General features: G+C 40.6%; 2 protein-coding genes and 1 non-coding gene across 6 annotated transcripts; all 3 read left to right on the top strand.

Moving 5' to 3' along the window:
• Window positions 1–18,397: 18,397 nt before the first annotated feature.
• Window positions 18,398–35,720, top strand: NT5C1B (5'-nucleotidase, cytosolic IB). 4 transcript variants are annotated; one of them, XM_033125296.1, is made up of 10 exons: window positions 18,398–18,430; window positions 20,220–20,309; window positions 20,643–20,876; window positions 21,407–21,544; window positions 22,903–23,391; window positions 23,656–23,823; window positions 24,935–25,064; window positions 27,333–27,455; window positions 27,838–28,022; window positions 35,388–35,720. In XM_033125296.1, exons 1-10 carry the CDS (start codon window positions 18,398–18,400, stop codon window positions 35,718–35,720), a joined length of 1,923 nt encoding a protein of 640 aa, XP_032981187.1. The 4 variants fall into 4 exon arrangements, with proteins under 4 accessions (XP_032981187.1, XP_032981188.1, XP_032981189.1 ...); XM_033125297.1 differs by having other exon boundaries at window positions 20,643–20,825; XM_033125298.1 differs by having other exon boundaries at window positions 20,694–20,825.
• LOC117033504 (U6 spliceosomal RNA) lies at window positions 24,473–24,577 on the top strand. Its single transcript, XR_004424897.1, has one exon. It is a non-coding gene; the product is annotated as a U6 spliceosomal RNA (small nuclear RNA).
• A 2,865-nt stretch (window positions 35,721–38,585) lies between the features above and the next one.
• Window positions 38,586–43,080, top strand: RDH14 (retinol dehydrogenase 14). The gene is made up of 2 exons (XM_033125301.1): window positions 38,586–39,079; window positions 42,372–43,080. The coding sequence occupies exons 1-2, from the start codon at window positions 38,687–38,689 to the stop codon at window positions 42,987–42,989; spliced, it is 1,011 nt and encodes a 336-aa protein (XP_032981192.1). The 5' UTR covers window positions 38,586–38,686; the 3' UTR covers window positions 42,990–43,080.
• Window positions 43,081–72,089: the final 29,009 nt, after the last annotated feature.

The following is a 72,089-nucleotide window of genomic DNA, read 5'->3' on the forward strand; positions in this document are numbered from 1 at the left end:
AACTCAGGAAAATTATGTTTTGTCTCTGGCATTCCACAAGATGAGACAGAGCTGAAAGAACCTGGACACCGGTGCTTGTCTACTATTCATGGAACTTAGCTATCTTTGAAGTATTCAGTTCTGGCCTGCTCTCCACGCTAAAAAAAATTCCACTGTGGAGAAAGAAAGGAAAAAAAAGTCTTTATCAGCAAATAGTTAAAAGCCTATACTGATTCTAAAATTATCTTTGACAGGAACTGAGAGTCTCCTTTTCCCAGTAATTTAATTCCTATCTCACCCAAACCACACTTTTGTAAATCAGATCAAGTTGACACACTGAGGACCGCACAAATCATGTTTACCAGAGCTTGCATGGTCCACCAATTAATAATCCCAGCTGCACAATTGCAACATACACCATGCCAACTGCCAAGCGTAATGGCCAAAACTGCAAGACCTCTGCAAAGAAAGCTATAATGTCTTAGGCCAACACTGGTGGTACTTGAAATCGTACTCTACTCACGATTGAGAGCTCTAAAGGCCAGGTGCTCTAACTATGGGTCAGTTATTCCTGGCCAATGATCTTATATTTGGAGTTTTAATTTGTGACAATCACACCTCTCTCCCCAACTTGACTTTGGAACTGGTTGAGAATCAGACATGGCTGTCAGAGAGATAAAGACCAAACGTCAGATGTATTTCTGAAAATCACTAGATGGGAGGATATGAATTAGAGGAATAATCACAGTGGACTTTCTAATAATCACTCCAAACTTCAACGTACCCACATAAGCAGAGTAGACAACTGTAGGCACGCCCACACATCCAGGGTCAGCCCTGGTAATCTGACCAAAAGGAAAACACAGAGGTACCCTCTATGTAGGCAGCCACATCTGAAAAAAGCAGAACCAAGAAACTCCTGAACCAAACTGCCTGCTTCCAAATTCACCCATTAGGTAAGTCGTGTCTATCCCAATGGGAAGGAATGAGTAGAGGTGAAGGGCAAAAATGCCCAGGCGGGTAGAAGACTGAAACAGAAGGCTTTCATCTAACTACATCGACAACAAATATCTCCTGTCTTAAATATGTTTTGATCTTTAGATCAAGGAACTGCACTTTCGGAAATATGTCCAAAGAAAATCATCAGGGATACAAATAGTTATGTATTAAGATCTTTGTTTTAATATTAGTGCAGGAAAAAAAAAAAACAATAGGAAAGAAGAGTATGTCTCTATTAAAATATTTTATAAGTGCTTTTAATAACATGAAAAGACATTCATGTTGTAATGGTGAATTTTTAAAAGGCAACACAATTGTATTACAATATAATCCTAACTTTTTTTAAAAGTATATTCACAAAAAACATAAAATAGATAAAAAACATTACAGGTGCATTTTTTCTTATATTATTACATATTTTCCAAATGTTCCACAAGGAACATATATTATTAATAAAATCAGTGTAAATTTTTTTTTCGATTTTCCCAGTGTATCTAATCCAAGATGTTTACTATATATACTAATTTCATAAGATAAAAGAGAATTTCATATAAGGTATCACTCTTCAATCATGGGTTAAACTAAAATAAACCTAAACATGTACAACATATTACTACATAGATAAGAAATATTCATCTTATGGATGTCCCATTATTTCTACACTATAAAAGAAAAAACTACGTATATTATCCTATTTAATTTACCTAAAAAATGGAGACAAATGTCTAATATAGCTATTGATTCTAGCGAACCTAATCAATGATCAATAAATTTTCTGTGAACAATATCCTCTGTTAATTATTCATGACTAGAGTTGTCAGATAAAATACAGTGTGTTCAATGAAATTTGAATTTCAGATAAATTTTTTTTTTATTATAAGTATGTCTTTTGCAATATTTGAGAGGATCCATGCGACATTTGGAACATAAGTATGTAACTAAGAAATTATTCATTGTTTATCTGAAATACCAATTTAATTAGCCACCCTGAAATTTTATTGGCTCAATCTGGCAACCCTATTCATAATGCCACTTCAGAAAGCCACATTCTCGGCTGTGAATATCCATTACTCTAGTTCCAGCGGGGGCTAGAACAATTGAATTAACCAGAAACCAGTTCATCAAGCTAAAATTTGAGCTTTCCAATTCAGAGGGAAAGACTCCCAGGGAGGACACTGGAAGAGATGCCAAGCTTGCTGTGTACACCGCACTGTAATTGCCTTTGCAGACCTCTCCCTGTCCCCATCCCTGTTACACAGTCCCACATAAAACAACAGCGGCAGGGAATCCAAGTGCCCTCATTTCCAGACTAATCTTAAATGAAATATGTGGAAGCCCAGTAATCGTTCCCCACTCTGAGAGCTTCCCCTGCCTGCACACTTCACCGCAAGCTGCACCACCCAGCAGCTGCAGGAAGGTGGGGCTGCACCAGCTGTGGTTCCTCCCTAAAGCAGAGAAAGCAGGAGAGCCAGGGATTGCCATAGCAATTCCCGCTGCCACTGGGACAAACAAGGAAGACGTCGTCTGGCTTCCTTCTTCTTCCAAAGATGCTTATCTCACATTGTGATCACAGTAAAATAGAGGCTGGGCAAGGATAAGAAAGCCATTTAGACAAATGATGTATTATTGGCCTGTGGTTCTTATTCCATTGTTGGATGAACAATAAGTAAAGATATTCAACAAGAGATGCGGTCACTCAAACCCTCTGTCTCATATATAGATGAGGGTTGAATGTCCAAGAAGACTTTGGTAGCCAGGTGGCTCTCTGGATCCTTTATAAAGTTCTGACCTCAAACTTTAAAAGATATCTACTCATTGTTTGGTGCCTTACTTCCAGGAAAGTTGTTTTAGAGGAAAATCAGCAACAATATTGAACTCTGAGAGGCAGAACAGCAGGAGTAGGAAGGAATCCAGCAGACGGACTCAAGAGAGGACATGTTCGCCATCTGACCTTTTAACCAGATGACCTACCATGCCATCAGATACTCACAAAGGTCCAGCTTCCTCCCTAGGTAACTTCCCGATCTCTCAGTTCTCACATGCCCAATCCCAGTAAGGAGGCTTTATAGCTTAGGGGAGAAAAGGATAAGTAGACAGCAGCATGGTTAACTCCTGCTGTTTAATCACAAAAAGGCCTTACGACTCAAGCTGATAAATTATGCATTTATCATCCTTCAGTTACACATGTATTGACAATGCAACTGTCCTGTTCATCTGCCACTGTACTAACACACACAAAGTGAGGCTAATCACCATTGTCCAACAGTTTGAAATCTATACTGTCAGCCTAATGCTAATTGGATGCCAACCAAGAAATAGAAAGTATGCTTTCTGTATTCTAATTTTTGTAACTTAAATAAAATTTGCTTTCAAACTATTTGCATCTTTTTTTTTTGCTGAAAAGCCAATGTTATCAAGGTATGCGTTTCTTTTATCATCGTCCTTTGCAATCGTGCATGCTTTAGTTATATATCACTTGCCTTATGAGACTGTTGGAAACTGTTTCCAGTTCACTTTACCCAGTCTGGCTTCTCAGTTGAAATTTTCTTACCCATCTAGGCTGACCATCTCCAACTGTCCTGTGTCCATTCAGCCAGCCCTATAGCATCCCAAAGAGACCTGGAAGAAATGATTCCCAGCCATTAGGAATACATTATTTTCCCATCTTTCCAATCTTTGTAATGATACAGGCGAAGAAAACTGTTTTTCCATAGAAAACAACAACTAGTCGACTTTGAAAATCTTCAAGAAATCGGAAGCTACTGTCTCCATCAGTAGAAGACTTCTGATAACAGTTTGCAAATCAAGCCTGCTGTTAGGGAACCTAAAAGTCTGGGCTCTCCATTCACCCAGGCATCCATCAGTGTGCTCCTTCCTCACTGAATCCATGAGCGTGTGAGGTAGGAAGAGACTTTTACTTCATCTTGGCGATCACTCTCTGTCGTGACAGGGTAGTGTCAAAACTGAGATGACGCCATCGGGCTACTCTCCCTTCACAGAGATGACAGCTGGGTTAATCTACTGGATATCTTCATCAGGAGACTAAAACTCTACCGCTGTGCATGATAAAAGGACCATCTCCCTCCTTTAGTTCAGTGTTGGGCTGGGAAGTGGTCCAAAGGCAGAAAGTCTGGGTGAGTTCCAAGCCTTCGAGTTGCTAGGACCACTGTAAGGGACATTGTTCAAGGGCCATTGAGTGTCAGCTTCCTCAGCTATAACACAGGAATGAAACGCTGACTACCCCCGAGGCCTATTGTAGGAAACGAAGGAGATAATGTGAGCGAAAATACTCTGCAAACCACTATGACCCCAATAAAAGCCAAGTTCATAGCATGTGAGCTCTCGCTACAGAGGAGAGTCAGTCTCTAAGAATTCCTTTAACATAAAGTGTTTTCAATAATGTATATCTGTACCAAACAGATATGTACCTCTGGAAAATAATGGCATGCTGGGATTTTCCATGTGTTTATTTTATACCACGCCTACAGCACAGTGCAGTTCCTCTCTCCATAAAAGCCTTTTCCGATCAATAATGTGTTGAACCTCAATGGTAGGGAGGTATTTAAATTAGCACATGATTCTCCAATTCCTTTTTCCCAGAGAAGTTCCACAGAGGAACTTTCTAAATATTGCTTTTGTCTGGGCCAAGTCAACGTGCAATGCCAGAAATACATTACTGCAAAGTTGCTTTATAAGACCGTGCCATCATGACAAAATGGTGAAAACCAGAGCATTTTTATTAATAACAGCAGAACTTAATTTCATGGGTTTTAATTTACCATTTTTACATTTTACTATGACATTCTCCAGATATAAATTGTTATGATGAGAAGCTATTCACTAGGGACGAAAAAAAGTTACAACTCTGCTTTTTAAAAAAAGAGCGACCGCGTATATCAGTGAAGGACATACTAATAAAGATTGGTCTGGAACATTTCTCTTTATGACGATCTACTTATCAGCAATAGTTACTGCAGCAGGGTTGGAAATTACATAATTGCCAGAAACTGTAGATATTTAACTTGGCAAGAACCCTAGGTTTATCTGATTTATTTTTGTAAGAATTGGGCCCCGTGAATATTTAGAAATGTTTAATGAAAGAACAGTAGAATATAAATGAAACAAGCAAAAATCCTCTCTTCAAAGGCTGTATTTAACTCCATCGTCACTGTTGTGATAACACAAATAAACCAAAGACAAACCTTTGGTGATGGCACTGGGCGAAAGCAGTACTCTAAATTAAAACATTATGAGCTACTAACATCTGGACATTTTCTCCCTCTTCATAATCGTTCTCATCCATTCTCTGCCTACTATTTATCAGTGGGCACTGCACAATGTGACACTGAGCCTCAGAACATATGCACAGTCATAAGGAGCATAAAACACGAAGGGCCATATTCATGTGCACACACGCTGTGACCTCTGTCTGCACTCGGGGAGGAGGCCGACCACTGGAGAGAAACAGACACAGAGAGACAGACGTGTTTTGCTAACCCCAGACTCTGTTCTCCTGCCCTTTGGATCTCCAGTGCCTGGTATAATGCTTTCTTACAAAGCTGTTTCCCAAGAAGTGGTTCCTTGGTGAACTGAAGCACATGAGAAAGATGGACTGACTAAGAGAACATGAAATAAAAGTAAACATCTATGTATGGTAGAAGACAGAGAGTGCAAAGGCCTGTTTTCTAGTCCCGGTTGCATCATCAACTTGCTGTGTGACTTTAGGTTAAGTCCGTTCTTCTTTCTAGACCTTGGTTTCATCATCTATAAAATGAGATCATTATTTTCTTGATGTATCTGAAGTATAATCTGCTCTATTAATCTATAACTTTAAAAGCCTATTATTCCACCAGAGGTGTCACACTTCTTCCCCAATACAACAAACCTTGTGTATTCACCACTATAGTTACTTGATAAGTTTACTTATTTTGGTGATGCCCTTCAACAGAATTTCATCTATGAGCTAACTTCTCTGTTCTGTTTCCTCTTGAGTTGTCTACCTGTCACAGCTCTGATATCATCCAAACTCTGGTGGGCAGAGTCACACAGCCAAAAATGTTCATGTTTCAAAGTTAGACCAACCGGAGTTTGGATTTTGGTTCCTTCATTGCCTCAGAAAGTTACTTAGCTCCCATGAAACTTGCATCTGCAAAGTGAGATTCCCACTTCCTCCATCACTGAGTTGTTGTAAGGCTGAAATCAGGTAAACACATAAAGCATTCCTGTGGCAACTAGAAGTTTCTCGATAGATGTTTTTGCTTATAATCCATCTGTTGCCTTGCAGATCTTACTTCAGAAATGAATGTATGACCTTTCTTTTCTATAACAGTTTCACATTGTGAGATCAGGTCTGGAAGTGAATGAGCTAAACACATCCTCAAGAAAAGGAAAGCCACACATTCCAGAAATAGTCACCCATCCTTCATTCCTTCAGAAACACTTATTGAGGCCTGTGTGGAAGCAGGATGGTATTATGCATCAGAGTACAGAATATAGTCAAGGTGTCACGGGGAGACAGACAGAAATCACAAAGTGTCCTGTAATGTGTTTGATAATAGCGTGATGTCCAGTATGCTACAGGAGCTCTGCTGGGGAGAGCTGGTAGTTTCAAAACTCTTGTCTGCATTAGTGAAAGAATATAGAGCCGGGGGAAAACCCAGATCGCCCCCTCGAGGCTATTTTCTAAAGCAGGGCAAATTTAATAAAGAATTGACTTTCTCCATAGGAATGTAAGTAATGGAATTTTAGGTGAAAAATTATTTCACAGATACGTATGGACATAAAAGAATTCTTATAAACAAGACTTATTTGTACATTAAAACATATCAAGCTTGTGTGTGTTTTTTTATCACTACAAAAATGTCCATACACACAAATATTTTAAAGATCTACAAAATCTTTATATATTCAAAGTCAATATGGGTAATTAAGACTTTCTCACATTAGAATAGTAGTATTCAGACTTAATAATGAATAACTGTTATATAAAACAAGTCTTTAATGATCCTTTTAATGGCTAACTGACTAGCAAAATTAGCAGAATTCTAAAATAATGCTTATTATAAACACAGTAAGTATTGACTCTGTTTCCATATAGTTTTCTCAATAAAATGAACTAAATTCTTTTGAGATGGTTTGCATTTTATCTTTCATTATCACTTGAGGAGCAAAATAATGGCTGCAGTGTCAAATATGTAAAGTTTGGCCTGGTACCTACGTGGAGGTAATAAACTGGGGCAAGAAACATTAGAGGCAGGGAGACAGGGAAGAAGGCTCTTAAGTTGTTTAACAGAACTGTATTTGCACCGTGTTATGGGTTAGCAACTCTAAAACTATCTTAGGTATACTCTAAAGTTGAGGAATAAATATACTGAGGGAAGACAGAAGAAGGAAGTTATAAATATAGAAAGGGAGGTAAGAATAAACCCTGTAGAGCTGCAATGAATTGAAGATACCAGAAGAAACTCCTGGTTTTTAATACTAAAGATAGGTAGGCAGATAAATAAAATATGGAAATAAATATAGATGTGTGTGTGTGTGTGTGTGTGTGTGTGTGTGTGTGTGTGTATGTTACATAGCTCTATCCATTAGAAGGGCCAAGAATAACGACATACTAGAAGCAACAAGCCACTTAAGTCTAGGGAATTCTGTTATTCCAGAAAGTAAGAAAGTGCTAAAGAAGAATCATGGGACATTTCAAAGTCATATAAGAAACCACCTGGAAGGAAGGGCTGCTAGTGGCCAAATTTCTGTGTCCTTATAGAAATTAGTAAATGTGCAAGGAGAATATGCTTTATTAAAGTAGAATGCCATCTTAAATTTAAAAAGGAAGGAAGGAAGGAAGGAAGGAAGGAAGGAAGGAAGGAAGGAAGGAAGGAAGGAAGGAAGGAAGGAAGGAAGGAAGGAAGGAAGGAAGGAAAGAAAGAAAGAAGAAGAAGAAAGAAAGAAGAAGAAAGAAAGAAAGAAAGAAAGAAAGAAAGAAAGAAAAAGAAAGAAAGAAAGAAAGAAAGAAAGAAAGAAAGAAAGAAAGAAAGAAAGAAAGAAAGAAAGAAAGAAAGAAAGAAAGAAAGAAAGAAAGAGAAGGAATAATGGACCTGGAAAATCAAAGGAAGCTAAAACTAGAGGTGCAAGTTGGACGAGAAATAGATATTTATGCAGTCTTTCCATGTATTCCCTAAGAATTACATATCATTTACCATGAAACAATTAGTAACTTTATAATGGAGAAACACAAATTCAATCATGTCATCAAACTAATATCACCAATATTGGGACACAGTGACATCATGATCCTTCTAATAAGATGCATTGAGAAGGAAACAACATTGCTTCAGTAACATCACTGCCAAAAATACATAACATGCATCAGGAACTACCAGACAAACCCATGTACAGGGGTATTCTAGAAATATTTTACTAATAATTTTCAAAAAAGTCAAGGTCAAAGAGAAACAGAGAAAGATTGAAGAAATGTACCAGACATAGGTTAAAGAGACATGAAAACTAATGTAATCTGTGATCTGGATTTCATCCTGAACAAGGAAAACAATGACTATAAGGAACATTATATTGAGATATTTGCCAAATGTGAATACAGCCATTGGATTAAACAATAATATTACATCAATGTTAACTTTCCTGATTGTAATAGCTACATTGTAGTTATGTAAGAGAACCTCCTATCTTAGTAAATGCACAGTGAGTTATTTAGGGGTATAAACGGCACAGCGTCTTCCATTCTTGAATTGTCAAGACAAAACCAGACATTATCTATCTATCTATCTATCTATCTATCTATCTATCTATCTATCTATCTATGTATGTATCTATCTATCTACCTATCTATCTACTATCTATCTATCATCTATCTACTACCTATCTAGGAAGAGAGAGGAAGAGATCATTAAATGGGATAAAATAATTAAATGGGATAAAAATCAGTGAATCTGAGTAAATGGAATTCAAGAGTGTCTTTTATTATTTCCTTGTCTTTAACTTTCAAATTACATTAAAATGCAAGTATATCAGGCATTTACTCAATAAGCATAATTCTTACTGTCAATCAGTTCACAGGATACTAGGGAAAATTTAAACAAATACAAGAAACACCCTGTGTTGGTAGAGATTCACTAGGCACAGCCATGGGCCAAATAAGAAGTGATCACCGCTGGTTGGGGAAGCCAGTGAACCTGGCTCGGAAGCTCCTATCGGCAGTGATGAGGGCAGGAACGAGACAATGATGCGGAGAAGGTGACAGAGTCGAGATGTTATGAAAATTGAATTAATAAAACTCAGTGACCAAATGAATGGTAGGATGATGGAGTTAGGAGAGGCTTTGCATGACTCGTGTGTTCCCACCCAGGAAACAGGGCTCCCTGGGATAAGAAACATGGGATGAGGAAAGGATTTTGGAGGGAGAGAGGTCCAATTTAGGATGTGTCAAATTTTAGATGTCCAACGGTCATCACGCAGCCTGATTCCTATGTTTATTTACAATAGTTTTTATCAAGCTGTAGAGTAGACTAATTAATTACTGTGGACATTTTGGCTGAAAATTAGAAAAACTCAAATAGCTACAATCCCATTCAAGCCCAAGATTGATGGAAATAGGATTGGGGAATCTAATTTTAGGGTCTTAGCGAGCACTTTCTCAAACCCTAGTCTGTTCTCTGTCATAGAAAGTATTTCCAATTGGGGAAACAATGTCTTACACTCATTTTTTCCCCCTAGTCATCTAAGAAACATTTATTTCCAACACTATATGAGGCACTGGAGATGCCGAGATAATTAATTCACAGGCCCTGTCCCCCCAGGATTTCATGGACAAGTGAAAAAGAAAAAGACAAGAACAAGTAATTATCAATAAGTCTTTTAGAGCTTAGAGTAAAGGCTGCACAAGGCAGTGTGGAAGGGACCACAGTAAGAAAGTGAACATACAATGTGGGGACCTGGCTTGTTTTGAAGGATATGAAGAAATTCCAGCCAAAAGATCCTGAGTGACAGGATGAAACAGGGAGGAAGCAGCAGTACAGGACACATCTGGGATTTTACCTGAGCTACCGGGAGGATGGTGGTGCCATCCACAGGAAGGGAAACACAGGAGTAGAGCAATCTTTGCTGTTTTACTGGGGAAGAGGAAGCCGGCAGCCAAGGAGACTGACCTGAAAAGGAAGGAAAGTCAATCAATCTTGAAGCCTAACTTCAAAAAACTGAAAACTGTCACAAAAGTCAATTTTGTCCAGATGCATCACCAAAAATATAGAATCCAAGCTGGACTAGACGTGAGACTCTACGCTGAGCTGTGCTGCACTGAGGGACATTCAACGTTGACCTACATTTTGCAACAATATTGGGGGAGGGGCACATCTAGAAACAAGCCGCTGCTCCTCAAATAGCAAACACATAGTTTCTCACCACCAGCGGGGCTGTTGCCAGGAAGTCACACAGACCCCAAATAAAAAACAAGCCCAAAGAAAACAAAGAGACAAGACTCCTAGTCTCCTGTTCCTGGGGCGCTGAAGTTCAGGGCAAGGCCCTCCCGAGGTGGTCACGAGGTCCAGATACAATCCTCCCAGAGGCCCTGCAATTTGTTTATGCAGGTGAATCAGGAGGCAGGGGACCAGGGATGAGGATGGTCCAGTGCCTGTTCTATGCCAGGCTCTGCACTTCGGCCTTCACTTTCCTGGTTTCCCTTCTCTCCGTGAGGCTGTATTACCATCAGTCTTATTTTACGAATCAGGAAACAGGCTGGGAGGTTAAGCAACTTGCAGAGACCCCTACGCAGTGGCAGCATTCATGTTCAAAGCCAGGCCTGCAGACGACAGAGCTGTTTCTTTTCTCAGCAACATGTTGCCTGTCACAAGGACGTGAGCTCGCGGACTGGGAGCTCCCGGGGCCCGCCAGCCACCTCCACGCAGGAAATGACGTGGTGACAATGCAGGGGAAGCATGATAAACGTGTGTATGTTAGACATCTCAATCCCGTCATTCTTTTCTGTTTTCCTTGACTTTTTTAAAAGCTACCTAATAGAGAAAGTCTCTTCGTCCCTCTCAGATCAGGGGTCCCTGGAGCAAGCTGATAAACTCCTGAAGGTTCAAGGACCGGAGGGACAGCCCGGCTTTGCTCTCCTCGAGGCCTGCCTCAGGAAAGCAGAATCATCGGGACATCACACAGGACCGAACCGCGTAACGACAGCCTCTGTGAAGTCCAGGACAAGTCCGCCCTAGCACACCAGGTGCAGGAGGGCACACGTTTAAGTCCTACTTAGCACTTGTTCATCTGGCCAGCATGCAACAGGAAACTGGATCATTTTTTTCCCCTTTGGATGAGGCATAGCAAGCTGATTAATGATGTGAGGGAGAGTGGGCCAAGGAGGGGAGTTCCACAAATGTTTCTTTTAGGAGAGCCATAGCAGGCATGGGAAAAGAAAGGTGTGCATTGTGAGGGGGTGGCAGGCGGTATTTGGCTAATTAGGGTTTGGTTAATGCTGGTGAGTGTCGAACATTCTTGCTAATGGCTGTTACTAATGGGAGAAATGGGATCATTTGTTAACTTTACTTAGGAAAGTGAGTGTTGAAGGCAGGATGGAGGAAAAAAAAAAAGTGAACATGGACCATGTTGGCTAAGCCGAATGAAAAGTGGAAAAAATTCCTCAGGATTCTCTTAAAAGAAGTAAGATCTGGACTGCACACTGATACTAATCTCCCCTGCCTTTATGAGAAGTGGTCGCCACTTTCTATTCAGCCCCATTTCCCAGCCCTTTGGCCATCTTCCAACTGACCTTTTCTCCCTGTTCAACACGCAGATTTGCTTGTTCAATGAGAGTTGTCTGTGTTATTAAGAACTTACTGTGAACCGCGCTATGTGCTTTTACTTGTGTGATTTTATTCAAGTTTTACAAAACTGAGATGTATACAGGCATTGAATTCCTATCTTACAGAGGACAATATCAAAGCTCAGAGCCCTAATCCACACAGCAATAAAGTGGCGGTTTTATTGTTCAAGGCCGTATATTTTATACAGCATCATTACCTGTAAGGCTCATCCCAGGAAATTTTTAAAAAATTATTTGCTGAAGTACGGGTGTTCTATATTTTTTTCCTTCCTAATCCATCAAACATATTCCACCCCAGTGTGCCACACACAGAGTCCCTGGCCCCCTGAATCCATGGTAACCCGAGTCATGTGGATAATCAAGATGGACTGACTCAAGAAATATGAACTTTAAAAACAAATATTTTTCATTGCTGAATTCTGAATGGCATACTCTCCTCTCTGGATAACCTTCCCAGAACTTGTACTTTGCACACTTGACCTACGTAAGCAGGATGCTGACATAACCGCCATCTGGGCAGAGCCTGGCATATGCACATTGGCTTCCAGTCAATATTCTGGACAAGGAATTTCCACTTACGAGCTTTTGGCAAGAGGACTTTGCCTGTGCGCCATAAACAGGATCGATGTGAGAAGCTGCTCCTAAATCACACCCTGAGACTTACAGAGATACAGTCTCAGTGGATGGGAATCATATTTAGAAACTATAAAGACCTGTCTGATCCAATTTTTTATAGACCGGTCAATTGACTGCGCACGATTTCAGATCGACCTATTGTTGAGGTGGGTATAGAAAAATGAGCCACTGGAAAATCTCCCTGAAGAGAAAGTCTAATTAAACAAACAAATAATCATCGTAAGCTTTAGAGGCCGGTAGGATTGAGTTAGAATCCTGATTCTACTACTTGACAGTTTTGTGTTTTCGGACAGGTTGCTTCACTTTACACTGCTTGGTAGTTAAAAACTAGTATATAGTGCAAAATACATAAAGTATCCAGTATATGCTTAAAAACATTAGTTCTCATTGCCCATGATTTTCGTCCATGAAGATTTCAAACCACCCCAATGACTGCAGCATCCCAGAAGAGAAAAAGTAGTCACTGCAAGCCTTTGAAGGCCTGGGCTGTGGAACTCACACAGTGTTACAAAGCAAGTCACAGGCAGGCCTGGATTCAGGGGGTGGGAAATAGACCCACTTCCTAATGGGAATGGTTACAAAATATTGTACATGATGCAGTAAGCCACAAAACCAGGTACTCTCGCCCAAGCGCATTATGTGCATTACGCATGCACTTCTCCCTAAAATACTCTCCAACTAGGTGTCATAATACCCATTTTACAGACATGAAAACAAATCTCAGACATTAAGGAACTTATCTGAGGTTAACCAAGTGGTTACTAGCATGGCTAGCTTTTAAGTCAGGTTTATTCGACTCCAAAACTAACATTGATACCTCAGATACATATCTCGAAGGCCAATCATGAGAGATGCTTCCATTTCTACAGAAAGGAACTAAGAAGGATATATCACTTTATCCTCACAGTTACTTTTTAGGCCTATTCCAAAGAAGGTATCTTGCGTTTATAAATTCTCTCTTTAGATGCCAAGATATTCCCCAGGTCTGATCCAATAATCACAGACCTCAGAAGGCTACAGGAAAATGTCCACCACTCCTCCAAAAATATCCAAACACAAGAATGAATCCAAGGGACATAGGAAAAAGCTGAGACACCTCTTTATCTATTACTGTTCCCAGCCCATACTCTCAAAAAATAGGAAATATATTTTAATCAAATGCCCAGAGCAGCTCCAGCTAGCCCATATTCTCTGAGGTAGATGATGGTAGCTATGAATTTGCAAGCCTGGATTTTATTAATTTAGCTCCTTGTTTTGAAAGTTCACTAATATATAGTCAGATAAATGAGCATATTGGGCAAAATACTAAGATGACACCCACCCCCCAAAAAATCCTCATCCTTGAATAATTCCTTCCCTTGTGAATACAATGGGACCCCACTTCCATAATTATGTTATTGTACATGGCAAAAAAGATTGCATAGCTTTAATTAAGTTACTCATTACTTGACTCTGGGTTAATTGAAAAGGGATAATGAAAATGTTCTAAAATTGACTGTAGTAATGGTTGCACAACTCTGAGACTACTAAAAAGTCATTGAATTATATACTTCAACTGGGTGAATGATATGGTGTGTGAATTGTATCTCAATAAAGCAGTTTTCTAAAAAGGGCAGCAAGAAGGGGTTTGCAGGTGAAGTTGAGGTATCTAAGGCTAAGGCAGCAGGTGAGGAATGCGGGTGAGGCTAAGTCATGGAAAGCCTTTCATATCAGGCTAATATGTTTGAAATTTGATCCTTCAGAAATAATGGTTCCCCACAAAGCATTTTAAATAGGGAGTGAAAGATCCTATTGGTGCTTTTCAAAACTGCTTTTAGTGGCTATCTAAGCATGAATTTGAGAAGAACGCAATACTGTAGACCCGAATGTTAGTGAGGAGACTCTTGCTTAGCTCACTGGAAAGATGAAGACTTAACCTAAAGCTAATAGAATGGACGAAAGCCTAGTGTTTGAAAAATACTGCTAAGAGAAAGGAGAGGTGACTTTGTAAGAACTTGAGATAAGAGAGAGGGAGGGGGTCAAAGAAGACTGGGATTTCTTGCTTGGGAGCCCAGCTTCACAAGGATGCTGCTGCCTGGCCCTCTGTAGTATCTGGGGAACTAGACCCAAGGCAATTCGGCACCTCAAAAATAATACTTACTGCCCTCTAGCCAAACACAAATAATACTCAGATGTGGCTCCTACACTCAGAGATTGTCCTTAAACCTGCCTGTGATTGTGGTCTGTGTAGTGGGATTTTTTAAAGCTCCTAGGTCCTTCTAAGGTGCGACCAAGGATAAGAATCTCTCGCTTTGACAGTTCGTCTCCAGTTGAGGCAGCAGAGGACACAGCTGCTGCTTGTCAACTGCCTGTCACGCAGCCAGCCAGATTTGGCCCTGTGGAACAGAGGTGAGGCTCTAGCACGAGGCCTTGGGGTCTCATGGGCCCATCCGACTTCATGTTTGAATGTTCTAGTCATTGTGGAAAGAAAGATTTTCTACTAAGGAACTTTTACTTTAGCTAAAGAAAGAAGATACTCAGGAAAATATAATCTATAATAGCAAAAACTCAAAGATACCCCAAATATCAGGAAAACACTCAGACAAATTATAGTGTACCCACTCTAGAACATTATGGAGTCATTAAATTTATGATTATTCAACACCAAGTAATAACATAGAAAATACTTGTGTTTAATATTACATAGGAAAAATCAGGATACTGAATTACATATATTACATAATTCTAACAATATTTTACAAAGGAGAGAATGTTAAACATTAGACAACTGGATGAAAAAATTTTTGAAGGTGATAATTTTAATTATGACTATCTTAGAATAGTGAGTTCACAGATGCCTTCTTTTTCCAACTCTGCAATTTTCACTAAATTTTGTTACCTTTGAACCTATCCGTGTACATATATAAATACTTCAAAATAGTAAAAAGCTTTGTTCACATTTTGTTTGACATTAGTGGTTTTGGTATCTTTAGACTCAGAGAAGAAAAGCTATGAAGGCAATAGAGCCGCTTTCCACAGCATTTATTTCTACAGATGAGTGTGGAGCAGGATGGCCGTGATGAAGGAAAAGATTCCTTGGAGTCGTCCCTAGTTGTAATACTCAATCTCTGTCCCATATATGAAAATCTCCCAGCCAAAGAGGAATCTGCTAATGTCCTGAGAAATTTTGAATCATATCACAACTCCCCAAGAAAATAAGAAATAGTAGGAAGATGGCCAGAAGGGATCCATGTCCCACAAATCACTATGCAATATTCTTTTAGCATTATCAAGGTAATGGTTATATTCCTCTCTGCCACCACGGTAAGAATCAAAAAAGATTTGCCAAAAATAAATGGAGAATGCCCACTTAGACGTGTTCATATTTGTGGTGTTCCAAAATGTCTCTTACTTCCTTTTATGGAGCTCCTTTTAAAAAATGTATCCACAACTAGAACTGAGAACAGTAATTTCATTATCAAAACGAATTTTGGGAGATCTGGGGAGGCTGCATGACACTGTCCTAATATCACTGCATCTTGGCTTTATCACCAAGGTTGAACTCATGGAGAGAGGACCTTACGCCAAACAAAAGATATGCTGCTGTGATGGTTCATTTTATGTCAACCCGACAGCATCAAGAAATGCCCAAATATCTGGTAAAACTTTATGTCTGTGTGTGTCTGTGAGGGTGTTTCTGGGAAAAAAAAATAGCATTTGAATATGTAGACTGAGTAAAGAACATCACCCTCAGCAATGTGGGTGGGCATCATTCAATCTGTTGAGGGTCTAAAGAGAACAAAAACGTTTCAGGGAGGGCAAATTCTCTCTCTACTTGAACAGAGATACGCATCTTCTCCTACTGCCCTTGAACATCAGAGCTCCGAGTACTCGGGCCTTCGGACTCCAGGACTTAAACACATGACCCCTCAAGTTCTCAGGCCTTGGACCTCAGACTGGGACCTACACCACTGTCGCCCCTGGTTTTCGGGCCTTCAGACTCAGACTGAATTGCATCATTATCTAACTTGTCTTGTTCTCCAGCTTGCAGATGGCATATTGTAAGACTTCTTGGTGTCCATAATCACATGAACCAATTCCCATAGTAAATCCCCTCTTAGACATCTAGAACTATATCTTTATATCTAGGGATATAGATATAAATAGATATCCTATTGGTTCTGTTTCTCTGGAGAACCCTGATTCATACAGCTGCCTACATGTATCTGTAGTTTTCCATGCTCAATAACAAAGTTGAAATTAGAAGATAATAAAGAAAAACAAATTAGAAAACCTGAAAAAAAACATACAAATAATTCTTTAATTGCACCCTCAGCACTCAGAGCAAAACAATTAGTTATATATTTATATCTCAATACATAAAATGATTTAAAACATCCATTAGGATAATATTCTATCCTAGCCTGTGTGTGATGGGAAAAGACCAATAATCAAAAAACGTACTGAATATATAAAGGCTGAGTTACATGGAAGAGTCATGGAAAGGACAGGAACCAAAAGCTGAACTTGGGTGTTGGCTAGAAGGACCGGTCAGAATCCAAAGACTCTTTCAAGCCCTCATCTCTGTAAAATCTTCCTTCTCTGTTGTGTAGAACCCAAGTCTCAGAGCGCTCCAGCTTTGGTTCCTAACTGCTGCTCTAATGCCTGGTCCTTCTCCGTCTGTGCTGTCTGTATCACTTAAGACTATTGGAAGAGTCAGGAAACTGACATTTGATTGGTTATAGATGTATATGAACAGTATTTTAAAAATTCTGTCCCTAAGATTAGATTGTAGTGGGGATTACATTAGTCAAAGATTTTTCTATTTGAACTCTGCAGTATAGCTGTAGCAAAATTATGAACAAAAGTAATAACTAACATTTAGTAATCACTTATAAATGCTAGTCATTGTCTTAAGACTTCATATTATTTCAACTATCACAATTACCATCTGATGTTGCTACCACCATCATCTCCATTTCATAAACAAGGAAATTGAGATATAGAAAAATTATATGACCTACCCAGGATCACAGGGTGATACCGTAGGCAAACATACCATCTTACCTAGAGCCTGCGTGTTTTACTATCTAGAAGACCCCTTGGAGGACTTCGATCAAAGCTGCCAAAAACTTCTTCTGATACTCAAGCTAAGTTAACAACATCAAGAAATCTGTCTCAGTTCATGAAGTTTGCCCAACTCAGGTTGGCATGGCACATGTGTCTTACCTAAAACTTGGGTGAAGATAACATCAGAACTGAGAAATGCAGGACATGATTGGACCCTGTAAACCAGTTGGGAGCTGGATTTTATTTACATAGTCTGTGTATACAAGAGGGACATATGTGTGTTTAAATGGTTAAGGATGGAACAAACGGCAGGAAAGATAGTGAAACTATCATTCTACCCTACTGTGCCTAGCCACAGGGAAAGTGCTGTGACTTTGTGAGATGGAAATGACCTTGCTGGGAAAGAAACACCAGACATTAAAGTCTAACCTCCATATCCAGAACAAAATCTCAATTGTCTCCAGAGGAAGTTCTCCAAAAACAGTCAGGATGAACAATAATAAATGATTGGGTCCACAAATGAGTTTGCCATTAATTTTGGCAGGACCAGAAAATATGCAGCCACAAATGAGACTAAGTGACATAGCAATACTAAAAGAAACTTTAAAAGAAGAATATTGCTACATATTAAACATATGAACATTGTTTAGACACCAGTTCCTAAAAACCCAGACAATAATCATGAGTAGAAGTACTCAAATATGAATAAGTAATATTGCTACTTTTATAGTTATGTATTCACAGAGTCATTTTGTTACTATGGAATCTCAGATGATGTCATAAATTTGACATTCTACATGCTAGCATAGACTCAGCAACAGAAACAACAGAAACAACAAGAAATGGAGCTGGGGAGGTGTAAAACTGCTTAACAGCAAAAGAATTTCAGTAGTTAAAGAAATGAGTCAAACATCTCTGAAACAGAAGAAGAAGGTGAGTGAATTAAACATCTTAGAATCTTGCCTAAGAGCCGAGGGAAAGTAGATATCAGTCCACCATTTACCTCTGGGAGTTCTCTGAAATAATCCAATAATTTCAGATGATGACAACATGTAGAGAAAATGGAAGGAGAAGTAAAGGAAATGAAGAGAGCATAGAAAAAGGAGATTAAAGCATTTATTATAACTAAATCCAATAAATCAGCATTTATTGTGCATATGCTCATATGTTCATGATAAGAGGTGAAAACAGTTGTTATTATTAAAGAATGGACAGCCTAGTAGGAAAGAGAATACACAAAGTGCAGTGCAGTGCTCAGTAAAATTATATACAAAAGACACAGGGTAACACAGAGGAACGTTTAACTCAGGAAAGTTCTCCCCGGTCACGCTGAGCTGGGTTTGAAGGATATTAAGAGGAAGAAGAGGTTACAAGTAAACAGGGTGGTAGATAGGCAAACACAAGTTATTTGGTGTAAGTAGAACATAGAGATAAGGCGTGAAGTGGAGCCATGCAAGTTGGAAGTAAACAGGATACATCAGGAGGCTCCTGGAGGAAGAGTGTATCCAGAAATGAAGAATAATTAAATTTGTGTTTCATACATATCACCTAAATAAACGGGATGGATGGATCTAGAAGTTGAGAGGATTTGAGGCCATGAAACCGGATCGAAAGGCTATAAGAATATAGGCCCATGATGATTGGAGACCTGGAACAAGGCAATGATAACAGAGATGGAAAAGAGGGATTGGATTTAAAATACCTTTGGGAGTTATGACAGGATTTTATGGTGACAATGTGTGTGGAGGCGGGGGGTTAAAGGGTGATAGAAAAATTATAGGATTAGTTCGAAGACCACACAGCTATGCCACTCTCCACTGTCACAGACTTAACCATTCAACTACCAGGGATCAGAGTTTTCCTGGGTATAAGGCGCAGAGTCCAAAGAGATGACTAAACTGCCCCTGGGCATCTTGGTCTAAGCTGGAGGTTGAGCTCCTTGAACAGATAAATAACACTAATCTAGATCGCATTATGGCTACCAAATTAGCACGAAATGATACAAAGAGTGATGCAATATAATAGTGTTTCCCACAATTGAAAATGAAAACAGATTTTGAATAAGTGTCCATGAAGTGAGTTCTTGGGCTCTCCTAGACAATCTCTCTATTAGTTTGTTCATAAGAAACCTCTTTTCACTCTAGATGCTATGAGTAATTACATCATATGAACATAAGGCATGCCTGTCAATAGAGCCATACAGGATCTGCACAGAATTCAGTTCCTTGATTTTAAAAATCAGACTAACATCGGTGGGCCTCAAATCCACAGAAAATTGGACTTACGGTTTATTCAGAAAATAAGAAGTTTCAATTTTGCACAGTAAAATAAAAGTTACATAAGTAGCAGTCTTCAGAGTGATAGAGGGGGGAAAATGTATTCTGTGTAAGCAACCTCACATTTAAATACAAGTACCACTGAGCCCTGGAAAATTCTTCCATAGTATTTCCCATGTTATCCTTTTTTAAATGGTAAATGCCTCATGCTTCGAATCTATAAACCAACAAATTTCTGCATTAAAACTTATTTATATAGTTCTCTGATATGTCATTTTTACTCATGCTTATTAGAACGGGGCAAAAAAACTGCCTCAACTTTATATAGTTTTTGATACTGGCAAAGAGACAAATGCTAATGTTGATTTATCCTTTTAAATCCAAACCCTAGGTTTCTAATGCCCCTGAGATTAAAATTAATAAACTTTCTTTGTTTCCATATTAAGAATGAATCTGGAACAAAATACCCAAGAGACAGTCTAGAAGCAGAGAAAAAAAGGGAGTCTGAGAAATCAGGAGTTCGTCTGAACACTCAGGTGAGCTGACCTCTAGAGTTGGTGAGAGAATTAAAAAGCGAAAAGCATAATAGAAGGTATTAGGGGGCAGAGAGTTCTGGAAGAGAAGACTGAGCTGTCGAGATTTGTACGAAGGGCTAGCTAATATCCCTCATTGAGAGATTAGGACAAAGCTAGGAGAAGCTGGTCCCTGCCTTCCGTCCAGTACACACACCCACGTTCATGTAGGTAGATGGAGTAGAAACCCTGCTGTCTCCTCTGCTCAGCCTGTGGGAGGAGACTGACCTTTGTTCAGATCAGGGAGGGGAGGGGAGTCTGGCCATCGCATTGACCATTTTCTGCACAATCTTTCAGATGACGCATGCAGTCACACCGAATCACTCGCTGAGACGTTGCCCCATGCATGGTCACCCGCCGTGTAGAAACTGCCTTAGTGCAGCTGAGGGAACAGTCCTTCTTGGTCCCTGCCGCATAATACACATTTATATTCACATGTGCCTGTTGTGGGAGCAGGGCCGGCAGAACAGCATGATCAGGGTGAGCAGAGATCAAACGACCGATTTTGGAGGGGAGCCACAGTCAATCTGGGTGAGGGGAAGGGTGTGGGGAAAGGAAACTTCCACTAGTCTCTCCATGTCTCCTTCCCTGCGGTTCCTCCTGAAGGGAATGCTAGAAGGTTCGATTCCCACTATGCAGCTCCTGCTGCAGCCTTGTGTAGCTACCGGCTGCCCTCATTTTTGTAGTCTGCTCAAAAATGGTGGCTATTTCTTTTTAGCATCTGTTAATGGGCTTATCCTTACGGGAAGAAGTGGAGGAAAGGGAGAAAAAATGGTCAACTGTACTGAGTACCATAGAAGAGGAGGCACAGATGAGAAAATGTGAGCTGGCAGATCTGTTTCTTGGTTTTGAATGCTCTTCCACGTGGATCCCCACTGTGCTGCTCCTCACAGAAGTTAGGATTGGGCCAGAGCTAGACGAGTACACAAGGGCCACGGTTGAATTAAGGGTGATGGAGGCCAGGGATCTTCTCATTGGGTGCTGCTATGTTTAGCGGGACGTGGCTATTCCATAGGCACATGCATGGGAGGACATTCCTGGGTCTCTTCTCTCCTTGAAAGGGATCACAAGAATTATCATTGCCAAAGACAGATTCTCGTGGGTACATCGTGCGAAGTGAGTGGTCCCGAACTTCACGGAGCCCATCCAACAAAGCCCCATCAGTAGACGAGAACAGAAGCAAGTCTGCCAATCTTAAGGTCAGGATGGGATACATGATTACATCATCATCATCACCATCAAAATACTGGTGATGATGATGGCTAACGTTTCTTGAAGCTTTGTGTAAGCCAGGACGTGCTCTACGTACTTTACATGTTTTAGCTAATTTACTCCCCCCCACCCCACACACACACACAAAAAAACACAACAAAAAAACACACCAAAAAAACACTTGTAAGCTCTATTTTACAGGTAAGAAAATTGAAACACAGAATAACTTGCATAACATTTCACATTAATAACATTCATAGAGCTGTATTCGAACCCATGGTCTCTAGGTCTATAAGCTGTACAGTTAATCATTAAACTCTATGGCTTCTCATTCCTTCCTTCATCCAACAACTATGTACCCAAGACTAAGGAGAGGGTGTGAAATGGTCAACAAAGAAGATAATTTAAGAGTGTTACATTGTGTGGCTAAGCCTGGTTCCCAACTCAGCCTGGCCATATAAGACAAAAAAACTTAGTTTTGAGATCCAATTTTTGGATTCAGAGAGATGACACAGATCCAGCCACTGGGAAAACATGTATTCCTACCAATTCATCTATCTCTGTGAGGACTAGTTCAATAATCTAACCAAGAAAATGCCTTTTGAAACAGGTGAAACAATCGTAAAAACTGAACGTGAGGATGCTTAATAATTTATTGCACACCTTAGTAAGCGTCCTTCCTCTAGAATGGTTCCTTCCTGTTTAGGAAGATGATTCCCTCCAGTGGAGCTCCACAGACACACAAACCTCCGAAGACAGTGGGGAGATACTCGATTCTCCCACCTCCAACCTTCTGGCAACCGGCGCATTCATAGTAGGGGCAATGTGGAGAGAGACAGGTGTCCCCGAGTGGGTGTGTCGAGTCTTCTGGTAGGAACATCTGGTCTAGTTGCTCATCAAGCTAACTGGAGATCACAGAGGGAGGCAGTGACAAGCAAGGTCCCTCACACAAGCCCTCTGCCTACCCAGAGGTCTCTGACTCGGCAGGTGTACATACAGAACTTTGCAAACTATATGCCATGTGCCTAAGGGCAAGGAAGAGGGCCTGTACCCTATCTACTCAAAAAAAAAAAAAAAAGTGTGAGGTGCCAAGTGTGAGGGGAAGCTAAGGGGAAACGGAAGCAATTGTCTGTGTCCATTTCACAGAAATATTTACTATCTGGAGCCTTGAGATGTCTAAACCCCTTTAAGCCCCCACCTAAAGGAGCCGAGATGAGCCAGGATCCATCTCAGGCCTAGGAATGGAACAGAGGGAAGGGGACAGCTCCCTGACTCCAGCTGGGCAGAGATGGGGCCAGGGACCTCAGGCGAGCGTGGAACTCAGACGCCCGTTTTCTTGTTCCAGGTCCCCAGTAGCTCCACCACGTCCCGCACTTCATCTGCCTCCCCCAGCCAGCAGGACTCTCAGCAGGAACTGTCCACGCAGCCCTTCCCGCCCACCCCACCCGTGCCACCCACACCACCAGCGCCTACAGACTCCTTCCCTCCCACACCCCCGGAGCCCCAGCCCCAGTCCGTGTCCCAGCACAGCAGCAAGATGCATGAGAACACTGACACCTGGCCACATGGCATTCCGCGGGAGATGCGGGACCCCCGGGACCCCAGGGACCCCCGGGATCCCCGGGAGATGCAGCAGCGAGAATATCCCCGTACACCCCCCACTGAATGGAAGCCCTATGCCCAGCGCAAGGCGCACTACTCCTCCCAGCTGGACCGCGACTGTATGTCTGACCTGCCCCGGCAGCGGGAGGAAGAGGACGACAATGAAGAAGCCTATTGGTCATCCGTGAGGACACTGTATGAGAAGACCCCAAGCTGCTCGCGACCCCGGCCGGTGAGCAGGGCCCACCGCCCCTGGTACCTCAGGTGACCCTTTGCCTCAGAGGCCAAGCCTTTCCCAGCCTCCCTCCTCTCCATACTGCAGGGAAGTCAGCTCAGCCCCCTGCTTCTCCCCCCTAAACCTGCCTCCTAGCTGCAGCACCCCAGGGCTCCAAGCAACGGCCCAGCTGTTTTCTTCTTACCTCGCCCAAGGATGAGCCCCGTTTCTGAGCCCTTGGGGTCTGTGTGACTGTACCCCCATTGGCGCCCCTCTCTGCAGCCCAAACCCAAGCACGCCATCACCATCTCTGTGTCATCCCGAATTCTCTTCAACATGATGGACGGCAGGAAAATCTACGAGGAAGAGGGTCTGGAAAAGTACATGGAGTATCAGCTCACCAACGAGAACGTTATCCTGACTCCAGGACCCGCATTCCGCTTTGTCAAGGTACTCTGCAGAGTGTCTTTGGGCTGCCAGGACGCTCGATGGTGAGGTGGAGGATTCGGGCCGACCTTTGGGATCTCCTCCATGTTGTCTCATAATCTCTAGTCCACTTCTGTCATTCTTGCCCTTTTCACGTTGACCCTGGGTCAGTTTATGCTTTCACAGAGGCTTCCAAACTGCTGAAGAAGGGGCTGTGTCCCTAGATTTGGGAGGTTGAGCTTCCCTAAGCAGAGTCCTCATCATGAGCCGTGTGACAGAAACCTGGTTCCCTCCCTGGGAAGAGCAGTGGCCAGAAGCACTATGAGTTTATAATTCCGGGTACTAGTAGAACTAAAATGCCTCCTTACAATGAAATGAAAGTCACCTTTGAGGCTCTTGCCCCAGACATAGCATGTTAAGAAAATCAAGATGCTCTTGGCACTTAAGGGCACGATATTAAGAAAGTAAGGTTCTCTGAACATATACAGAAATGTATAGCATTTATAACTGTGATCCCCTTTATGACTTAAAGAAATACTACCCAATAATATCGTCACCAGGCAGAAACAAATGACACCTCCACAAGTTGTGTAGAAAGTACTTATGGGCTATGGTAGGGGCAGGGAAGAAACCACGCACCTATTCTAAAGATCCCTGTTTAAAAATAGACAACATGCTCCCTTTGGCAGCACATACACTAAAACTGGAACAAAACAGACCATTAGCGTGGCTCCTGTGCAAGGTTAACATGCAAATTCATGAAGCATTCTATCTTTTTCACAAAAAATCATTATCAGGTGATCAAAAAAGTCTGATTTTACAAAATCCCCCCCACCAAAAAAAATAGACAAACCACAAAAGGGTCAGCCTGATCCTTCTCTCTACCTACCCAACAAGATATTCCTAGTTAACCAAATGTAACAATTTTCAACAAATATGACCTATCTATTCGATGACGATTAACTGAAGTCCTGTGTACGAGAGGCAGAAAATACAGAAATGTATGGCAGAAACCGGCCTTAAGGAGCCGTATCTTCAGAGCTTGAACGGGAGGCTGCTGAGCTCACTTCTCTGCAGATTCCCAATGCCACCTTGCCTGGCCCTCTTTACATACACTCGTGTTTGTAACCGGCAGGCTCTGCAGCATGTCAATGCTAGACTCCGAGATCTGTATCCTGAAGAACAGGACTTATTTGATATTGTACTGATGACTAATAACCATGCCCAAGTGGGAGTGCGGCTTATAAACAGCGTCAATCACTATGGTAAGTAAAATAAATACCATGTGCAAGTACAGTCGTTGCTCGGGAGGAGAGAAGCCATGTTATTTTGCTAACTGCGGCCTAACGAATGCAGTGTCTTTGATACTGACACCCCCTTCTGCGCGTGGAATGTTTATTTGCCTATGTCAGAACAAGAGAGGCCATGTTCATTTTTAACTTCAGCACAGAGTTGGGCCCAAAGCTCTGGCCTTAACTTGTCAAGTGTGAATTTCAAAGTCTTAATCCCAGGTCCTGTAATATATTTCTGTTTTATGTTTTTCACTTCTGAACTTGACTTCAAGGAGCCGTCAACCCAGAGGCTTTCTCTGTGTGATCAAACTTCTTGCTCACCACAGATACATGTTAAAGGTTTAAAGGTTTTCACCTTTCCTTTCCACTCTTAAAATCTGATTCTCCCTGGCTGCTTTCCCCACACATCAAATCCATACTTGTGCCAGCAAAGTTGTCTTTATTCCTGTACATGCAAAAATTGGATGGACTCTAGTCTCTTTACAGCATTCCCGTCAGTGTGCTGGAGACATGCAAAGAAAGTCCCCATGTTTCCTGTTAGGGAATTACCTGACTACTTAATTTGGGGACTTTTAGCCCATTTTCTAAGTGACACGTCTTGTGTCATGTGGGTATGTCAAGCCAAAATAAGGTTTAAATTTGGCATATTTATAAATAATAAAGATATATTAAAAGTTATGAGTTTTATATTATGTTTCCTAACTATAAGGCTGATGTCTTACTGAGACATACTTTAAAGAATGCTTGTCTTTCCAAAATGCAGCCTTCAAAGTGTTATGACACGAAAAGAGAGAACATACATAAAAGATTTAGCACAGACGACTGGTATAGTGATCATTCAACAAACTGCAGCTATTATTTTTATAAAACGTACTCTTATTTGATTTAGTAAGTGATTTAGGTCTATCTACCCCTCACCACACTGAGCCCATTGAGGGTAGTAATATAAAAAAAATCACAGTTATTTACCTATTAATTCTGCTAATAACTGATGTAGCGCCATCTTCTCATGCAGCCTATTCATGGGATGACAACCTTTTACTTGGAAGAGTTAGTTACTTCCATTCTCTGGGCGCAGAAGGCAGTTTGTATATCTCTGGTATTGTCTTTGTTATGCGTAATGTTGGCCTAAGGGAAAGAGTGAGAGTAATTTCTTAATACCACAGCAAACACGTCCACCTCAACTGCTGGTGGGCCCCATCTACTCTCTTGGTCCACACAGATGATAAACAATGGACTAGACTCAAAATTCTGCTTTACAGCATGTGCAGCTACCCAGTTTATCACATATCGAAAAACACTGTGAATGGGTACATAATATTTTATATGCATAATGTTATACTTCATTTAACTACAAAGTGTTAACATTGGTGAACAATGTTTTGCTTTTATAAATAGTCCTGCACTGAGGCTGAGACCTTTCTACATAAATCTCTATCAGTTTCAGAGTTTCAGATTACTCCCTTAGAATAAACTCCTAAGAAAAAAATAAAATAAAATAAAGGAATCCTAGATAAAAAAGGTATAAACCTATTAAAAGCTCTTGGTACATATAGCCAAGTTATTTTCTAGACAGCTTGTACCGATTTATACTTTCAGCCACGGTGTATTTGGGTACCTATTTTACAAACCTCTCACCAACATCTAGTGTTTTTGTTTTCATTGTTGCTGATTTGAAAGGCATTTGATGGTATATTAGTGTTTGGTCTGCTAATAATTCCATTTAAAATTTCAAGTCAGAAGAGACACTGTCAGAAATTTTGTGGTTGTTTTTAAAAAAGATTGTTGTTTTTAAAATTCCTAGCACTACCTGTTATTTCTTTTGTATTTTTACTGAAGAAATGCAGAAATGGTACTTACAATAGAGCCACGCTAATTGGTCCTTTCATCGAGTGAGGAGGCTGTAGTTGAAGAACAAGAGTCAGTATGAGCCAGTGGGCTTAGACAAGTCTTTATGTCTCAGTTTCCCTTTCTGTAATGAGATAATGATGGCTGTCATACACTTGGGAGACTAAATCAGCATGACCTACTATGTGGATGGACTTTCTAAACTATCACATACCAAACACATCCACTAGTACCTAAAATAGCTGAGACATTTGTCAATATTGGCACTAAGAAGGTAATTCTAAAACCTCAGTAGGAACTCAGTTATTCCTAAGGTAACTCATTTGCATTTCCAGTAAGCACTTTGTCTTTAGTCTTTGACATAACAAAGTCTTTCTTGCCCTATAATAATAGGCTTACTAATTGACCGCTTCTGTATGACTGGTGGAAAAAGCCCTGTTGGCTATTTGAAGACCTATCTTACCAACTTGTATCTTTCGGCGGATTCTGAAAAAGTCCACGAAGCAATTCAAGAAGGTATTAGCTTGGTTTTTATCCCTCCAGTTAATAAAGAGGTTTGCACTAGCAGTTCCTTACCATGGGCTTCCCACGTGACTATGTCTCTTAGTCCCTTGCTGGATTTTCTGCTAAGGTGTTTCCGCCTTAGCAGCATTCAAGTTTGACTTTTCGAGCTTTGACCTTTCTGGAAGTGGACATCCATCCATTACACATTTCCATTCCTTATAAAAGTGGAGCCAGTGCATAGACAACTGTTTTGAAATGTGTGGTTGTGAAGAGGGGTTGAGTCATCAAGGAATAGCTAGAGAGAAAATGCAAGGTCTGGGAGGACTTTTTATTATTTTTTTAATGGTAGAAACTAAAACTCGTGGCCCTGAGATGAGTATTAATTAATCCCCAGGGATCGCCTCTGCAACAATGTTTGATGGAGGCAAAGACATGGCTTACTGTGACACACAGCTCCGTTTGGCTTTTGATGGAGACGCTGCCATCTTCTCAGAAGACTGCGAACATCCTACCAAAGACCACGGGATGGACAAATTCTTTCAACAGGAAACACAACATGAGAATAAATGCACGGCTCAGGTAGGTTCCAGGAGCTCTAATGAATTTTGACCTACGTATTTTACAACATAGAGATATAAATATTTGTTCACTGTGATGGCTTTCCAATTATTTTAGGCAGGCCATTCCTCACTTCTGATTCTTTGCAGTTTTCTGCCTTTCTTTCTTTCCTGAACTCACTTTGAAGCATCTGCTGCTGACTTTATTTTTTAATGTTAACCTTCTTTTATCTAGCCTTTTGGAAATGTTTCTGTGATCTCATGATAATGAGATCACCTCCTCCAAATTTTGAGTAACAGAGGTATAATGACTTACCAATAAGCCATTTCTACATAATAGGTTCTTAAAATAGTAAGGCCATTTCCAATAGGTCAGTAAACATCTGTTGAACCTCTCTGTCCATAACCTCAAACTCCTGAAGGCATCGCTTAATTGAGAAAATCTGTAAAACTGAGAACTTTAATTCATTCAAATAATGAGCCTCAAACAAGTGTAAACTATGAAAACCTAATCAAACTGAAACTGAGTAAGTTTTTTGTTGTTTTTTTTTTAATCAGTCCATGAACTAAAGTGTTAGAGTCATGGTCAGAAATGAACAAAACCTACAACTTCTGAACCAAAGGCAATTTGAAATATCAAAATATTCTGCAAACTGAATCCTCACTGATCAATTTTAATCTATGAATTTTACCAAGGAATTGGCCTTTTTTTCTCAGCTTTTCTTAAGCTTAAGATAGACTTAAATATTGTTGTTTTTGTTACATTTATAAAAGTATTAGGAGACTGAAAGCTGAAAAGTTTTACAAACTCACCTCACATTACAGCAAGTGATACTTAAACTCTGTGTGTGTGTGTGTGTGTGTGTGTGTGTGTTAGTCAGAGTTGTTGAGGTATAATTTACATGTACATACAGCAAAATTCATAATTTTTAGTGAATGGGTCTAAGAGTTTTGACAAACGCTTACAGTTGTGAAAACACAACCAAACGCCAAATACTTAATATTCAAAATTCCCTCAGGCCTCTTTGAAGTTATCCTTAATCTCCTATCTCCAGGATCTGTCAACTGCAAATCTGATTTCTATCCCTATAGTTTTGCCTTTTCCAGATGCCATTTAAATGGAACCACATAGGATGCAATCTTTCGAATCTGACTTTTTAATTTAGCATAATGCATGTCAGGTTCATTGCTATCATTCCACGGATCAGTAGTTGGTTCCTTTTTACTGCTGAGTAGTATTCTGTTCTGTGGATCTGTTGGATAGTTAGTTCATTTTCAGTTTGGGGCATTTATAAATGAAACCATTTTAAGCATTTACATACAGGGTTCTGTGTAAACATAAAATCTCATTTTTCATGGGTAAATACCTACGAGTAGGATTACGAGGTCATATAAGTATACGTTAAACTTTGTAGGATACTGCAAAATAATTTTCCAAACTGACCATACCAATTTGCACTCCCAACAGTACTGTCTTGAGAGATTTAGGTGCTCTGCATCCGCACCAGTAATTGGTACTGTGTCAGTTGATTTTTGGTTGCTTGTTTTTACCTGTTCTTGTGGTTATTTAATGCTATCTCATTGCATTTTCAATTTGCATGTCCCTATCTCTTATCAGGTGCTTATTTGCCATCATATTTATTCTTTGACAAAAAGATCTGTTCAAATCTCATGCTCATTTGTATTGGCTTGTTTGTTTTTTTCTTTATTACTGAGGTTTGAGACTGTATATGTTCTGTATACAAGTTCTTTATCAGTTATGTGTTTTGCAAATATTTTCTCTCAGTCTGTGCTGGCCTTTTCATTCTCTTTACATCTTTCAGTGTCTTTCATGAACAGAAGCTTATAATTTTGATGAAGCTCAATTTACCAATTTGTTCTTTTATGAATTATGTTTTCAATGTCATACCTAAGAAATCTTTGCCTACTCCAATGTCACAAGAATTTCCTCATATGTTATTGTATAGAAGTTTTATAATTTTAGGGTTTTTTTGAGGGGAATTGACCTATTGTGAGTTAATTTTCTATTTGTGCAAAATATTTGGTTAAGGTTCATTTTTGCCTCTCACAGGCATCCTACTTATCCCAACACAATTCGTGGAAAGGACTGACTTTCGGTCCCTTTAACATAGGTATCTATTCTTGACCAATATCACTCTGTCGCAATTATTTATCATAGTTTTGATAAATTGATAATTTATCAATTATCATGGTTTTATACTAATTCTTGAGATCGGGTGGTGCAAGTCCTCCAAATTAGTTATTCTTCAATTATCCTTTGAATATTCTGACTCCTTTGCATTTTCATGTAGATTTAAGAATTGGCTTGTACATTTCTGGGAGAAAATAAATCCTGCTGTGATTGTGTTGAATTTATGCCTTAGTCTTGGAAAAAGAGGTATTTTAACAATACCAAGTCTTGCAGCCCACTGGCATGGTATATCTCTCCATTTATTTAGGTCATCTTTGATTTCTCTCATCAGTTTTTTTATAGGTTTCATACAGCTATCACCCATATTTTGTTAGATTTATAACTAAGAATTTCATAACTTTTGATGCTATGGTAAATAATACTTTTAAAATTTTAATTTCCAATTTGATTATTGAAAATATAAAGAAACACAATTGGTTTTGGTATATTAACCTTGCATCCTGCAACTTTCTTAAAGTTACTTGTTAGTCATAGTAAAACTTTTGTAGATTTGAGATTTCCTTTGAACACAATGTTGACTGGGAATAAAAACACCTTTATTTCTGTTTTAATTCTCTGTCTTTCATTTATCTTTCTTGTCTTATTGCCCTTGCTAGGCATTTACAATCTACAACTTTAAGTCATCCCAATCTACTTCCAAACAACATTACGTCACATCATGTCTAGTGTAAGAACCTTACAACAGTGCCGTTGTAACACATTTTACTTTCACCTATACTATCGGCTCACAATACCTCACTCCTGGTTTTCATTTGGGTAATTACTTATCTTTAGAATGAATAAGGGTAAGACAAAAATGTGTCTTTTGTACTCATCTTCATTTTCAACATTTCCAGGGATCTTCATTTCTTTGTGTAGATCCAGGTTGCTCCCAGGTAGCATATTCCTTTTGCCAGAAGATCGTCTTTGAACATTCCATGTAGAACTCATATGCTGTAACCAAAAACTTTTAGTTTTTCTTTTTCTGAAAAACTCTTTATTCTCCTTCATTTTTGAAAACTATTTTATTTTGACTTAATACGACTTTCTGCATTGATCATGTTTTTTTCTTTCAGCACTTTAAAGATACCCATCTCTTGTCTTCTTACTTGCATAGATTCTGACAACAAATGGTTTTGAGATTCTTATCTATGGTCCTGTATATGTAACGTGTCTAATTTTCTTTGGATGCCTTCACGATTTTCTATATTTGTCTGTGTTTCAGAAGTCTGAATATGGTGTGGGATGTGTGTATGTGTGTGTGCAATTCCCTCTCTCATATTTATGGATCTAAGTCATCACTGAGTCTTCATCTGTTAATTACTTTCTCTTGAAAGATTTTTGTTTGTTTTGTTTTATTGTATTCTCATACATCTTTGATTAATTTCCAATCATAGTGTGTATATACTAGAGGTTTTGGTAAATAGTATATATTTCGGTAAATACAAAAAAAAAATTGGTAAAACTTTTTGCCTGGTTATAGGCATGCCTCCTCTTCTGCTAGGAATTAGTGTGATGGCTTGAATCAAACAAATCAGGAGTCTGACTAGCTATGCATTTTGTTGTTGCTGCTGTTACCTTCATTTCTCCATAGGCTTCAAATTCCTCTGGTAGGGTGGTGAAGGGTTTGTCACAATATTACTGGTCCACTTTCAGCTTTCGTTCAGCTTTAGGTCTTGTCTTCTCTTTGTGCATGTGCCTCAGAGATGGTCTCCATGTTGTTACTCCACTCCATTGGTTGCTTGTTTGTCTCTTCCAGCCAGCTCGGTGATATGGGAGCGAGGGAGAGGGAATTCTCTGTTGTCCTAGTTCAGCCTAAATCTAGGCCAGAACCTGTATCTCCCTAGGACTTAGGGATGAAGTTTTATCATTGATCTTGCCTTCCCCCCAGTGATAGCAGATATATAATGGTCTGGGTCCATAAGAGTCTTCTGTCCCTTTCCCAGGAGTGGAGAGTTTTCCTTTCCCCTCTCCCCATAGCAGTGTATCTTTATCTGTGCTCTGGGGGTAACAGTGTTTGTGTTTTGTTCCTTAGGAGATATGGGACAATGTGGAATTTTAGTCTTTTCTCACAGTGGTAGTTGGTCCTCTCTTCCAAGCCTGCACCACTAAGGACTGCATTCTTTCATCTCTCACCCTGCCTGCGGTCTTTCTAATAAGCAACTAGCCAAGTCCATGGAAAAAAGCCCATAAGGGAGTATTTCTTGTGTTTGTGGTTTCCAGGACTTCCATGCTCTCTCATTAGCCTACACTTTGCCTTCATTAATTGTTTTTAAATTGCCTGAATTTTTCATACTTGCTCGTATGGTGTCTGGTATGTCTTCCTTCAGTGCTCTACTAAAGACTTGCCAGTTCTGGAATTCCATCTGTTCTTGAAGACACCTTAGATGTTTCCTTAGATTTTTTTCCCCTTAGATTTCACCTTAGTCGGTTGCCCTATTACCTCAGCTCTCTAATAGACTCTAGAAAAGTTACGATTTTTCAGATTATCTGGCTTTTTCTTGTTGTTAGGAGTAACAGTCTTTTCAGCTTTCTACATTCTAGGTAGATCCCAAATGTTTTAAATCACACAGCTCCTCAAAAAGGTATTTTTGAGTAACTCTCCTTCATAGTTCTGTATTGTCATTGATAAATTATATGCTTACACTACTGTACAAATATATAAATTATAAAACATACCCAAAAATAGAAGAGAGAATGATACCTGGTTTTAATATGGTGACATAAACTGACCTTTGGGAGGCACTCAAAAACTGTGTCCCTCTGTGTTTCAAATTCAAACTGTGAGCAAAGTGGCTCCTACCAATGGTCCCTACACCCTCTTTGCTGCTGTTGTTGTGCCAAAAAAGTTATATTTTTTTCACCTATGTACGTGACTTTCACCTTTAGGAAGTGAATTTTTACTTGTTGTTTTCTGATATATGCAGCCTCGGAGAAAGCAAAATAAATAAATGATCACATCCATAGTCATGCTTGCAGAAAAGTTTGTTTCCATGACAGCAGAGAAGAGAGCTTTTGAATTGTGAAAACAAGTCAGTGTTCAAATACTATGCCTCACCTTCCCAGAAACCCCCTAATGGTTCTAGAAAAACAAATCTACCTCAGTGATGAGTAATAAGAAGGGGACCAGCACAGAACATATGCAAAGATACTATGAGAAAAAGGCAGACAGAGAAGAGCAAGATCAAGTAACAGATGAAAACCTCTCACTACAAATAGCTGCCAAAGTACAGGTGAAAGTTGTGACTAGGCGTTTGCCATGACTTTTAAAAATGTTAAAAGCAGGGTCATAAAGTGGAAATGCAAGAATCAGGAAAGAGATGATAAGATGTTAAATGGTAGAACTCTGGAAACGAGTACGATTGAAAAGTAAGATTTTAGATTGAAAAATGACAGAAATAGATCACAGGTAAAGAAAATCCAACATATGCATAATTGGAATCCTTAAAGAAAAACACTGAAATTATGTTCTGGGGAGAGGAGAAGAGGGTTGTGTGTGGTCAACATAAAGATGCATATGTGTATAAAAATATAAATCAAGAAAAAATCCTGAATTACCAGAAGATTTTCATACATACATTAAACAATCAAAAGATGAAAGTCTACATTACGTATAGGGAAATAGAACAAAATGATTATGATATATGACCTAGTAAAATTATTTGACTTCAAAGGTGAAGAAATAATTCTTTGGGCAACCTGCACATCCAAGTTGCAGGGGGGAAATCAGTCTTCTCCACAGAAGCACTCAATAGTATTGTAAAAGACAGTGGATCACTACATATCATATGGAGAGAAAATATAAGTCACAAATTCTATATCCAACCAAAAGTTCATTCAGGTTAAAAGAAAATAGGTCAACAGTTGAGAACATACTATATTCTAGGAATTATTATTTCCACAAGACTTTCTTGACAAAACTAGTACAGTTGGACACATTTGGCCAATATGTAGATGACTAGAAATGCAGAGGCACAAATGGGCCTAAAATATATATATATTTAACCATAGAACCAAAACTAAAACAATTGTAGGGATTAGGAAGCAGAAATACTATGTGCCCTAACAATGTAGAAATTATATAACTAATGAAAACTGGAAAAATGTGAAGGGAAAAGGTCTAAGGAAGACTAAGTATGCTGATATGTTCATTTACAATAGCTAATCAAAGGATAAAATGTAAAGCTGATAAGTAGAAATATGAGAATCTTTCCTAATATAAACGTGAACACTGAAAAGATGAAACAAGTATAACTGGAAGGCTAAAGAAGAAATAGAGAGTAAGAGAGAGGTAAAGAAGTTCCCTAATTTCATCATTTCTCATTGTAAAAAATAATAGATCCTGGATTTTAAAAAACAGAGTACTGACGGTACTATAAAAAGTTATAGTTATAAAGGTAATCAATAGAAAGAAATAATACAAACCTTCCTAAATGTTAGAAGAAACACACATACACACACATAAAGAAAAAAAGACACTTGGTGAACAATCCTTTAAAAGCTTTAAACGTGAAAAATACAATAAAAATCATAAGACCGAACCATTACCATGTATATTTGTAATACCAATAAATATAAATGTCCTAAAACTCAACTTTTGTTTTAAAAATTAAGACTTTCAGATTGGATCACATAGCAAAATCTAATTCTATGCTCTATCCCAGAGTTACAGCAAAAATTAAGTGTTCAGGAAGGCTGAAGATAAAAGTAAGTGTGACGAAATACCAAGTATTTGTAAATATAAGACAAGGCTAGATCCAAGCCAACAGGGCATTAAACAAGATAAAGGAATATACCTCCTAACGTTAAAATGTGCAATTCACAAAAAGCAAATTAAAAGAATAGTGCTTTTGGTAATTAACTGAACTTGATTTAGAGTATCCCACTTTGCCATCAATGGTTTATGCCTCTTGCCTTGGTTTAACTTTTTAATAGAAACTTCTTTCAATCGTAAAATATCTGTGTTTAGACAATAAATTATATGATCACCCTACATTTATTCCAGGAATGCAAGGATGGTTCCATATAAGGAAATATACTTACATAAATGCAAGGGGTTTCAGCATTGTGCCATAGGCTTTATAATACTGCATGCCGTATTGTATTTGTTTATAAGCTCTTATAAGCCTCTGCTTTTTCAGCATTCATTTCCTTTGACCCACTGAATCACAGCTGTGACATATGTTCCTTTTACAGGGTGCCTTGAAAGGCTTTCTGGAAGAATTAGGCAGACTGCAAAAGAAGTTCTATGCCAAAGACCAACGGTTATGTTGCCCCATCAGAACTTACCTGGTTACAGCCAGGAGTGCAGCCAGTTCAGGTGCCCGAGTGCTGAAAACCCTTCGCTGCTGGGGTCTAGAGATAGACGAAGCTCTTTTCCTTGCTGGAGCCCCCAAAGGGCCCATCTTAGTGAAAATACGGCCCCACATCTTCTTTGATGACCGCATGTTCCAAAGTGAAGGCGCACAGAAATTTGGCACAGTCGCAGCTTATGTACCTTATGGCGTTAATCAAAAAATGAACAATTAGAGATGGGGAGGAGAAATAAAGCAGTGAGCGTGGTATTACAGAAGCCACTTCTTGTGGCTCTCTAGGGTAATTAGATAGGTATTTCAGATAGGTATTAGACTCAGGACTTAGTTCATTGGAAAGATTTTCCCTTAATTTTTTTGAAAACATTTTGAAACCTCAATTTACCTTCAAGCTACTCTGAGCTGTCAATGCTGTCAAATACGACTGCACCTACCTTTGTATGTAAGTCATACTGATGACTTTGCAGAATACGTTTAGAACTTGAATGCCTGAATGTTTTAAGGGCTATGTCAGAAGCCTATTTAGTCTGACAAAGTTTTGCTCTTTTTGGATGTTGGTAGAATAAATTGTTACCCATCATCATTATGGAACGATGGTCTTCAAAGATGGAAAGAGTATGGTTAAGTACACTCTTGAAAATTAGAGCATTTTAGTCTGTTGCTTCTATGATCAGCCTTTAAATCAATGCAAAATGAAAATGTGACTCCACCTGCATGTATACACCAATTTTGATACTAGTCATTCAGAAATAAATCAGCTGGTTATTCATACAGGGCATTTTCCACCTAAGATGAGCTCCAGACAGAACATCCTAGGAAGGGTATTTTGAAGCTTATTTGATGGGTTCATTGCCTCTGGACCACAGGGCTTCAGATTTGAAGTCTCTGGTTTTAGGCCTGGCAGGTAGGCCCAATGTTTGCATGGCAATAAGCCTTGGCCACTACTTCAAAATGCGCTATGTAGTATCCTGGCCTTTCATTGTTGTCATTCTGTTGTGATTTTTCTTTTCTTTTCAAAAAACATTGATTGTTTCTTAACCATAATCTACATGTTAAGGTACAGTCAGCTGGCTATTTTCACGTTACCTCATTTTCTCATCAAACCAAACATTTGTGACATAATATTGTAACTCTCCTTCTTAATCAATAAAGAAACTAAGATGCAAAAAAGATTAACTACTGTGTCCAAGAATAGCAGCTAATAAACAGTAGGACTAAGGCTCAAATTCAGGTTTTATTTACTTCAAAAGCCATGTCTATTTCTTGTTCTGTGTTATACAGCCTTCCAAATTGAGTTAGTCTCATTGCTTCCATGGATATAGGACCCATCCTGAACAGATTAGTCATTCCATTAAGTTAAACTACACAGCAGTGACATAGCATGTCTGAGGGTCCCTCTCCTCTTTTCTCCATGCACTCGGTTGGTCCTCCATCTCTACCGCACCTGCATATGCATATTCTACCCTGGCTCTAGTGAAAGAAGGCCCCTGCTGAAATACAACTTTTGATCTGCTTCCCAATTTGATGTAAGCCAATCCAAACTATATCAGTCATGACATTCATTGAGTACCTAGTGTTTTTTATGCACTCCCTGATGTGAAGACCACAGAGAGTCTCAGACATAATCCCACCCCTTAGGAAATGTAAAACCGTAATGATCCCCTAGGGGAAGTCAAATGTGCAAACTCAAATAGCCAACACCAGAGGGCTGTTTGTCCTCAGTGCCAAGTGAGGGTCACACATGAGGGTGAAGCAGGTATCTGTATGGGCTGGAAGTGGTCAGGAAATGAAAGGAACTGAGCCAGGCTGTGAAGGACAGAAAATGAATAAAACTGGAGAGAAGAAACAGACGTGTCCTGGGCTCAGTGAGTTTGAAAGACAACTTCAAATTATAGCAGTGTGGAATAAAGGCCCACCTTACAGGGAGTATATTTCAAACGATACACATTTTGTGTCTCTTCTCTTGTTCTGAAGATTCTAGAATGGTGCTGGGGCAGTGAAATTTTCTGTACCAGGCAATAAACACACTATGTCCCTGTGAGTCTCACAGGGCACTGGGCCTGGCACACATCAGATGGGTGGGTAGATAACGACCACTTAAGAGTAGTTGGGCAATAACCCCGGACATTTCTGAAGTATTTTTCAGTGTATAAAGCACTTTCCCATCCATTTGTACATTTAATATTCTCGTGGAGGGGGTGGGGAAATACTTATGAAGTGGCCTGCTCAGAAGTCTATGTTTACAGTAAATGCGAGCTTTTCCTACTGTATCTGTGCCAGTGTCAAATAACACCGTTTGAGGATTCCTTTTTCTCTAAGGATCAGTACCATAATGGTCTCCCGTTCTCAAACTGTAGTCCTCAGACCAGCAGCATCAGAAACACCTGGGTACTTGTTAGAACTGCTAATTCTCAGATCCCATCTTGGACCTATTAAATTTGCAACTCTGGTACCAGAGCCCCAAAACTTCTGGGTGTTTTGTTTGTTTGTTTTCTGTTTTTTTTTTTTTTACTTTGTTTCTACAAGCCCTTCAGGTGATTCTGATGTGATGCTAAAGTTTGACAACCACTGGCCCATTCTATCTCAACTAATTCATGTTGCCAAGTTCTTAGCCTAATCTATGGGGGGAAAAAAGAACAAACTCGTCCTCAGACTTCGGCAGCTTGAAATTACAGAAATGTGGAATAAATTGTCCCTGTGGGCAGGGACAATTCTCCAGAGGGTGAAAATAAAAGTGAACTGAGGGTTAACAAGTCCCCGAAGTCCTTAACGGAAAACACTAAGCCAGCCCTGAAGTGTGGGATTTGTAAACCAGCCTATAAAGAGATTTGTAAATTCAAAGTATTCATTAGGCATTCACACGGAGAAGGCCACCACCACTCTGGGATTTCCATGGGCAGGAACCCCAGCGGCCAGAAAACCGGGGATTGTGCTCACCCTCCACTGTCAGGCTGGAAGCCGCCTCCAAAGGGTCACCAAGACCTACACGGTGGTCATCTCATTAACCAAGCAGATGCCCTCGGCAGGAAAACTACAAGTCCCAGCATGCCCCACGCCGCACCGTCACGGGACGACAGGCTGTGCCCCAGAGTCCTTCGCGTGCAGGTGGCAGTTTTCGGTCGCGGCGCGCGGCGACTCCGGAAGTCCCGCGCAGGGGCCGGTGGGGCCTGAGCCCCGGCTGCTATGGCCGTGGCTACAGTGGCGGCACTACTGGCTGCACTGGGTGGGACCCTGTGGCTGGCGGCCCGGCGGTTAATGGGGCCCAGCGTCCAGCGGCTGCACGGAGGCGGGGACCCCGGCCTCATGCACGGGAAGACAGTACTGATCACCGGGGCCAACAGCGGCCTGGGCCGCGCCACGGCCGCCGCGCTGCTTCGCATGGGGGCGCGGGTGATCATGGGCTGCCGGGACCGCGCGCGCGCCGAGGAGGCGGCGGGTCAGCTCCGCCGCGACCTCCGCCAGGCAGGTGGCTGTGAGCCAGGCCCTGACGCCAGCGGGCCAGGCGAGCTCGTCGTCAAGGAGTTGGACCTCGCCTCGCTGCGCTCGGTGCGCGCCTTCTGTCAGGAGATGCTCCAGGTGTGGGCTCGGGGAGCCAGCTGGAGATCGGGGGACGCGCGCGGGGCCTCGGAGGGCTGGGTGAAGCGGGGCCTCGAGCCCAGTGCGGAGCCAGGACGTGTCCGCCGAGAGTCCAGGGGGTGTGACCTTGGAATGACTGAGACCAAGCGTAGAAACAGTTACATAATTTGGAAGCGGCATGGGAGTTGCAGACTGGAAAAATTGGGAGGGCAGTCTTCTGTCTTACAAAAATGTTGAGGCAAAAACAGGCCCCAGAGGAAAATAAGCCGGTGTCAGAACCTGTCTTTTAGTTATGTGAGGACGAGGGCCCAGGAGAGCAGCCAGGTCTCTGGGTTGCTTTTCCTGTGTTTTAAGTGAATGGGCACCAAGCCTGAGAGCACATAGGGAAACTGCCAGGCAAGGACCTTGGAACACTCCTTTCCCCCACCCTCCTAACGGGGTAGGAAGTTGAGCTTTCTGCCACCAGCATCCTCGTTAGTACCATTCTTAACCACACTCTAGCCAGGTCCAAATAGACTGGAGCTTGGCATCCCAGTGTCCTGTGCTCTAAACAGGGACAGCAATAAATATATAATACTTACCGTATTAAATAAATATACCATTATACAATTTCCTATATGCCAGGAGCTATTCCAAGCATTTCAGATACTTTTAAAAAAAAATAGTGAAACGAAAGAGCCGTTGGCTATTACAGTCATCGAATCCTCACAGTGACCCTGTGACGTAGGCGCTGCCATCCCCATTTTAAAACGTAAGGGAACTAAGGCATCAGTAGGTTAATTCCTTTGCCCAGTATGTCTCCAGAGCCCTTGCTCTTAATTCCTGTTTAGCATTCCGCTGCCTGCCAGTGAGATGGAGGATTTCTATGTTGATTATGAATATTCCACGGAAGTGGATGTCCTCTGTTGAAATTGAGATAGAAGGGTTTCCTACAGGGGGGACTTGCAAGAGAGCATTCAGAAAAGTGAGATTTAAAGTCAGCTGGCATAGGAAAGGTGCTTGCATGAAATGGTAGAATCTCGAGTCTGGAGAAAGTTTGCAGATTCCAAAACGTACCGATTTGTCCATAATGTCCTTCGGACGATAGAAATATCTACCAGTTCATTTATGTGAAGTAATTATGTTCAAACAACCTAATAGGTATTGATGTCGTAACAACTTAGTAGCTGTTTGAAAAAAATAGTAACGTCATGAAAGAAAAGATATATTTATTTCATTCTTCAATAACCATAATTACTAACGGGAAATGTGTACCTATTGTTCACTGCATCAGCTGCTCAGACTTAGACTGGACAACGCCACCCTCATGTCTTGTTCTGCACTGATTTTTAAACTTGTACTTTCATCTCATTGCAGCAACTGCTAAAAACAGCTTTGCAAAGACGTGACATCATCAAAAAGAATATAGCACAATATAACGCTGCAGCCATGAACCCCCTGGAAATAGTGGTTTTTGAGATGTTGAGCAGAGTTTCCCTTGAACATTTAATACTCCATAGCACCCTGGGAGTTTCTTGTGACTCTAGGGTACTTTCATGCACAGGTTGGGAGCTGTTGCAGATCTAGAGAGGTTTTTGTTTTGTTTTTTTTTTTTGGGGGGGGGGTGTTTTGTTTTTATGGCTACTTCATTTTCAGGTAAAACAGATTAAAATTAAGAAATAGCACTGATGTATAAGAGATGTTAGAAGCACTGAAAATGGGTATTCCTATTCTTCATTAAAATGTAAGTGTGGCTGGATATACTTATCATTCCTGATACCTACGTATGGTATTTTACGACTTTGGCCACTTGGGACAGAACCAGTTAAAAATTAAGGAGATAAGTAAGTTGTCCTTGCTCCTAAATATTAAGCTCCTTCTAGCTCTGAAGTTCAGCGACTATAACCAGAATTTTTTTTTAATTGAAATGTAAATTTCCCACAGGTTGGTATTCATGGTATTTATGTCATTTATCTCCTAGAATTTAAAAAATAGTAAATGATAAAGTCTTAAAATAACACAAGCCCAGCAAAGAATGATGGCTCAGAAATGATTAATACAGGAAACGCTTCCAAAGGATTAGTGAAAAAGAACACTCCTTTCTTTCCCCCACGGGTGAACTTTTGCCTTCTTTTTGAAGCTGACTATTCGAAAAGCTAAAGGTGCTTAGACAGACAGAATGAGAAATAGTTAATCCTCTGACGGGTAGGCTTTGATAACAGTTGTGAAATTTAACACATTTTTCTTTTCACTTACACTTGGCAAAAGGGCCAGTGAAATTTGAAATTTGACCTCAAATTAATATAATCGTGGGTCATCACTCTGTCTTTACACCTGGAACATGTTGTACATTTATTTTCTCTGCCCATCAAAAGAGACAGAGAGGAGCCAGGAAAGACTAGGGAAAACCAACTTATATGGTTAAAGGAAAGAAAAGGTTTCCCTTTGAAACAGCCTAAATTTTAGGCCTTTAATCTGGAAAGTTGCTGCAGGATCTGGTCAAAGAGCAGAATTTTGACTCTGTAGATTTCCTAAGTTGGGGGCCCCTCAAAGCATGAAAGAACTAGGTTTCATATAGTGAAAAAAAGAACTGAATTCTAGAGTCATAATAGAGGTTAAAGGTGTGTGTTGGTCCTACCCCTCTGTTAATCTCCTTAGCTGTTATTGTGAGCCTTAGTATTTATGATTCATTATGTTGTTTCTGATGTTTTAATATTACCAGCATAATTTTTTTAATATTTATTTGATTTACTCATGATTTTCTTTCTTAATTTGCATCCCTGACCCACTCAGTTTTAAGGAAAACGACTTGAAGTTGCTCCGTCTCCATGGTACCATTTACCCTTAGAAAACTGAAAAATAAAGCAATCCTAAATTGCCCTGGTGTTGACACTTGTAGCTCTGGGAAAATGCAGTGCTGACCTGTCTTCCACTGTCTAGCTCACATGGACTCTCTGGTTTGCAAAGGCCAATTAGAAAAGCAAGCTGGCTTATTATTTAAGAGCCCGGACATTGGTGCCAGAAGATGTCATCTTCAGATTTTTGTTGGCCACTTAGGAGCCCTGTGATACTGGACAAATCACCTACCTTCAGTGCTCCTGTTTCCGTACAGAGTTGTTGAGTGTAGATGAGAATGTGTGAAAAGCACAAGGCCAGGCCCCTATTAAGCACGCAAGCATTTTTTGTTTTTGTTTTATTTCTCAAGTGTTGAAAACTTTAGAGGCATTTTAATAGTTTGCCAGACTTTTAAAAATGTTAGGTATATTTAAGGCCCATGTTCATAATTCTGCCGTTCTCTTTTTGACGTTTAAAGGAAGAGCCTAGACTGGATGTCTTGATCAATAACGCAGGGATCTTCCAGTGCCCATACATGAAGACAGAAGATGGCTTTGAGATGCAGTTTGGAGTGAACCATCTGGGGCACTTCCTCCTCACCAATCTTCTCCTGGGGCTCCTCAAAAGTTCAGCTCCCAGCAGAATCGTGGTAGTGACTTCCAAACTTTATAAATACGGAGATATCAACTTTGAAGACTTGAACAGTGAACAAAGCTATAATAAAAGCTTTTGTTACAGTCGGAGCAAACTGGCTAACATTCTTTTTACCAGAGAACTAGCCCGCCGCTTAGAAGGCACAAATGTCACTGTCAATGTTTTACACCCTGGAATTGTGCGGACTAATCTTGGGAGACACATACACATTCCACTGTTGGTCAAACCACTTTTCAATTTGGTGTCATGGGCTTTCTTCAAAACCCCAGTGGAAGGTGCCCAGACTTCGATTTATTTAGCCTCTTCCTCCGAGGTTGAAGGTGTGTCAGGAAAGTACTTTGGGGACTGTAAAGAGGAAGAACTGTTGCCTAAAGCCATGGATGAGTCTGTTGCAAGGAAACTCTGGGATATCAGTGAAGTAATGGTTGGCATTTTAAAATAGGCACAGGGAGTGTAAGAGAGCTATTTATAAAACCGAACCTCAGTTATATCTGTTCAGGAATGGTGTGGCTTGAGCACTTGCTACTTGAAAACATAATTTTGGTTTTACATAGTACTGCTAGGTGGTACATAAGGATAATGAAGTTACAAAAAAGTTATATTTTGGAAAACTAAATTTCAGAAAAGATGTTACAATCAATAAGCATAATGAATAAGCATAATGAACAATACAATTATAGTATGTTTTTAAAATTATAATTGGTAAAGCATGGATTACAAATGTTAACTCAAAATAGACCCTTGAGAAGTTTTTAAAATATCTTTGAGCTTCATGGCCAAAGAGTTAAATATTTGTATTACAATGCTGGTATGGAAATAATATGGCTGGTGTGTGTATACAGTTCTTACTTGGAATAAATGTACTGATGCAAATTCTTAGTTGTCTGTTTCTTTAGAAATTTCACTAAAATGAGCCCTTTATCATCTCATTAGCCTGTACTGATCTTGGTATGCCAAGTGTCTTTCCTGCCCGCATATCTTGCTTGCTGTTTTAAGAATTAGTATTTCTAAAGCCCAAATCTTTGTCAGGTTATCATGTCCCTGCTTAAAAACTTGTAGTGGTTTCCAATTATCCATAACAGTGAATCTCGAGTATTTTTTTTTTAAGCTGCAGAATTCTTTTCTTTAAAATAAGTCACTCAAATGTAGAAGCTGGATTGCTAAAATAGGTCATAGAAATGTCACAGGGATGCAGTCCCCCCCAGGCTATTCCTGAAGGGGCTTGGTAGAACATATTTATAAACCCTGTCTACTTAAAGTTTAAACTCTGTAATACACATTTTAGACTCTCCATGAACTGCCAAAGGCTTACCTTGTATTCTTAGTTCTGTGCAGTAGAACTTTGTACAATGAAAAGTAATTGCACTGTCTAATATGGTAGAATTACGTTACTGGGTACTTGAAATATGACTGAGAACGGAATTTCTAATCTTAAACAGGCACATGTCGCTAGTGACTAATGTCTTAGCCCATCTCTGTTGTATAATCCAGTCCTTGTTATAGACCAGTCTCCTACTCAACTGCCTCATGCTTGGCCTTTCCTTCTATTGTTCCTTCAGTCTGGAGCACCCTCCTCCTTTTCACTGGGAATACTACTTACCCTTCAACATTTCCTTGAAATATGTCCCACCTCCATCCAGTTCCTGTAGGCAGAACCAATTCTCTTTCTACTTTGTGTTCATTGATCTTGGCAGCTTTACTAGGAATTTAGTGCAGTGATTATTTTTTCACAAGTCCAGTTAGACAAGTTCAATTTTCCAAGGAAAGATTTTATTGTTATATTCTCATTAGTTTTTCTTCCTCAAGAGTCAAGTATACCTGACACACACTAAACATTTAATAATAATGTTTGAATGACTAATAATCAGTGGTGTGCATAAAAATAAGGAGGAATGCTGTAGGCATCTGTGTCATGGCATCAAAAATAATTATTTGTCTTAACTATCTCTTAATTTTGGGAAAAAGGAATTATGACAGTAAAGTATAGACTGAACTACACTGAATTTAATGGCCGTTTTGGTTAGAGGTAAACTTTGATAGGTTATTATTCTTAAGGTTTTTTATATCTGGTTACCAGAATCAGTTCTTTCTGAAAATGGCGGGAACTTGGCAGAGCATACAGAAGGTCTGTTTTCTGTTAGAGTATTGTGTTGCGAGTATGAAGAACACTTCGTGTTTGTATGTGTCATCACAGGTGTGTCTTTGCAGGTGTAGTGGGTATAGCTGCATCGTGTTCTTTGAAACATTTTTTAAAAATCCTACAAAGAGACCTGCTGAACTTAGAAATATGGGCAGGAAATACACCAGAATGCAACTTGGAAAAATGGAAGCTAATAAATCTGTCCTACACCTCAACTTCATTAAAAAGGAGCCCTTTTTATTTTTCTCTTTTAATACCATCTTTTCTGGCTGCATTTTGATACCTGATGCTTTTCAGGGGATTTCGGCCTTTTGTAAGAATTGAGCCTTTCAGAGTTCTTGTTTGTGGCACCATAATAAAATAGGATATATTAATTTATCATGATGGAAAACTAGAAACTCATCTGGAAACACCAACTATTAAGGTAAAATGAGCTGCCATTTGGAAGATGTCCTTCCTACCCCGGTGTTTGATAGAATTGAGAACTAATAGCTACAGTATGACTAGTTAGATTTTGAAGATTATTTAAACCTTTTGCTGCTCTCTTCTTCTTTCTCCTGACTAGCTTCTAACCATTTCACTGAGCAAAGAAGTAAAAGGCAATCCTGTCACTTTGATACTTCCTCTGACCCCTAGCAAAATATTGTTAGAGAGTGTAATGTGCCAGCTAATGGAATAACTGAGTTGGAAACTCATTTTCATGTTGGTTATTGACTCCATCTTTTGACATACTGACTTCTATTTCAAGCAGCTTATTCTAGAAAGGGGTGAGGTTGCTGGGTCTTCTGCCTCCATTTTACTCAGAGTAACTATTTTATATAGTGAAGTTCTAAGTAATGTTAATTGGAAAAGCAATTTCACAGCTTAAACATACCACCGTGTTGGGTTTAACCGCTCCACCACTTAATTCCATCTGTGATGTTGGCAAGTTACTTAACCTCTCTGAGCTTCTGTTTTTCCCGTCTCTATCATTGAAATGATGCCAACTTTAAAGGATTGCCTAGTGAAGAAATGGCAGAGTATGTAAAGCATTTAGCAAAGTGCCTGACACACGTGAGCCCTCGTCAATTTCCCCTTCCCTAATGCACCTACACCTAATCATCACTATTAAGAATCATTATTAATAGTAATAATTGTATTAGTACATATGATGGAAACAAAACTAAAGCAAGGGTCAGCAAACTTTTTATAAAAGGCCAGATTGTAAATATTTTAAGTTATTAGGCCATATACATACAGTCTGATACATATATATATTTTTTTTTAATTTTTTTTTTTTTACAATCCTTTAAAAAATGTGAAAACCATTCTTAGCTCACGGGGCCATACTGTTGTACTTATGCCACAGCCCAAGGTACTCACTTATTTGTCTTTAAGACTCTGGGTATGGTAGCAGTTCTTGTGTACGCTGTAACTCCTACTTCTTAATAAGGCTCCTGCTGTTTCTCCTTATGTCTAATCTTGTATGACTATTTGCTTGCAGTCCCAGGAAGTCTAGAGAGTATTTTTTAAATCTCCAGCTATAGATTTTGGTGTGAGGAATACCAGTTATCTGCCTTCAACTCCCTCCCCTCACAAACTTGCTGGGTCTGGCTAGAGATCTGAGAGAACCTATATTTGAATATTTAATTGATTCCAAATGTCCTAAGAACACTGAAGAGAGAACATGTTACTAATCACCCTTCAGGAACTTGGCCCCCACAGGCAGCTTCAGATGTTTCACAAACCTTCTCTAGACAATGGGGAGTTAAATTAGTTTCAGGTTATAACATGGAGGAAGGTGGTTTATTCCCAGAGGAAAGTTAGATGGCGTGCTCAGTGTTACGCAGACCGCAAGGAAGAGCTTTTGCTAAGTTAGATATCCAATCAAAATATAGTAGAAGCACTCTAACCAACCACCATGTAACAGACTTGCTGTAATAACTGGTTCTCCATTTCTTTTTTTTCTCTCTCTCTCCCTCTCTCTCTCTCTTTCTTTTTTCTTTTTCTTTTTCTTTTTCTTTTTTTTTTTTTTTTTGGTAAAACATACTGACTGTTGCCCATAGCATGCAAATGCTCTAGGCTGACAGTCTCCCCTCTAGCCCACCCCTGGCACTCCTGCTCCCACCTGTTCTATTATATACTTAAGACGAGTGGATCATGTACCATCCATTTGTCATTTTGCAAGTATTTATTGAATGCCTATTATGTGTCAGGCATTATCCCAGGCTCTGGGGATGCAGGAAGCAACAGAGAAAAGCTAAGCAAACTTGGGTGTCTGTGTCAGCTGTGCTTGTTATCATTTATAATAGAAGTTATTAATCATAATACAAACCAATGACTTATGAGTACAAAGAGAAAGAGAATTTCTATGAAAAGTAAACTGAGTGTTTTGCAAAACTAAATAAGGCAAATTACTACAAACTGTTGAACAAACTTTCAAAACAACTGTCAAATATTAAAAATAGATATTACAAAAATCTAAAAGGGGCTATATTTAGTGCTTTGCAAGTGACTTTAAACTTTGACTCCCTTTTAAAGACACAAAAGCTGGAAATCATAGACTATCCTATTTGAGGATAATGTAAGAACGTGGAATTCCAAGTAAACTCACACTCAGAAAAACAAGTGACAAGCCCTTAACTTTACATCAGAAGATAGGCAAATGAATGAACGTGTTAAATGTTTTAAATCCAAATAATGATTTTGAGGTGCATGTGATTCATCTTTATGATTTCCTTCTTTAATCAACTTTTTCATGTAACCAAATGATTCCAAAGAAAAGGGCTTCCATTGCATAAAACAGAGTTATCACTGACATAAAGAAGTTTCATTTTAGAGGAATTCACAAGAACTGTTTTCTGCATAGTGTGAATCATATTTTCCCTAAGACTTCTAATCTAAATTTGGGATTTTTATTTTTTAATATGTCCCAGTACACTTGATAATTTGTTGACGTATTTGTTCCTGAGTGTCTTTGCAGCCTAATATTTATTTCCATCATCAACCCTGTGTTTTCTTCGCCCCCCCATTTAAGGCATCTACTAATTGTGTTAAATAGGTATGTTCCTGAATATTTAATAGAGTTATTTTTCGGTACATCATTTTATCTTTAAAAGTTGCCATGCTACATACAATGTATTACAGCCTGACCTGTCCTAAATTGTAGGTTTTAAAGTCTATTAAAAACAACAACAACAACAACAAAAATGTTCCTAACTTCCTTTATACATTCTGACTTTAGAAAATAAATACACATTTTTTTGCATATATCTAAATAGTTACATACCCCCATATATCTAACTAGTTATCCAGTTATTAGCAGCATGGTTCTACATCCTAATGGCACATTTCCTGATACTATGAGAACAGTAAGGTGAACGAATCACTAGCAGTTTAAGTTATAGATATATGTAAAATATTTTTATCTGTGCATCCCAATATAGTGTTGGCACTTTAGGTATATTTTGAAGCTGTACACATGGTTTGAGGAAATGCTGCGCACAGAGAAATACAGAATCGTTATTAGTTTGTGCCTAAAGCAAAGCCTGTTTCTGCCACCAACCCATGAAAGCACAGGAAATGGCTGCATGTAGTAGGTGTTCCAGTCTAAGCATTCTGTTGACAGAAGCGGGTTCTACCCAGGGGTTTTGTGTTAATGTAATCAAACACTTCAGAGCTGCAGCCTAGCAAGCTCAAGTCCACCCACCTCAGAGTTTATCTTTAGCTCATCTGGAAGAGTTTATTTTAAACATTGAACATTGTTTGCTGCTGTTGAAATGAAAGTGAGAGAGTTACAAGCTTTCTTCCACTGCCATCTGGCAGATTTACTGATGGATAGGGTTCTTTAATCCATGTAGCCCCGTGTGTGGGAGCTATTGTCTTTTTGTTCATCATGCAGCTGACTTGGCTGAACTTTCAAAAGCTCACACAAAGCTATCAAGAGCCATCCTATAGATAAATGAAGTTGGGGGTGTTGCAAAAGTCACTGGAGCCTTTTGCAGGAGGGTGGAGAAAAAAGCTTGGATATCTATTTTTCAGATTTCTCTGAATGCACATTTTTTTTATTCTACAGTTCTCTGTGAACTAGAAGAGAACTATATTTGAATATTTTAAAAGAAATAATCAAAGCTATAAAAGAGTGACTGTACTTAAGTTAGAAAAGGATATCTAACAGGGTAGAAAGGAAAGGAACAGCAGACGTGGGGATTTATATCTCATTGCAGAAAATGTAGATTTAAGAAGTCAAATGAGTATGCTCTTCTTTTCAGTGGGGGTGTGTCTTGCTATTTCTCCACACTGTATGTGATAGGAGGACGTTCAATGATACACACATTACACACTTAATCATAGTTGTAGCCTCCTTGGGTATGAAACTCTCCAGGATCTCACACAGTACGTTACACTAAGCATAACAACTAACTCCAGTTCACAATTTTGATCACATCCACATATGCACACGCATGCATTAAAAGACTATGTGTGAGCAGTAGGCTATGTGCAAGACAGGATACCATCGATATAACTTCTATTGTTTATTAGGAACCTAAGACGACAAATAGAACCTGAAGGATACGGTCGACTGGCATTCTGTTTTCTTTTCCTATCTACCTCTAGAGTGCCCTTTCATCTTTCATAGGCTGAAGAGTTTTAAAACAATAAACAAAAACCACATTGCATACGTTCTGGATGGAAACCAGTTTCCAACAAACAGATGCCCCTAAAGTGAGATTCTGAAAGAGGGAATTGAAAAAAAGGCCTTCTTCCTACTGTTATTGGCTATTTTCTGCTGGCAAGAAAGGTTGTGGATACTGAGATGTCTCTTTTTGTTTAGTTTTGTTTCTTTTGTGTGTGTTTTTAAAAACAAGAGGCAATTGGGATAGAGCCTGCACTTCTTAATGGATGTTGGGAGGAGCTTACAGAAGTGGTGGCAAAACTGCTTCCGGTTTCCAGATCCCTGACTCGTAGCTGTGGTGCTGTGTGCTGTCACCCAGTGTTTCCATCCACCCTGGAGTTTCCCACCTTCCTAATTAATCCTGGCTGAAGTAGTAGCTTCTCCTCACGGGTCAGTGCTGTAGTATTTTTGGAGTCACTCCTGTTACTATAACTTATCTCACTTTTCCGGACCTTCCCAATAGGAGTAGGCACCTATTTTACTGTACTCTATCCATTCTTCCTCAAAATATCTGTGATGGATACTGTTCCCTATAAAGAAACTAGATCTAGTAGGATTACTGACCAGAGAGCAAAAAAAATAAATTTGCAAATAAAAAGCACCTTGCAAATGAGCAAGTGAAAGCATATATAGAAGGCACAAAGAAATTGAGTACTACAGCTTGAAAGGGAGGGAGCTGATGAAAGAGACACAGTCAACATGGCATTTCTTTGGTGAAATCACAACAGTACGGTGCTTGTGTCTTAGCTCAGCAGCCTCAGATATTTGAATTTATTGAAATGTCAGTTCACAATGAGAAACCACCAAAGGAATTGGAAACCTCTCTCCTTCGGGTAGCATATTGTACCCCAGTGAGGAAATCCATTTGGGGAGCCAAATTACAATCTGAACTTGATTAGTTATAGGGTCAGAGGAGAGGAAGTTAATTCTGAGGTGGAGTGTTTGGTGACATTCGCAGTGATACCTGTATTAGGTAAATCCATAGGCAGGAGATTTATGATCTGGACACACATGGCTCTTAAAGTAAGCCTTGTAACATGCATTCCGTTGTTGCCCATGATGCCGCCTTCTTAGAGACATTTTCTTTTTTACTTTTTAAAATATGTGTTTATCTTCTCAATATTGCCAGTCTGGTTCAGGAAACAGTTCATCTCCAGTGTATCTCACAGAGAGATGGAAGGGGCCAAGTGAATTAGCCACAGGTTAGGGTACAGGAATATATTATTCATAGTGGGAAAGAATGACAGTTGAGAGAATATCTGAGAATCTTTCCTAATATGAGATTTCTGGTGAACATTAATTTATCACAGCTGTTTTCCATTTAGGAAAAATGTAATAAATACTGGGCTTCCTTCAGCAGGCAATTTGATTAAGATTGTAGAATGACTTGTGATGGATAATCCTGCATAAGTGCTTTGGGTAGTGTGAATGGATTAGAAAGACATTCATAACTGAAACCCTGGCTACCCTAGGAATATTTATTTCTACTTATCTGCTGCAAATCAGGTCAGAGAAGTAAAGGTAAGAGTAGATTCAAAGGCTAGATGTGAGTTTTCAAGACCCAGACTATAGTGTATTGAGGGCGGGGACATATTTAAACATTCTCTGCCTCCTGCTAACATCTGGGACAGAACTGTAATATATCAATTACCCACAAGATATTAGGTCATTTATTAGTTAATTAATGGCCTAAAAACTAAGATGTCTGTCACTCTATTGATGGTCAGAGTAGATGGAGCTTATTTAACCGGTCCCTTCCTGTACTCTAGAAAATATGTTCAACCTTCACAGAGAGAAGCAGGCCCTTTTGGCTTGTGAAAGTAATGCTGGATTTTCCTTCACACTCTTATTCAAAACTTGCAATGATAAGTATGAAACATCTTTGAGTAAGTGTGTCATCATTTTTGACAACTATAGTCAGTGGAAATTTGGTATCAGTATGAGGGAAGCTAAAAAGAAAGCTCACAGACTAAAAAAAAAAATTAATCAGACCACACATTCCCCTGGAAGCTACTATACAGTTCAGTCAAATTATTGACTAATGTCTTCCAGTTTTTTTCTGCAGATATCTGTGCATTTTAGTCAACAGTCTGCCTTCAGGTGATTAGATATTATTTGCTAAAGCTAATACAATTTATTCTACCATAAGCAGTATGTATTTAGTTGGTCCCATAATTAATTTTCAAATAAGTATATGTGTATAAAAATTACAAGGGCTTATTTTCAAAATAATGTCACATTTTTGCAAATCGCTAACACTGAAGATCATCAATAATAGGACAAATTAGGAGATTTGATTAAACTCACCGGAGAAAGTTCTTTCTAGAAAACTAACTACTATTTACTTGAGATATTTAACATATATTATCTTTAATTCTCATAAAATCTCATACTGCAAGGTATTCTTATTCCTAATTAACAGATAAGGGAAGTTAGCTTTAGAAAGCCAAATGACTTGTCTGAAGCCTGATGAGTACAGGATTTGAACCAAAATTTTTCAGATTTCAGAGCCTCTGGCTCCTTCCACTGTACCAGTTTACTTCTTTTAGTGAACTAAAAGAATATACATAGAGAAAGTTAAACTTTTCTCTAAAATAAAAATAATAGATATTTAATTCTCCCATTTATAATCATTATCATTTCCAATCTTTCACTTTATTTCATAGAGTAGAAAATATTTTAAATAAGTTTTTCTTTTCTGCCCAATAGGTCAAGAATGCGTTAATTTTTTTTCATTGACTACTATATTTAGTTTCTCTGTCAACACAAGTTAATTGAAAAGGTTTCTGCATAATATCCCCAAGTGTAAATTATTTAGCAGGGTGGTTAAATAATCCAGTGCCCAATCCAGAGTGTTGGGCTCATGCCAGAGGGATATATATCACCTTTCATGGGTTTGGAGAAATTGCACAAACAATAAAGATGCCTGAGTTAAATCATAATACAATGATCAAAAGAACCATATTACAGTACTTTATAGCAAATGCATCCATTTATTTTGAAATACAACAGTTTTAACTCTCCAACATCTGCTGAGAATTCGGATATTATACATATCCTATTTGTGAAAATCCACTAATTAAAGATTTCAAATACTTAGAATAGTTTTCCTACTATGCAAGTGATAACACACTTTACATATCAATATTATTTCATGTAAAATTTCCTGAATAATGTGAGTGGTGACAGAGAAAATATTTTTGTGTGTCTTTTTCAAATAATTGTTTCAGGGACTTTGGCTTCTGGAAATGACAGACTCAGTTACTTAGACCAATCCTTATTTAAAACAACTAACAATTCTGATAAAAATAGGAAAAAAGGAAAGGGAAATATATATATATATATATATATATATATATATATATATATATATACACATACATATATATATGTATGTATATATGTATATATATTTTAAAAAAACCCAAAAAACATCAAAGTGCTGACAAGATTGTGAAAAATCCCTAAATCAAAATCAGGTAAATATGAAGGTAAAAATCTTAAAAATCAAGGGAAAAGGCAAAATTACTTTTTCCCAGAGGACATTTGCAACGTAGAAGAGACAATGATGAATATGAAGTTTTGTTTTGACTGCCTAGAACCTGAAGGAGGATAGAAGTGAAAGCCTACACAAAATCTGGGGCTTGATAGACACCCACACAAATTAACATTAAGCTGTAATTCTAAACTACTACTCACTCAAGGTAATGGTCATCAAGGATTAACAGTATATTATACTCTCAATTGCCCCATGGAACAGGGGAGTTGTCTGAACACTGAGAAGAAGAGGGTACACATAAAAGGAGGAAACCTGTCCCTGGAAGGTTATAAACCAAGCCCTACCCCCATGCAATCGTGCAAACTGATTTCACCAGAGCAATGCAAGAAAGCTCAAACCATCAATTTGTTTTAAAATTGTTAGAGACTGGTAATACCTTACATGACCAGCAGGAAGAAAAGAAATATCCTATTCAGAAGGAGGTACATTTATAAAAGGGCTTGGATAACCTCTGTGAATTATTTTATCAAGAGCAATGACAAGCAACAAGGTACAAGTACAGGTACCATGAGTGAGAACGAGAACACTGATCCAAAATTTTCAGATATGAGAATCATCAGACATAGATGATAAAATAAACATGCTTACTATATTTAAAGAAATAAAAATGAGCTTCACAATTTCAGAAGAGAGAAAAAAATCTATAAAAGTGACAACTTTTAGAATAATTTATAATTTAACTTCTAGAAATGAAAAGTAATATAAAAAACAAAAAACTCAGAAGATGGATTTGGCTGCAGATTTAACACAACAGAACAGAGATGTAATGAACTAAAGGGACAGATCAGAAAAAATGATCCAGAACGCTGCAAAGAGGGACACATAGAAATTTTAGGACAGGGATTAAGAAATGTGGTAGATAGAATGAACATATATCATACATTTTTATTGGAGTTATAGAGAGAAAACAGAGAGAATAGGGACAGAGGCAATATTTGTAGGGATAATGAGAGAGAATTTTCCAGAACTGATGAAAAACAATAATCCACAGCTTCAACAAGCCAAATTCTAAACAGGAACATTATAAAGGTATACACAAACTCACACAGATATGTATAGCAGCTTTATTTGTAAGTGCTAAAACTTTGAAGCAACAAAGATATACTTTAGTAAGTAAATGAATAAGTAAACTGTGGTACATACACACAATTAAATATTATTCTGTGCTAAAAAGAAGTGAGCTATCAAACCATAAGAAGGCATGGAGGAAACTTAAATGCATATTGCTAAGTGAAAGAACCAATCTGAAAGGCTACATATAAAATATATACATACGTGAAAGATAGTAATGGACTGAATGAAAATAACTGCCAACCTAGAATTCTATACTCAATCAAAATACACATCCAGAATGAATGTAAAATAAAAATGTTAACAAACATACCAAAATGGAGAGAACTGGCCACAAATGACCATATCAGAGGATATTCTAAACAATTCATTTCAGGCATAAGGCAAGTAATTCCAGATGGAAGTCCTGAGATACAGGAAATAACACCAAAGAAAATATTATTGAGTAAGTATAAAACTGATAATTATATTAGAAAGTCAGGATTATGTAAACATTATATAAAAGCAATAAGGTATATAAAATAATTATGAAAAATAATAGGCTTAATATACCTGATAATATTTAGCTAGAAATCAGGAAGGAGTAAGTTTAATTAAAGTGTTCTAAAGGTCTTCCATTATCCAGGAGAAAGATAAAAGTTGATTGGTATTCAAATTTATTAAGTCAACGGTGCATATGTAATACAGAGTGACCACTGAAATAAATTTTAAAATGTATAATCTCCAAAATAATACTACAGGAAAAAAAAAAAGTTGGCAAATAATACAACAGGAAAAAAAAAAAAATCCAGGCATGAATTTGCACCTAAGCGTACCCAGTTACTAGCCCAGAAATTCGGATTTAATTGGTCTTGGATAGAGCCCAGACATTTGCATTGTTTTAAAGAACCAAGGGTTTTGAGTATGTAGCCCAGATTGAGAATACTGAGTTACAGAATCTACCCTGAATGACACAGAGAAAAATGAGCTCTCAGGAAGAAAGCAGGCCAGCTTTATCCTGTATCTGAGCTGGCTCTCGGGTATCACATGGTATCCGGAAATGACTTTACATCCCTTCATGCTTTTTTTTCTTTCCCTCTCATCTCACCCTGGCGTCACCCTCTCATGTCCATTCCTAACATTCCCTTAGAGTGGGATGGTACCTTAACTAAAACATGTTTAGCTATGACACTGGTGTGTTTCAACATTGTTACTATCTATATTTCACATTGCACTGTTAAACACATCTTTATGCTGAATTCAGACTTCCACCATCACTCATGACAAGACATTTGACCTATCCCTAGGGTACTGCTGTCGGCCAGTTGTTCTGGTTAGCAGTGGCATGGTCCATGTTCTGCAGTATTTGGGAACATAGTTGCTTATTGATTGCATCTTGTCAACATTTTTAAATTTTTAAAAAATGGGGAGTGATAAATCAACATACATCTCATAATCCTAACACATTTGAGAATAATGTGTCAAGTAATGGATACTCATTTTTTGTTTGTTTTTGTCAGATGAATGAATGAAATAAGAGTACTGGGCGCAAACAATCTATAACCTCAATGATATGTTCATTATATACATACATATATATATATATAAAATACCATAAAATACTAGAAATATTATTTCTAAGATTGCATCAAAACAGGGAGGTCCAATCAGGGATTTTGTAGTTTGTAATGATCAGGGCCAAACTTTCCTTTTAAAATATCTACATTGCTTCTTCAACTGAAATATATCTGACTTTCACACATCTAAGAAACATGTCATGTATAAAAAGAGGAGCCTGGATTTGACCTTCACAATACTTTGTAGGTATTATTGGCCCCTTTCTAGAGATGAAGAAATTGAGGCTCAGAGATGTGACATGGCAGCTGATTAATGGTATGGAAGGCAGTCATTCTCAGGCCTGGGTTACTTGTCATCCTTCCACCTTACAAACATTTAGAAGTTTCCTTCAGCGGATTCCTGGCCATGCATCTCTGTCAATGGGATCCAATAAATCCTTAGGTGTGATTCACCTCTATTTCAGTTATTTTGTTTTAAAAGTTTCTCAAAGACCCAACTGAATGATTACCTACCAGCAGAACTTTAAAAACTATAAATTAAACTAGAAGGGTGAGGGGCTACTTCTAAATCCCATCTTTCTGTACATTAATCCCAGTTACCAAGGACAAAAACTTATTGGGGAAAAAAAGGCTCCAGCCTCTATTGAATAATGGGAAACCTTTTCCAACTGATCACCATCATCTTAAAGGACTCCCAGAACCGCATAATACCCCATGAATTAAATAAATTACACGTGTGGTTATGAGAAAGTTAAGTACTTATTTATCCACATCATTAGTCATAGAAATTCTTGTAGGGAGTAACAGCCCAGCCCCACAGGTCAGCCACTTCATGTTTCCTTAACACTTCCACTGTTTTTTAAACACCCGCTTCTTGATTTATGACTGTACTGTGGCCTCAGCCTGGGCCTAATAATGCAGCACGTACCACCCCTGATCAGAGTGACACACACATTCCCTCGCACCAATTTAAGTCATCCCATATGTGGGCTCTTGCCTTTTATTCTGCTATCTGGAAGTTCATGGAAACAGGTGACCTGCGTTGCAAGCCAAGGACCTTCACTTCAACAGGAAGACTTGCAGCAAACGATCCTTACTTCTCAGTGAATTTCAGCCACTCGGTATTTTTGAAGCTTTTTTGGCTGCACCTTCTTTTCCTCCAGTTGGGCCACTTACTTCCACTGGGAATACTTCCCCTTGTTTGTACCCTGCATGGGCAAGGGATTGTTTTTCACTTCCTCCTTAAAATCACTGCCCAAGGGATGAGCCCCTGCTCACAGGCCACCTCTACAGGAAGCCTTTCCGATCCCTACCTCCAGTCAAGCCCTTAACACATTACTGTTAAGTCACGTGTGTCCCTAGGTCAGATCCACACGCATCTCTAAGCCTGGCACATAATAGGCATCTGAAAAATTCTAGTAACTGTTTTTTAGTATCTGTTATTGTAACACAGGGACTCAGCTCCTGCTCTCCACACAAAAATGCAGGATATGGTGAAGGCAAAAAGGAACAACAACGGAGCCATAGATAGGAGAGTCATACCACTGTATTCTCAATGGCAGCTGGTCGAGACACAAAAGCAAACATCTGCTAGTACCCCAACGAGGGGTTTTCCTGCACCCCAGTCTCACTGGTAGCCCGAAAAGACACAGGAAGGAGGATCAACATGATCCACAATCCACACTCTGCTTGCTAACCTCACTTGCTAGCCACAATCCGTGTTTGCTAGCATAGCCACGGCAGCCATATTAGTGGCCTATGGCTAACTGGCTACAGCTGATCACCAACTAGTTACAGCTAATGGCCACCTGATCATAGCTGGTGGCCATCTACTACCCAAGCCAGCACCTTTACACGTGAGGTCGAGAGCCTGGAAACTGCTCCCTGGGACTCCATCCCTACAGTTATATTCTAGGTACTGGGCTGAATGTTGGCGATACATTGATGGATAAGACCAATCTTTTCCCATCAAGGCACTCCCAGTTCAGCAGGTATATATAAATACATGCATAAAAAGCAGATATAATACAAAATGATTGGGTCTAAGGTAAAGAGCTCAAAGGACAACGAATGGTGGATGGAAAAGCTTTGGCTAAGCATGTGGTTTTAAGTTGGCCTGGGAAGCATGGGTTCCTTAGAGAAGAAAGGAGAGAGGAGTGAGAGAAACATAGGCTGAGACCCAGGGCCTTAGCCTTGGTGTGGCGGGACAGTGGAAACTAAAGACACTGCAGAGATGGATGAGACAAGAGTCATGAATGGTATGAAGGTGATGTAAAGGACGCAAAGTGACCTAGATTTTTAGACAGTAGGACGTTGTTGGAGTTCTTTAGCAGAGGAATAGCATGGCTAGCTCTGTATTTCAGATCACAAGGACAAGGGTCATGTGAAAGTGGGGATAGTGGTGGCACACAAGCCAGTAAGGAGGTTGGTGCGCTAGTCCAAGAAGGAGCCAGTCAGACGGATAGCAAGGTCCATGTGTTAATGGCCCTGCTCTCCCTCATCCCCTGACCAGGGTATTTCCTACCCAGTAGTTTATGCCTGGGGGATGTTTACAAAGGTCTCCTGCCCAGCCTGGTCCAGCACAGCCCTGCCTAACAAACCTGACAATGACCGGATTTTACAGGCTCTTTTGAGAACCCTATTTGTTTTTTCATACAGACTTTTTTTTTAAGTGTCCTTTATACACAAATGATGTTTCACAATTTGTTTCATTGAAAAGAGTATTATGAAGATCACTTAGACAAATCAAACATTCAAAAGTTTTTTTCCTTTGAAGTTGAGTTTTGTGGGAAAATGAAGCTGCCTCTGAATGACATTTCTATGTCCAAGTTGGCATGATTATTATTGTCAAAAATGTACACTGCTTTTCCTCAGGCCCAGGTCTCTACCCTAAGTGGGCTAGACACTCTTGGGGAGCTCGAGCAGCCCTGGGTCTGAGGGGAGGTGACGTAACCAGGTGGGAGGTGAGGGGCAAGAATGGGGATATCCCTTCTCTCTGCAGACTGACCATGAGTGTCACCTTAGCCTAGAGGACCCAAGGTGAGGTGTCCTCCTGCCTTCAGATGCCTCGTCCCCTTTAGATTTGGAAGCTGTCCAGTGTGCAGGTAAAAGCAGTGGCACTAGAACCAGAGACCTGGGTTTCCATCTCAGCTCTGCTGTCACTGGCCATGTGTCTGGGCCATGTCACATCATCTCTCTGATCTCCCTGGCATGCAAAATGAGTATAAATGGGATAACTTGTGTAAAAATACTCAATGTAGGGTATGGCCCACAGAAAGAACTCTGAATAGTAACAATATCAATAGTCATTTAGATTCAAAAGCCCTTAGTTCAAGCCTAGTCGTGTTCCTTCTCAGCTTTGTGAATCTGTTGAAGTTATTCTCCTCACTGAGTCCCCAATGGAATGGGGTTAATGACCCCTGACTATCTTTGAGCATTATTTTGGAGACTATGTGACCTCATAGACGTGCTAGTGCCTTGTACATTTTAAAGCACTATACAAATATGGGATTCTTACGGTTATGAAGCAAATAATCTTATGGAGGCTTTGGACTTTCAGCAGCTTCTGATCTGGGTACAATGACAAGGGAAAAATATGCTTCCCAGACTTGGCACAGTTAGAGGCAGCAGCCAAGAGCCAGGCTATTCAGAGACTGGGGTCTCCAAGCTAGAAAGGATTCATTTGAGGGCAGCATGCAGTGGGACGGCTCATCTCAATTTTACTATGAAATGGTTTCCACGTGTCACCTGAGTCCTGTAAGCACCACCTATCTGCTGCTACTGCACTGCCCCAAATCTTAGGACACACTTTCTCACCACCATGCAGTCCAGGGGCAAGGGTCCAAGGAACTAAATAGCAAATGGGCAGGAGGTAATAGACAGAAAGTGAACGTCGGAACATAACAAACCTCCATGGGAGCCAAAGCCAACCTAGCATGTGTGGAATCCCCTTCATGCACCTAGTGTTGTACAAGGCTGGAGGGAAATACAAAGTCACGATTAGTATGGAAATCGCTAAGCTTTTTGGAGTGACTATTACTAGGTCAGGCAGTCTGGTAAAAGTGTAAAGGCATTAATCTTCACAATATTTCCATGAGGTCGGTACTGCTATCTTTGCAGATGAAGAAATCGGTGCAGAGAGGCTTACGTGGCTTGCTCAAGATCACAGACTAATGAAGTCAGAGCCCACGTGTCTGACCTGCCTGCTTCCAAGCGCTGTAGCATTTCAGTGTGCCAGTCACGAGGGGCTTTGAGTTCATCTACAGGGACAGGAGAAGGCACGATACAGTTCTAGACAGTGCTATGGGCAGCAGACACTGAAAATAGGGAATGAAGGTTTTCAGACGGAGCGTTATTTGAGGATGAGGCCTCTGTGGAAAGTCTTCCTGGAGTAGGTCAAAAATGAGCTCGGCTGGAATTTGGGGAACAGAGAATAGGAGAGCAGCAGGAAGTAACTAAAACCTGAAGGGCTCGCTCCCCTTTACTTGCTTCCGATGAAGGGATGAGAGCAATCCTGGGTTTTCCACACGGCCCATTGGAAGAAGTCACCTTTGAGCTTTGTAACTGCAAGGACTGCTGGTGTGGGTCAGACCTGTGGTCCAATGGGCTTGAAAACCCAACTGAAAAGTAGACCAGCAATGTGAATTGGCATTACCACAAGAGGAACACTGAAATGCAACGAACTTGAGAACCCCACTAATAATCAAAATAAGAAGATATAAATCCATTTCCATTTGATGGGCAAAAATTATATAGTCTCACAATCAAACATTACAAAGCTGTTGGAAACACAAACACTCATATACTCCTGGGGAAAATACAGTGTTTCATCTACTTTGGAAAGCAACTTGGCAATAAGCAATGAAATTTAGAACAAGCATCGTCTCTGGCTCTGCAATTCTATTTTCAGCTGTCTATTCTAGAGGAATTCCCAAAGATGTACACAAGAAAACATGTGCAAGAATATTCATTGTAGCATTGTTTTTAACTGAAAAAATTGGAAAATACCCAAACACCGTCTATAAATAAATGCAATGTACTATATATGTAAATTCTATTCATCTGTTAAAAAGAATGATCCGGAGCTATATATGCAAATCTCAAAACCATATGTTGATTTCCACTTCTGGTTAGGAGGCAGTAGCTGTAGTAAACCACTGTTCTAGCTGTGAACAATAAGAAAAGTAGGTAAAGTAAAAGGCAGCAGAGAGCTACTGAAGCAGCCAAGACTTATGGGGCTAAGTTCTGTGCACAGTTTTTTTTTCCACACTGCTTGGTATGGTGCGCTTGCTGATTGTTGGTGGAGGTAGATAGGCTGAGAAGACTGGCAGAGGGTAGTTGCTAAGATGCAGACTTAAGGGGCTGGGCAGATCAACACTGGAGTTCGGAACTGCTGAAGTACCCAGGACTCACAGGGCCACAATTCTGGAGAGAGGAGAGATGCTCAAGGAAGGGACAAAAGTATTCAATGGACACTTGACATAAAGAGACTGGCATTAAGTATTGTCATGAGAACTGAATAAAATGAGTATGTCTGATCCAATGCATTCTCAGCAGGAGTTTTCCTGGAAAGAGGCAATGGGGTGATCTGTATGTGTTGAGAATGTAAGAATGGCACATTATTAGATGATACGTCACTGAGATAATCATATATGACATTGTCCAGCAGCAAAAGGTATGAGTTTTAATCCTAATTCTAATTTTTCCCCCGACTCCTTTCTCTGACTTTCCGCATTATGTTGTATATTGTACGGTAAGGTAGCAAGTTAGATTAACTTAAACCCGGTTCAAAAGATAATCAAAATGTGAAATAACACAAATATCTAAACTTTATAAAAACTGAGAATTGCATAATGATCAATAGTGCTGAATTAGTTGTAAACTCTGTTTTCACTGTTGTCTAATAGAGATGCCTATTGGTCAGCACACACAAATCCCTCACCTGTCCAGTCTGTTGTTTACCCAGAAGCAGGGCGGGGGGAGAACTCCTGCTATCATTTCTTTCACTACTCTCTGATCTTATCATTTAAACTTTTTCTATAACTTATGGCAATGCCATCCACGCGTGCCTTTAGTGGCAGGGATGGTGCTTTTGCTGAGAAACATTCCTGAGAATAAAAACATTAGGAAACAGATTTAGATGTGATAAAAAAACTATGAAGATGACTAAATATCTGCCAGGATAACTCAAGTAGTTGATTTAGAAAAACATGAAAGCTCTCCCCAAGAAAATAAAAGCAGCCTTCAACAAATATCTCTAAGTTTCCTGAAAGTTTTTATTTATAATTATGTATTTATTGTTTTAAAAGTAAACTCAGAAGCAAAAAAAAAAAAAAAGGTTATAGTTTGTTATGGTATTTGTACATTTATAAGTCTCAAAATGCAGTCTTCCTTCTTTATAAGACATTCAGTTTTGAATTATTCAAATTTGTAATTATGGGAAGTCTCCAGTAATAAATCACTTGCACAGAAAGGGGTCACCCTGTACTGACCTCCACATTGATTCTTGTAACCCGGGCCCACAGCTCTGTGTTGGTGGCCTGTCTTCTGATCCCGGATGTCCCAGTATGTGTTCCTCCCAGTGCCAAGCCCAGGACCCAGACTGGCACTCAGTCCAGGGAGTTTTCCCAGAACCCCTCTCCCAGGTCAGTTGTTGGAAGGCTGCAGAGTCATCACGGCTCCCACACCTCCCAGAATCCTCACCCTAGGCCTGGGGGACAAGCCTAAGATTTCAGGGCTTCCGAGGAGGCAAATAAAACTCACTGGCTAAACCTTGAGAAGTTCAGTCTAGGAACTCGATAAGGCGGTGAAAGCTCCGTGCAAACAAAGGCCGGGTTCCAAGTCTTGATAATTTCAATATGTTTCTCAAACTCTTCAGATAAGTCCGGCCTCCAGCCAGGCTCTCACGATGACCTTGAGGAAAGGCAGCGTTACCCTTGGATGTGCCTTTGCCCCGAGAATTGGCCCACAGAGCATGTGAAACACTTTAGACAAGGACAGCGGGGCAAAAATGCAACTAGGAGTTGGGGGTGGGGTCAGCTTGTCCCCTCACAGCCTGTTTAACAAGTTCTCTCTTTTGACCTCCATTTCCTCATATGCAAAATGAAGCCTGCATGAGATTATTTCTGAAACCCCATCTTTCTTTATGGGCATATGAAAATAAAAAGGAACTCTCCACTGCTCCCCCTCCCCCCACGTGAACATAAATTTTACAGCACGCCAAACCCACACTAAGTGTTCCTTCTCCCAGCGCTGCTCCCTGCTACCTCGGGTTTGAAAAGGCTCAGAGCCGTTGTTCCCTGTGCTTTCTGTTTTATGATTTGAATTTGACAGAGTCCAGAGAGAAGGAAGAAAATGTCTCCCTCTTTTCAGGACCATCCCTCTGTCTGCACGTGCTCAGCTGTAGAATGAGAATCACAATCATGACCATAAGGAAATACTTATCTCCAAGGGATATGGGGAAAGTTCATGAGATAATGGGACCTATAGCTGCCAGAAGGGGAAGAAGGGGAGCAGGCCCCCATCCCCACCCCAAGGTGTAGTAACTCTTTCGGGATCAGAGGGAATTGCTCCAGGAGCCCCGGTCAGACCCAGATGGGAGCGTGAGGAGTGTGGAATCACAAACCAGTCTTTTTAAACCTTCAGAACTTTGGTTCCCTGTCCTTTCCCCCGCCTGCTGGAAGGTGTCATTGTCAGAGACCCCAGGACCTCCTGCCTGGACAGTCCCTCTCTCAGTAGTTCTATACCCCCCCAACCCCCATCTCTCTAGGATTATGAACAACCTTCTGGAAGACACAGTACATGGACATTTCCCCCAGCAAGGTTGCTTCTGAGTTTGTATTCAAAGAACTGATTTTCTTAAAATTAGAATTGCATCTTACAGCCCTCCAGAATTTCAGGGCACCTAGTCCAGGGTTGGGAGAGGCCCGTTTTATTTTTAGGTATGTAAACTGCCTTGCCTTTCACCCACAGAGAATCCGAATCCTTCTGGCCTGTGGCCACACAGATGTCTGCAAGACCTCACCGTGGCTGTGCTTGCTGAGCTCACACCTAATTCTTGGATATTAGCCACTCTCCAGCACCCTCCGGTCCTCCGTGCTTGTTCTTCCCTGTGCTCCCTGTTGGCCTCGAACACTTCCATATGCAACCTGCGGCACCTCCCAAGTCAGAGAATCAGCTCGCCTCTGCCTATGTGTTCCCACGGATACAAAGGGAACGTGTTAACGCTGGGCATGTGTGATGCTGGGGTTTTCAAACACAACATTTTACTTTTTACTTTTTCTCATATAAGGATCTTTGGAGGGAGGGAGGCAGTCCTACTGTTGCTCCCATCTTAAAACTGGGAAAATTGAGGTTTGCCACCAACTCAGAGCATGATACATGCCAAGATCAGAACTCAAATCCAGGACTCATGACTCTAAACCCAGGGCTCTGTGTCTGCTTCAAGGCCACAGAAAATCCTTTCTCAGTGATTTTTAGCCCTTATTTAGCATCAGAGTCACCTGGAAGGATTCAAAAAGAATAATAATAATAATAATAAGTGCTCCAAAGCATAGCCAGAGATTCTGATTCACGAGGTCTGGGGGCTGGGGGTACGTATTTTCAAAATGGTGATTCTACAGTTCATCCTAAATTGAAAACCACTATCCAGCCTCCCAAGAAAAGACCTCATCAATTGTCCTTTCTCACTCTACCTCCTATTTTACCAAATATCAACCTTGGGTCAGGCCAGGCTGAATTCACTGCGGTCTGAATGTCCCTTGTGCTATCCAGCCTTTGTTCCTTTGCTGCTATGGGACCTCGTGCCTAGAATACCCCTCCCAGTACTCTATGCCTGCTCAAGAAGTCTTCCTGGGCTTGAGTCAATCCTGATCTTTCCGTGAAGCCTGCCACGAGGGTATGAGGCCACAGGGATTAGCCTTGCATGGCACCTTCAGCACACTCGTATCCTGGATCATTTGTTTTGGCCTTTATCGTTGATTGCCGATGTCCCTAGAGATACGTTTTATATGTTACCCTTGTCACTGGAGAAGGACTGCAAGAGGGCACAGAGAGAGTGTGTGTGATGAGGTGCGAGGGACACGGCATTCGATGTCAAGAGCCTTGGGTCTGAGCCTTGGCTCCACCAACTACCGGCTACGTGACTCTAAGCAGCTCACAGCCTCTTTGTTGTTGTTTTTAGTATTGTCTGTTTGTTTGTGTCTTTGAGCTTCAGTTATCTTCATTATGAAAAGGAGATAATGTTACTCAACTATATCAAGATTATGTCTCAAAAAGCACCCAGCACCATTGCTGGCACCTAATAGGCTCTTAATATTTTATAAGGTTCAAGCTGAGACCTCACTCCAGGCTTTCTGTCCAATTCCGTTGTTATTATACCACATGAATGCCAAGAACTGGATTTTTCCCAGGAAATCATAACTTGAAATGTGACTTCTCATCACATCTAAATTCAGGAGAACCCCCGCTCTGCAAACACCTGTGAATATGCGTTGAAGAAAAGGATGAAGAAATGAAGTACAACTGAAATTCCACAGGAGAAATGCCAAGACGAAAAAGGGAGGGGATGAGTACCTCTAGTAAGGGAAGCCCCAGAAGACTCCTTTGAAGATAGGATATTTGGGCATTGAGGTTTGAGGATCCAATAAATGACTTCTCTCTTCCTCCTCAGGATTCAGAACCGGTTAGGCAAGAGAGGCTGAATGAGAATAAAGGAGCTAAAACCATCAGCGTCCCCATGCTACCTCTGAATGATAGAACGTGGCTCCCTCCCCCTGCCACTGCAGCCCACAGCTTGGGAGACCCCTGTGAGGGCAGGGCTGGGTCTGCAGAGCAGATGTGCTTCCCCTGCCGACTGCAGGGCCATTCTGTGGCAGTAGAGGACCGTGCACAGAGAGCAGGGCCACCTGACTGCTTCTAGGAGGCAGCCCTAAGCCCTGGTCAGAGGGAGCTAGTAGGAGCCAGACAAGAAGCCGTTGATTTGCAGGCAGATGCAGCCCTACAAAGAGGAAGGGAGGGTGGGGCTGAGCCCAGGGTGCTTATTCCCTGGTCCCAGTTACTCCTCTCCCTTTAAGAAGAATGAGTGAAAGATGGAGAGGCGGCCTGGCAATGTTCCTCTATCTTTTCGTCTCTTAGAGATGGTGGTGAAACGCCCCTCCTTTGCTTTCCTGCTCTATGGAAACATGAGCGGCCTATAAGCATTTCTCTCTACAAAATGCTCATGATTGTAGCAGGCAGACATTCCAGAAATAAAAAAAAAAAAAAAATCCAGGCAGAAGAAATTATATGTATAAAGGTTTGACGTGAGAAAATGTGGAACATGTATGTGAAAAGGGAGTGTCATGGTGCCTGAAACCCGGGGTGTTAATAAGGAAGGGGGTGGGTATGGCAAACAGGGTATTGCCAGATTTGGAGAGCCTAGAATTCCAGGCTTAGGAGTTTGACTTTGATCATTAGGCAGCACAAATCTATGCCTCTTATTGGAAACATAACTCTAAGCATCTGCCCCCACCGGCGCAGGGAGCGGTGCTGGTTCTGGCAGAACGTTCTGGCCTGAGTCACCCCCTCCACTTTACCTGCTCATGAGTAATCTTGGTGCGTTCCCTGAGGCTCCAGGATGAAATCAAGATACACTTGTACTTAAATATAATGTAGGAAATCTGCAACCAAATATCCTTGAGCAACAGAAGTGTAAATAGCAGATGACTGAGAATGGGACCTACTATGGGGGGTTTTGCAGGAAGCGGAGCCAAAAAGCCGCCTATGGGGTGTCCGGATCTCCCACCCCACTCATCACCCCACATCTATTTTAAGGATGCAGCAGAGCTGAGGGTCAGCACTGAGTGAAGGTCAGACAGAGGTCACATGCAAACATGAGCTTTGGACTCATTAACTCAAATAAGATACAATATTAGGAAAAAAATAAAGGTTGACCCCATAAGTAGGGGACATTTATTTAACTATAGAGAAAAGCATGCCCGTAGTCCAAGCAATTTAAGACATGTAATGAACCAATGTGAGGACTATTCCTTCAGTGTCTCCCCCAAATGGATGGCGTTAACTTTTCAGATTCATTAAGCACATTGTAATTTGCGAAGCCTTTTTAAAGGATATTATCTCATGGGTCCTCACAAACAGCCCTGTGTAACAAGAGCCAGGGGAGTAGAAGCCCCATTTTAGGAAGCTGAAGCCCAGTTTCATGACACGTCTAAAACCAGGCCAGCTGTTCCTCTGGCTCCATGATAACCTCATGGTTTTGCTGGTGGGGGCTCTTTGAGGAAGGAGAGACAGGGAAGATCGTTAGCTCGTCAGTCTGTCCACTGTATAGAGACCTGGACAGAATGGTGCTATGATCCTTCATTCTATATAGTACCATCCATGCATACTATTTCCCAAGTGACAGGGTTTACCTAATCCAAAGTGGGTAAGACAAACAGAACTATATTTATGAGCAAAGATGGGATATTAAAATCAGACTCAACTGGGCAGATTTGGGACTTCCAATGCTACCAAATTTATTTCCCTTCTTTCTTGGTCTTTTAAGTAAGACTAAAATTTAATAAAAAAAAAATTAAAAAGTGGATGTGAGATATAAATCAGTATCCCTTAGACCAAAACATATTTGAAGTACTCTTTTAAAGAACAATAATTTAAACATCAAAGACAGGGTATGCACCTTAACATCGTACCCAGCGTTCGTTCCCTAATGCTTCATACCAGACCCATAGCAACAAACAGTCACTGTGTACCTCTCGGTCCCAGGCATGCCCTCGTCATTCCGTTTGCATCACCTGCCTGGACCCTGCAGACATTTGAATAGGTGACCACCAGCCTATAGCAAGAGCAAGGTGGGCTAATGTTTGACCATCATACCCGGAAGTCTGAGTCACTTTGAAGCTGAAGCATAACTAATGTCCACCATAGCCTCCAGAGACTGGCTTTTCTGAAGACATGCTATTTTTCTTTCCATAGCCCCATGGCCAGTGGCAAATGGTAGGCGTTCCTCTCCCCAGAGCTTTAACCAGGTGACTGAAGCCAGGAAACTTTCAGGGACTTACTTGCCCAAGGCCCCAGCGGTAGCAGGGAGGCCAGCCTGGACAATTGGTCGTCTGGATGCCAAGCTCTGGATAGATCTGTCCTTGAGGGGCTTCGGTTTCAGAGCCTGCCTGGGAGAACAAAAGAGATTTCAGTTGTCACATCTCCACAGCCCCGAGCTGCTCGCTTTTCTCACTTGGCTGGCTTTCCCTGTGTGCTGTTTCACATCAAATACCTCCTTCCTCCTCCCCTTAGATGATGGGTTGAAATTAAATATCCTGAACTTACATTGAAAGGGGGGAAAAGCTCATACAAAATTTTAATCAAAATACAAGCTTAACAGTTCCCAGCCTTTGAAATGCGAAGCAGGCACTGGGTCCATAGGGATGCCCAGACCTGTTCTCAGGTGTGAAGTTCTCCAAGGAAGGGGCCATCCCCTGACTAACAGAATTACAAGTAAACCAGCATGTTGCAAACTGGGGAATTCTGAACACCTGCTCACCCTTTCCAGTGTGCCAGGGCAGACAAACCAACCCAGAGCAAAACTCTCGCTGTGGACATTGGAGGAGACCCTCCAGAGGGGTCTGGATTTCCTCCCCAGCTTTGATCAAGGACAGGACAAAGGGCTTCCAGGGGAGCCGAAATCCCTTATCAATTAAGAGCAGTCTGGACTGAATGAGGTGGGTATTGGGCGCCCTCTGGTGGAAGAGGCCGCCCCAGACAACCCGAAGGATTTCTCCCTGGATTAACTCTATAAATAGATGATTTATTAAACAGATTTGAGGCTCATTTGAGGCGCTGGGCCATGATTGCTTCAGGGCTCGAATAAGGGAGTGCTTAGGACCCTGCCTCTTATGTAAGCACCTGGACTTACTTAGCGAGTCACTAGCATGATGTACATTACAAGTGCATCGGACTGTTGGCTCAGCCGCTCCCGGCCAGGAGATGCCAAATTCTTCATATATAAAAGGAGCTTTAGTAACTCAAGCAAAATAAGCACACTTTTCCCCGCACCGCCTTCCCAGAGACTGAGGCTGCAGGGTTTCTGGGAGGATACACAATACCTTGTTACAAACCATGTAATGTTTTAAAAAGTATCTATCTGACAGCCTTGGCTAAAGCCAGATCTTCTATCTCGATTACTTCAATATGTCACATCCATATCGCACCACGGAGTCCAGGCTTTCAGAGCCAAGGCCTCTCTGTCTTGTCCAATCTTCCCATCTGGAAGCAATGAGCTTAATATTCTGGCTCTCCCCCCATAAAAGCTATGTCACAAAAAAGTAGCAGCCTGTGAACTGCTTTATCCCCCCAAGACACTCCAGAGCTCACTCTATTCAGTTACATTTAAAGACCGTCCCCTCCTCCCCTTCCCCTGCTGCCCTACATCCCCAAGCCGCCTGTGATACTCAGCACAGTACCAGGAGGACAGGCGTGAACTGACAATCATTTACACTGTAATCCCACTTTTGACATTTTGAGGGATGCAGCTTAAAATATAGTGGAGGCTGAGGGACTCCCGCTGGACAGATGTGTTTGTGAGAGAAGAAACATCCCTTTGCAAGCAGCCTACTGTTTCTGGTGGCCCCACCGAGACCCATTTTTGGAGCCTGTCTTGTACCCCCCCTCTCACTCACCTTAGCTTCTCAAGCATTGCCTGAAGAGTTCTACGTGACTGCAGTCTTTGGTAGTTAACGGTATGAATCAGCTTCCCTATCCTATGTTCCTGATTCATTCATTCATTCACATCCTTACTGAATGTGATCACACACCCTTTTGCTATGCTCTCTGTTATGTTGCAAGATCAGATGGGTGGTTGCCTGGCCCCCAGGAGACTTAAGTCTGCGAGGGAGATGGATCCCACATTCAGAATAGTTAGAACAGTGTCCTGGGAAACCTTGGGGTGCCTGTTAAGGACGCCAGTCCCTGGCCCCAGCCCAGACCTACTCAGTGAGAGTTGTTGGAAGCAAGGCCCGGAGATGTGCAGGTTTAGCACAATCCCCAGGTAACGTCCACGCACGTGAACATCAGGAGACTCACGGAGTTAGGTCAGAGGAGGCAGCAACTGAAGTACGAAATCGAAGGAGAAATCATGTGACCTAAAAAGAGAACTTAGGTCTTTGCCTAAAATGATAAAATGCTGTTGCTCCTCCACTGGTCCCAGCGTTCTGAAAGATGACTGTGACTGGAAACCATCCTGCGGCTGAGCTCCTAGGACTTTCTTTGGCTACCTCCCTGTTCTCGTCAGTTGGAAGCTTCTGGGGGTCAGAGGCCAGCCTTCCTGTGTGGAGTCCTTGGGGAGGAGCCTCCGTGTACTGGGAGGGATTTGCAAGAGCAGCTCATCCAAGCTCCTTGTTTTATAGGGAGGACACCTAGCCTAGGAAGGAGAGTAGGCTGCTCAAGGTCACACGGGCTCTCAAAACAAATGTATTTAGGCTAATTCTTTGATTTGGAGACATCGACATTTGGGGATAAGCCAAGGCCTTGTTTTTTTAAGGCCCATATTCTCCAACTTCTGAAAGCATTGCCTGTTCATTCACTTACACTAAAGAGTTTTCAACAGTGCTCATCCGAGAGCCATTTCCCTGACAGGGCCTCGCGTGGCCCAGCCTCCACAGGCCACCTGCACAGAGCCTGTTTCCTGAGATGCCGCCATGCTGCACCGGCGGTAACCTCTTTTTGGCAAATTAGTTCGTGACCCGGGAACAGTGAAACAAAACTGTAGGCACATCAAGAGACGGTTATTTGTGTTCTGTCTTTTTTTAGACCAAGCCTCTGATGTGTTTATTTGGAAGCTTGGCTCTCGCTCCCTACCTCACTTCTTACAGTTAATCCTGTGTTTTCTTTGAGCTACCTTTAAGGCCATGTCGAATGAAAAATACTGCCTGATTCTGAAGTATGTGGTATTATAAAAAGAATCCCAAGGTTTATGATCTCAAATTTATTGTCAAATGTATTTACTTCTCATTTTTCTTCCTTTTCCTCCTGCCCCAGCTCAATCCAGCCTGCACGTTTTTAGGATGACTCATGAAAGAGCAGGAATGGAAGAGGCTGGGTAGTGTTTGCTGGGGAACTCTTTGTCCTACAAAAGAGTTACCCACACTGAGTGCTCCCAGGCTGTAGTCTTTGAAGAGCAAGGTGGTTTCAAGGGGCGGCGGTGGTGTCTGTGTCACCTCTCTGTCCTTAGCACCCGACACGGTATTTGGCACACAGGGGCGCTCAGGAAGTGTTGGCTGAATTAATGGCCACTGAAATGGGCACGAGGCCAGGTCCTGCACCCTGACTGGCAGCGCTTCTATCGGAATGGGTTTTGAGAGAGCTGAGATAGTTTTGTCATTTTCTGTTACGTCCATGAGACAAAGACACTTACTCTCAGGGAAAAAAAAAGTTCATCTTTTTTAGAGTAGTTCTATATTTAGTTAAATATTCTGGAAATGACTAAAAATGTATAAATATACACATGCATCTAATGTCTGCTTTCAGCTAGTTACTATAAAGCAAGATCCAGGAAAAATGAAGGTTGCTTTTTATAACAGTTTTTGTTAAAGTTAAACTTTTTTTATCAGAATGTTTTTTTTTTTTCCCCCTACCACTTTTAGGGCTCTGGATTGGTTGACTTTTGGAAGCTGGAGTGTCCTCAGCAAGACAGAGAACGTTGTCCTAGTCTTTACCAAGGCACTAGGAAAGGGGGTTTATTGATGTGTGAGTCAGGTAGCAGAGGTCACTGGGGAATCCCAGAGCTGGCCCTCTTTCCTCAGCTCTGTGGCTTCTGCCATGTCCAAAGGGTTGTGGGTAGCATGTGTGGAGAGGATGGAAAGAAAAAGAGGAGCCACTTGCTAGCAGATACAAGGTGGAGAGAGAGAGGGAATCCACTGCCCTTCACCCTCTCTTTGTCCAGTCATTTCTGGCACCACACACACTAGCTCAACATGATGTGTGAAGTGACACCACATGCTTTCAATACTGTAAGATGGCTCTATGTTCTCAAGGTGGGTCACCTTGGACTCCTGTCTTGGAGCTGCCAGCGCACCCTGTTTGGGGGGAAAACATTGGCAAAAATTACTAGGTCCTTCAATGTCTGGCTTAATCTTTGACCCAGACCCCAGGCATCTGCTTCTGTGTTTGTTTCCTGAGTCAGTCTCCCCTCCCAACCAGACTGTGTACAGTCTCCAGAACCAAAACCTGCGTTCCTGCCGTTCATTGCCCAGCTCAGAGATGGGCACAGTGTGCGTGTTCACTGAATGTTCAATAAGTCCAGGAGATCATCCTTTCCCTGGTCACGCCCATCACCTGCTGTGAGAATTCTCTCCAGATTTCTCCAGGCCTCAATTGAGCCAGTTAGCTCTGGCAGATGTAAACAGGCTTACGGTACCTACAGAGCCCTGTCACCGGTTGACCTCTGAGCTGACTATAGATTTTGAAATAATGGTTAAAAACCTATAAAGCTTCTTCAAAATGCTGCTAGACCGCATTAGGCAGATTACAAACCGCAAGGTAAATATTTTGCACATTTCATTCTATTTATTGAG

This window comes from Rhinolophus ferrumequinum, chromosome 13 (genome assembly GCF_004115265.2).
Source record: "Rhinolophus ferrumequinum isolate MPI-CBG mRhiFer1 chromosome 13, mRhiFer1_v1.p, whole genome shotgun sequence".
Taxonomy (NCBI): domain Eukaryota; kingdom Metazoa; phylum Chordata; class Mammalia; order Chiroptera; family Rhinolophidae; genus Rhinolophus; species Rhinolophus ferrumequinum.

Excerpts from the sequence above, each read along its gene's own strand:
- NT5C1B (XM_033125296.1), top strand. The coding sequence starts at position 18,398 with ATGAGTCAAACATCTCTGAAACAGAAGAAGAAG. Across the intron at positions 23,392-23,655 it reads GCTGCTCGCGACCCCGGCCG|CCCAAACCCAAGCACGCCAT; the intron begins GTGAGCAGGGCC and ends CCCTCTCTGCAG. Across the intron at positions 27,456-27,837 it reads CCACGAAGCAATTCAAGAAG|GGATCGCCTCTGCAACAATG; the intron begins GTATTAGCTTGG and ends ATTAATCCCCAG.
- RDH14 (XM_033125301.1), top strand. The coding sequence starts at position 38,687 with ATGGCCGTGGCTACAGTGGCGGCACTACTGGCTGCACTGGGTGGGACC. Across the intron at positions 39,080-42,371 it reads TCTGTCAGGAGATGCTCCAG|GAAGAGCCTAGACTGGATGT; the intron begins GTGTGGGCTCGG and ends TGACGTTTAAAG.